The sequence below is a fragment of the Branchiostoma belcheri genome, unplaced genomic scaffold, assembly GCF_001625305.1.
Source record: "Branchiostoma belcheri isolate BF01 breed outbred unplaced genomic scaffold, Haploidv18h27 scaffold46, whole genome shotgun sequence".
Classification (NCBI taxonomy): Eukaryota; Metazoa; Chordata; class Leptocardii; order Amphioxiformes; family Branchiostomatidae; genus Branchiostoma; species Branchiostoma belcheri.
Genome location: NW_017804087.1, coordinates 2,184,629 through 2,253,214, shown reverse-complemented (window position 1 = coordinate 2,253,214; position 68,586 = coordinate 2,184,629). Strand labels below are relative to the sequence as shown.

The 68,586-nt window shown below is 42.5% G+C and overlaps 5 protein-coding genes, 2 long non-coding RNA genes, 1 other non-coding gene and 1 pseudogene across 8 annotated transcripts in view; 4 read left to right on the top strand and 5 right to left on the bottom strand.

Moving 5' to 3' along the window:
• LOC109478929 overlaps window positions 1–1,000 on the top strand; it is a 21,772-nt gene extending 20,772 nt beyond the window's left edge. Inside the window, exons 18-20 of the mRNA XM_019780734.1 lie at window positions 89–174; window positions 373–589; window positions 782–1,000. Coding sequence (XP_019636293.1) covers window positions 89–174; window positions 373–589; window positions 782–930 — 452 coding nt within the window. The 3' untranslated portion in view covers window positions 931–1,000. The remainder of the gene's footprint in view (window positions 1–88; window positions 175–372; window positions 590–781) is intronic.
• A 1,158-nt stretch (window positions 1,001–2,158) lies between these two features.
• Window positions 2,159–5,422, bottom strand: LOC109479028. The gene is made up of 9 exons (XM_019780868.1): window positions 5,226–5,422; window positions 4,752–4,840; window positions 4,441–4,539; window positions 4,180–4,319; window positions 3,675–3,771; window positions 3,132–3,334; window positions 2,777–2,845; window positions 2,496–2,579; window positions 2,159–2,362 (listed from the first exon to the last, which is right to left on the bottom strand). Exons 1-9 carry the CDS (start codon window positions 5,375–5,377, stop codon window positions 2,159–2,161), a joined length of 1,137 nt encoding a protein of 378 aa, XP_019636427.1. The 5' UTR covers window positions 5,378–5,422.
• A 3,770-nt stretch (window positions 5,423–9,192) lies between these two features.
• On the top strand, window positions 9,193–30,378 carry LOC109479031 (laccase-4-like). The gene is made up of 16 exons (XM_019780872.1): window positions 9,193–9,429; window positions 11,967–12,065; window positions 12,480–12,664; window positions 13,037–13,162; window positions 13,660–13,764; window positions 13,907–14,097; window positions 14,544–14,635; window positions 15,081–15,179; window positions 15,529–15,659; window positions 15,945–16,032; window positions 16,185–16,378; window positions 16,639–16,750; window positions 17,381–17,430; window positions 17,711–17,907; window positions 18,290–18,499; window positions 30,225–30,378. The coding sequence occupies exons 2-16, from the start codon at window positions 11,975–11,977 to the stop codon at window positions 30,274–30,276; spliced, it is 1,923 nt and encodes a 640-aa protein (XP_019636431.1). The 5' UTR covers window positions 9,193–9,429; window positions 11,967–11,974; the 3' UTR covers window positions 30,277–30,378.
• Window positions 30,379–30,998: 620 nt separating this feature from the next.
• On the bottom strand, window positions 30,999–35,612 carry LOC109479026. Its single transcript, XM_019780863.1, has 5 exons — window positions 35,521–35,612; window positions 35,043–35,138; window positions 34,831–34,902; window positions 33,254–33,371; window positions 30,999–32,972 (listed from the first exon to the last, which is right to left on the bottom strand). Exons 1-5 carry the CDS (start codon window positions 35,568–35,570, stop codon window positions 31,113–31,115), a joined length of 2,196 nt encoding a protein of 731 aa, XP_019636422.1. The 5' UTR covers window positions 35,571–35,612; the 3' UTR covers window positions 30,999–31,112.
• On the bottom strand, window positions 33,490–34,605 carry LOC109479033. The gene is made up of 3 exons (XR_002140769.1): window positions 34,539–34,605; window positions 33,785–33,856; window positions 33,490–33,562 (listed from the first exon to the last, which is right to left on the bottom strand). It is a non-coding gene; the product is annotated as an uncharacterized LOC109479033 (long non-coding RNA).
• Window positions 35,613–35,879: 267 nt separating the features above from the next.
• Window positions 35,880–55,537, bottom strand: LOC109478927 (annotated as a pseudogene).
• On the bottom strand, window positions 47,116–47,967 carry LOC109479034. Its single transcript, XR_002140770.1, has 3 exons — window positions 47,901–47,967; window positions 47,595–47,651; window positions 47,116–47,230 (listed from the first exon to the last, which is right to left on the bottom strand). It is a non-coding gene; the product is annotated as an uncharacterized LOC109479034 (long non-coding RNA).
• Window positions 55,538–65,294: 9,757 nt separating the features above from the next.
• Window positions 65,295–65,366, top strand: Trnag-ucc. The gene has a single exon. It is a non-coding gene; the product is annotated as a tRNA-Gly (tRNA).
• Window positions 65,367–66,812: 1,446 nt separating this feature from the next.
• The window catches only part of LOC109478926 (fibropellin-3-like), a 5,902-nt gene continuing 4,128 nt past the window's right edge, over window positions 66,813–68,586 (top strand). The window contains exons 1-3 of the mRNA XM_019780733.1: window positions 66,813–66,941; window positions 67,719–67,917; window positions 68,372–68,482. Coding sequence (XP_019636292.1) covers window positions 66,813–66,941; window positions 67,719–67,917; window positions 68,372–68,482 — 439 coding nt within the window. The remainder of the gene's footprint in view (window positions 66,942–67,718; window positions 67,918–68,371; window positions 68,483–68,586) is intronic.

The following is a 68,586-nucleotide window of genomic DNA, read 5'->3' as shown; positions in this document are numbered from 1 at the left end:
GCGAAGGGGGACCGAGGTGACCAGGGACCGGCCGGCGGGGATGGCACGAAGGGAGACCGAGGGGAACAGGGACCGGCCGGGCTGACAGGTTCTCCCGGTACATCGGCTACCAGGAACGTGAAGCAGTGTACCTGGGACAACCTGAGCAGTCAAGCTGCCTCTGGAGTGATTGTGGTACAAACGATTTTGTAAATGTTATTAAGCATTGGAAGAAAACGATCTATTGAATGCATGTATATATTACATTGTAGTAGTATTCCCAACATCACAATGCCTGAAGTTGAAAATTTCAAGAATGATTTGCCAGAGACTTGACAAAGAAACTGCACTGACGCACAAAACGGCTGAATGAACATATTTTCTATCCCACAGGAGTGTCCGTTCAACAAGTCGTCTTCGACATCTGCCCTGCGTTTGACATGGAACGGCGCCACCAGAATCATTAATTGGGCCAACACCCCCTGTTGTAAGCGCTGGTTCCTCACACTGAACGGAACCGAGTGCACCGATCCTGCTCCCATTGACGGCATCATGTACATGCACAACCGTGTTGAAGACGGTTACGTCAATGTCCATCGTGCGACCACAAGTAAGGGACCACGTTTCTTCCTTTTCCTTAAGTTATGATGACTACAAATGTGCAGAAACACACACACAGAGAGACAGACCAAAAACAATACCTCCATTTTTCATGAAGTTAAAAAATGTTAATTAAAACATTGAAATATAATGTCTTGGGAGTTGGGACTAAAAAATTAACGTGCTGTTCTGGTTCCCCCAGTTGACGGCCTGTGTTACGGCGAGCCGGCTGGTCCTGTGACGGTGGCCCTGAATGTCGGCCCATGCTCACATGATGGACTCGACGAAGGGTCACCCCACACAGGGTACAACTCCTACTCCCGGATCATCGTGGAGGAACTGGACATATAACCCGGAAATGATTACATCTGTCCCGGGAAAGAATATCTTGCTGAATCACTACTAGTATTTGTCAAAGTCGAAGACGACATGTTTGTTTGCTTTTAGATTTTAAGTTCGTCTTCAATATAGTCCTTTTGAGTTAAGCCACCCTTGGTAATGTAAAATGCTATGCAATGACGATATTTCTCCCAGAAACTGGGTATGAATGGATACATGATATTGCAGTGAGCTGTAACTGTTTTACAGAGTGTTGACGCTTACTTCTATGTGTCTTTTTGCTTATTTGCAAGTTTAGGCTATGTTGATTTGATTATATGGATGACATCCTCTGGGAACCCCAAAACTGATGCGAGCGTGCGAATAAAAAAAGTTTTGCAAGAAAAATGTTGCTTTCATTATCAAATCGGTAAAAATGTGTCAGAGTAATTAGATTTAAAACGCTTGAAGCCTTCAGTTCTGCGGCAGATTCGTGGGGTGGCCAATGGTACAGCTAGGAGACGAATGGATACAGGCGGATAATATAGACCCCCACACAGAATCTGCTTGGAGATTATCCCTCAGTGACCATGGCCATGGTCATGACTCCCCCCGTTCAGGTTCGTACCGCTGGTGACCACGGTAGGGTACGGGTCCTCCCGCCGGCATGTGCCGGGGTAGGCCCCGCCTGACGCCGTGTGGGCACCGTGGGTCGACTCGCCCTCCCCCACCACCTCCACCACCAGACCCATCCCCCGGTCCACGTGGTTCAGGTTGTGGCAGTGGATCATCTGTGTTCCCGTGAATCTAAAAAAAGAGAGAAAGAAACGTTCAGGTATTAGAGCCTTCTTTTCACACAAAAACAAGACAATCGCCGTTTATTTGGCACTGCTACCTTCCGCAGGCTATAATGACAGCTACTAAATGACTTATCACAGCTACTAAAACTGAAAAATCTCTAAAACTGCTTCTATCCGATGATTTACCAATAGGATGAATTTCTTCAAGAAGAGAACCACTTTTGGAGCCAACATAGATTCATACCTAGTCATCCCATATTCTATCACTCCAATTGAAAACCCTGAATCATTTTTCAGGGGATGCTGTCTATTATATGCATTTTCGAGTTCAGCAGAAGATTCTGTAACCAATTTTTCTGGCAACATAGATTGATCTGCGTGATCCCTCGCGCTGTTGATCACTTCGAAAAACAAATTTAATCACTCAGGTACGTTAAAACGTCTCAGAGAAAACCCTGACGTCACCTGTCAGCGACAAATCGGATAGTCATGCTGCCCAGAGGAGGTACGTTGATGGTATCCCGCCATTCCCCGAGCGGAATGTATCCTGGGATATCGTCACGTGACCTGTTGTGGTGACCGTGATACTTGAAGTTCGGCGGGTTTGAAGTCGGCCAGTCCAAGTTGTGGGCGAAGTGGAGAAACTGCTGGTCGCACAGATTTCCCTGGGAAACAAATTAAGACTAAATTTCACACACACAGGTTTGTGATCTCAAGGCTTAGCACGAAACAGTATATCAACACATGAAGAGGAATAATATTGTACTCAATTAAAATAAAGATGGAGACAAGACTTACTTGCAGGTCGTAGTATGCAGATTTTGTCTTGTTCACAGGGTGCAGTGCGCCCCAAGGATGGGTGTACTCGTTGTAGGAAATCACCTGCATTATTATTTTGATACAGTCAGTTTGCTTTTTAGAAAATCATCTACGAATATAAGCACAGCTATAAATGTATAAATGCAAGGACGACTGCTTTAATGAATAAAGAATAGCGGTAAAGGTAAAATTTAACTGACACGTATATTTTTAGGGACACTGTATTGTCACCTGTAAAATAATATCTAAATGTTGCCCACCTGGAAGTGATTGACGTGGATGTGGAGCGGATGTGGTTTGAGTTGTTCCGTGTTGATGACGTACCATTCCTGCATATATGATAAAATGTAAGGAAGAAGAAGATTTTATTACATTCCCCAAGGACGCCGTAACACGTAGGGCCCAGTCACATTCATTGAACGATCGCGATACGATCGCACACTATAGCTAAAGCATTGTTGGGACAATTTTGCAAAGTTCGACTGTCTTTTTACGGAAAAGTCTGTCCTAAATCCTTGTCAGCGGATGGTCTCTCTCAGCCTGCATGAAAACTCTACTACATCAAAAATACACGTATTTGATGCAGGAAAATGCAGGAACGTTCTATCATCTTACCTGAATGGTGCCGACCCTGTACTTGTAGCGGTTGTACGCGGCGTCCTTGAAGTGTTCCCTGTTGACCTCGTGTTCGGGTCCGAACTCCAGCACGAACCGCCCGTCTATCTCACTGTCCGCTACCGTGCGCAGGTCACGGTAGTACCAGGGGTGTGCCGGAAGTGACGTAGGGAAGTGCTCCAGTTCGAACACAGCAGCCTTTTCTGGGATCAGTGATTTGATGACAAGTAAGAGATTGAACAAGACACAAACTCAAGGAGAAGGGATGCTGCAAGGCGGTATTTTAAGTTCTTCAGTACTTCAGACTGTTAGAAAACCTTTGGAATTTATTTTTCTACCTCAAGAGTATAAATAGTGACAAAAGAAAATAATTGCCTATCCTCATCCACACATTATATAACAGCACTGCAACATTCAGTAAGCATACTAGTAAGGCACTATTGTCTATGATTTTCGGTGATGTATATTATCAGTATCGAGATTATCAGTATCGAGAGGAAAAGTAGTAAATTATTCCTCTTAGGAAGCTATCTGAAGATTCACCTTCCACGTGCAGTGTAAGCAGGTCTTGGTCGAATCGCATCTGCCAGTACTCGGATGCCAGGATAGGGTCATTCTCTGGTGCCATAACTGTCGTCATCTGGGCAAGCAAGTCAATGTACGAGAGCTCAGCAAACCTGGTACAACAATTTGGTGTTCACAAAATCCACTAGCCTCTACCAGGCTTTTGGAGGCGGCTGGGAAGAGTAAAAATTAGCCTAGCACGGCTCCGTATCTATTAGGCCATTTTCAAGCGCTTTCAAAAGCATGGTAAGGGCTAAAATTACTACAGCATGCAAAAACTCCAAATTGATCACAATCTTCATCAATCTATATTTTCACCCACTAGATAGTCTGGCAAATCAATTAATTGTTTGGTACATGTACAAAATTTTTCCATCAACATTGCCACCTATTGGCGAGAGGTAGCTCGTGTAGTATCGCCTTAAGAAAGGTAGAAAGACACTCCATGTCCATGGTAGTTCACATGTTACAACCTCAAACCTACCGTGAAGTCTCCAGAAAACCAACATCTCACTGCGACATCAACTCTCGCTCCACCGGACAGCACTACCATATGAGTCCGATAGGGGGCGTCCACGTATATGCCATCCCAAGCCAGCACCATCATCTCACATCCTACTAGCTCTGAAAACAAAATGCAAGAATTTCAGGTTTGTGACGAAGGATACGTGAGCAGAATACACAATCAGTGATGCAACAAAGATAATCTCGAAATAAAAAAGTGAAATGTAAACGTATATTGTACCTTTAAATTTGATTTCCAGCACCTCTATTGTTGCGGCGTTCAGGATGCGGAACCGTTTTACCTCTCCTACAGTCATTGTCACAGTAGGCCACAGCTGTCCTGAAGAGCAAACAGTAATTGCAAAATAGTTAAAATTCACATCTCTGATAGATAAAAAGGTTCTCAATAATTGATAAGAAGAAAACGTAATGTATTTTCAATGATCTGTTTTGTTGAATTTTTGGCCACTTCACATTTACGAATACGTTTGGTGAACTTGCTACAACAGAAAATAGTAGGTGATAAGGATTTTATAGATGTAAATGACATACCGTTAGTGAGGATGTGGTCCACGCCGTTAGCAGGGTCCATCAGCCAGTCCTCCATGGTTCCCGTACCAGAGGAAAGCTGTTCCAGATTTCTGAAAAGTTTGCAAGTAAAGTACACCTTTTGAATAAGAACTGCTATATATATGTTATATACCAATAGATGCTTTGTACCGTGTACAAACGTACCGTGTACAATTATTTTGCAATTACATGTAAGTTATTACTATTATCATTAGTTCTATATGCTCGTATATCTATATAACTGCGTCAAGAAGCGAGAAGAAGATGAACATGTAAATAGTAGACAACATTAGTATGTATAGTTTAATTATTGCTGTATCCTTTCCCTTGTCTATTCATGACCTGTACTTAGCTTGTTAGAGAACAATTTAACGTACAATAAAGGTCTTTCATTCATTTTTATTCATTCGTTATCTCGTAAACCTTTCAAACGTAGACAGTTTTCTCAAAATCTACCTTGACGGATCCCCTAAAGTTTTCTGCAGGTTGGAGTAGCTGAGGATGGGGTCTGGATCCCGGAAGGTGTACCGGAAGTTGGTACCGACCGCCAGCTGAACATCCTTGTGACAGTTCAAAGGGCAGGAGATGGCAGACAGTTCGGGGGACATGGCTGTGACGTCATCTTCAACTATCACAAACCCCACCAGACCTCCTCCAACCTATAAATGGTCACAGAATACACGGAAAAGTCACTTAAAACTACTCTAGAGATTTAGGCTTATTTTTGGCGAGTGTTAGGCGTTTATATGGCTCTCTTTTTTCTACTGGTATCTTTTTTACGCCAGCTTGGGTGCCAGCTGGTACTGCGTGGCAAGTAGATACTGCATAGCAAATTTGATACTATGCAACCACCAAAAGATCTGCTTGGAAATTAATTAAAAACGACAAAATGAGACTTGGAAAAAGTAATACTTACACAGAAGTGGCTGCTGCCGTGGATATGGTGGTGATAGTAGAACGTCCCGGCAGGGTGGTCGTCTGGGATGTCAAACTCATACTGGTAGGAATCGCCTGGACCAATCTGTAAATAACAGAGACTTGATAAACCATGTATTATATAAGCTCCATCTGTTCTTACACCTCTTGCAGAAGAATTAGTATACTAAAGATCCAGTGAGATGCCACGCTTGTATCACCCTTAATGTACATATGACTTTAGTACCATGGCCTGTGCTTAGCTTGTAATGGCATATATGTACAATACAGGTCTTTTATCAATAACGGAGACATTGTTACACACAAGCGTACAGAAGTTGTTGAACTAACATATATTACGTCTAACGATCTACAAGATCAAAGAAAAAACCTGCCACTGTGTGCAGCTGACGGGCGTCACGTAAGCCACATTATTTGCAGAACTTGTATTTGATATTGGTATTGACATTGCCTGTTTGCCTATTGTCTGGCTATGACTGGTTATCAATAGTTATTCTAGGCTCAAGTGTGTGTCAATCAGTTATTTGAATAGACTGAGTCATTTCCTAAAGATAGGTGTATTATAACGGCTATACAGATCTAGATACAGATACAGTGACAGCCACAGAGTGTTACATGGGCTGTTATCTTTACAATGTGGAGTCGTGTAGCGTAGCGGTAGTGTTCGACTCAGACCCAAGAGGTGAAAATGAGCATTGTTTTGTCCTTGGTGGTGGTATAAAAATAAGTCGAAACGTCACCATGTCTTGTGTTTACATGTTTGGAATTTAAAAGTCGAAGTGGATGTTTCCTGACCTCTATAAAGACGTTGTCCTGTGGTTCTCTAGGCGACACGTGCATGCCGTGTAGGTGCAGGTTGGTGATGTTGGGGCTGATCGGACCGTGACCCTCCGCACGGACTATCTGGTCAGGCCTCATGTTATTCACCTGCGGAAAACGTCACGAAACAAAGAAGAAATGTAATATAGATATTGTATTGAACGTCTTGTCATAAAATTGATGATCCGCTGCTGTAGTACCGTCTACCAAGATAAGAGCAAAACAGAAGACGCAGTTCTTTAATTGCACATACAAGTGGTCTTGCAATTGGAAAAGGGCAAGAAATAGTCATGCCTTCAAGTACCAAAGTTATCAACGACTACTAGTAATTCAGGTGTTCAAAAAGTCGTATTTTCCAAGACCTATCGTAGAATGGAACTCGTTGTTGCCAAATATAAAACAGTAGAGGCATCATTATTAGATAGCGTTAAACAATGTCTACAGTTAGATGTGCAAAGGTTAGGTGTAACAAGTCGCTTGGTGTAATATAGCCAGCTGCCGCCGCGCCGTGTGCCTGCGAATTAAAGCTGATGTGTTACACTGAAGAGCAGTTATACCGGCTATACAGATACAAGACTGTTGTAACAGCTACTGCTCCCTGTAAAGTAAAATAAACGTGCCAGAAATGATAACCACCAGCTTGATGTAGAGTTTGTCTCCCGGCCGGACGCGCAGTGTCGGACCCGGGATCTCGCCGTTGTAGGTCCGGCGGTGGATGGTGAGCCAGTCCACGGTGTGAGGCGTCAGGTCCACCGTCAGCGTCACGTTCAGCACTCCGGTGCCGTTGGAGGAGTACTCCGTGGGAATTCTCAGGTCTTCCGCTCCTGTGTAAGATGTGAAAGATTCATGAAGATATTTTTCTTCAGGATAGAAAAAAACGTAAGTTTAGAAAGACATTTCGAACAAGGTAAACTAGCCCCTAAGAGAGATAACTAATTCATTTGCACAACTTACCAGTGAAGGGACAAGGGTTGTAGTTGTCACAGATACCTGTCGCTTCTGGTAGCCACCAAATCACACATAGAAGCAATATCGTTACATGACGGACGGCCATTCTGGGGACGAAGAAAAGACAAGTTACCTCATGATATACACTTCTCATTCACCCACAGCCTCTTCACAATTTATAGCGACAACACAAACTTGGGTCATTTTGTGGCCAACTAAAGAGCCTGTTGGAGACTAGGAGAGGGTCATGCCGGGTCACAGGTGCTCAAATGACACCTGATACGTCTGACGTCAACATGGCCCTCAACTGGCATGGAACTATATACACATACCTCCGAACTCATGAGCAAATGATAGAAAGAGCGAGTGAGTGAGTGAGTGATCGAGTGAGTGAAAATACATCATCAATGAGTGACAATAGCCTCTCCACAATGTACTCGCTTCTGATTTTAAACAGACAACGACAATTTTCACAAAGATGCAATTCAATGTGAAGAGAGGCAGACATGCGTGATCAAGCTAGAAAGGAGTGTCGTTACTAAAAAAAAATTATAGATCCGGACAAGAGGAGTTAATAGTTAAAAGAGGGTTAAGTCGTCCCCTGAAGCTGAAAGTTTTTGTTATGGTCAGAGATTTCTGGTTTATTGGGACATCAAAACAGTTTAGACAGCCCACCGCATCATGCATAGCCTAGTTTGGTTTAGGTAGGACACAACATAAACTTAGACATTCTTTATGAGAACAAGGCAACTGTGTTTTGCACGGCACTTGCACGACTATCCCCAGAATGCCTTCATTGTGTGATTGTACAACAAAGAATTTGATCGGGCCCTAAGCGTTAGGTGTTTGTGTGGTCGCCTAGCGAGGCGCCCAAACGGTTTTTCCTAGTGCCGCCGACAAGACACCTGTAGTTTGAAGGACACTTGCACGACTATCACCAGAATGCCTTCATTGTGTGAATGTACAACAATGAATTTGATCGCGCCCTAAGCGTAAGGTGTTTACATGTATGTAGTCGCCTAGCTAGGCACCGAAACGGTATTTTTCAATACCGCCGACAAGACACCTGTAGTTTGAAGGACACTTGCACGACTATCCCTAGAATGCCTTCATTGTGTGAATGTACAACAATGAATTTGATCGCGCCCTAAGTGTAAGGTGTTTACATGTATGTGGTCGCCTAGCGAGGCACCGAAACCGTATTCTCTAATACCGCCGACAAGACAGCTGTAGTTTGAAGGACACTTGCACGACTATCCCCAGAATGCCTTCTTTGTGTGATTGTACAACAATGAATTTGATCAGGCCCTAGGCGTAAGGTGTTTACATGTATGTGGTCGCCTAGCTAGGCACCGAAACGGTTTTCCCTAGTACCGCCGACAAGACAGCTTTGCGACAAATACACGGCCATCCCAAGAATGCCCTCTCAGTGGTTTGCGATTGTAAGACGTTTGTAGCCGGCCTTGAGCTTGGTTTAAGTTGTTTACACCGTTGCCTAGCGATGAGCCCAAACGGTACACCCCAGTGCTGTCTACAATACAGTTGTATTTTGTAGAACACTTGCACGACTATCACAAGAATGCCAAGAGTGGTTTGAGATTGTAAGACGTTCGTAGCATTGAGCTTGGATTAAGTTGTTTACACCGTTGCCTAGCGATGCGCCCAAACGGTATTCCCCAGTGCCGGGTACCTGATCACATGGCGTGTGATGCTCTATGGCTGACGCGTATCATGTTTTCATCCCCCCATTCACTGTGATACGGAGTGTGGGTTTCAGTTACGTACGGACACGGCTCGTACTGGTACGGGGGACAACGGTAACAGGGCCCGTACTGGTACGACAAAACAGAGAATCACTAGCATAACGCTTTCATAAGCGAGTGAATGTGCTATAGCGCTCTCAGACAGGTATTGGTGCACCGGCGGTCTCCACGCGTTCAGTGCCACATTTAGACAGGTAAGTTATGACATCTGTAACACATGCACAGCTAGTACAGGTATGAATAGTAACAATAGCAGGTCTTGTTGTACCGGTACTATACTAGCATAACGCTTTCATAAAGGAGTGGACGTGCTTAAGCGCTTACAGATAGATCTTGGTGAACAGGTCTCCAGATTTAGACAGGGAAGTTGTGACATCAGCAACAAATGCATCTCTCGTGCAAGTCTTTTAAACATATACTGTACGAGCCTAAGTGAACAATGTGTAGGGTTAGTATTATGGGCTAAGCTTATTGTTTGGACAAACACTATGGGATAGTTTTGTTCAGGGGCCAGGCAGCTTGTATCATACTTACAGTATTGCACTTAAGAGCAGTGTATATATTAAAGAGATAAGTTTACAGACAGGTAACATTCTTGCACTAAAAACGGGTGCCTATCCAGTAGGGTTTGGTAAGAAAACCTCAACACGACTATTTGAACCTTCTCGGCATGTCACATATTGTTAGCTGAATATAGCCTCCAGCAGGCCTTCCTACGGGGGTACCGATCGTTGAATTCGCCAAGAAAATAAAAGTAACTGGCCAGGAGTGTCAGTCCGCAGCCGCGGGAAGGTTAATTTCCCTCCTACCTGCGCTCTCAAACTAACTCTATAGTGGTCTATTTTTTCCCTATTTAGTTCAATTTTACTGTTGAATCTGCGTTGTTAGTCTGGTGGAGACTAACCTGAACAGGGGAAATGCTATCCCTTGGTTTCCGTCTCGCAAACATGCATGTGCACACACACAATGTAAACGTTTTGAATACAATCTTTTGCATTGTGTTTACAAGTAGATAAACAACATGCGACAACGCGATTGTGTGTGATTGTGGATTAATTCATTAATTTGTCTCGTTGGTGCAGCGCAAGTCAAATGCTTGTTTATCATTGGACTGACACGTCTGAATTGATTGATCAAGGCGAACGTAGGATTTGCTTTTCTTTCGTATACAGATTAACTCTAGAAAAGAGGATTACTCTCCTCACGAATTAGGCGTAGATTATGAGTGTATTTGCCTTGTGTAAGGATTAGACGTGGACTTATCTAAACTAGACTAATCTTCGAGTCCTTTTGATGCCAGTGGAATTTGTGGCGACACAAAAAAATTTCTACCCGAAAACACCAACTAAAATAGAAACTATTATTATATATGTTAGCTTTTTGTATAAGAGGACTAAATAAATATCAAATTGTTTTCTTTTCTTGTATTTTTCCATCATTTGATGCCGCCGTTAGATCTTGAACATATGCTTGGATTCTAAAGCCAATTGTCACTTTTCAGCTTTTGATTGTCCTTGGGATAGGTGTCCCCTTATTCAGGTCTACGTGCGGAAAAAGATGTTTTTCACACTATAAATACCCGCGTTTCCTGTATCATAAGATAAGAACAGCGTAAACTCAATACGCTTAGTAGGCAAACCTGGTAAGAACAAAAAACAACGTCAGATGGTTTTTCTCATAACCTGACACACCAGTGACCTCCCAGGTCACGGACTAGCCTCTACCAGGCTTCAGAGGCGGCTGGAAAGAGTAAAAATTGGACAAATAGACAGTTAACAAAGCAGGAGAGTTTTTCCGCTAAAGGAGTATACAGATTTCAGATTTCAGGCGTTGCAATTTGTACTCCTTTAGTGGACCAACTCCCTTGGCATGTTACCTGTCTGCCAAACTCTACTCTTTACAGCCGCTTCTGAAGCCTGGTAGAGGCTAGTGGATTTGGTATAAGATTATAACGTCTTTGTGCCGTCTATGTCTATTTGGACAGTAATACATTAATCCATAATTGATTAATCATAGTTTTTACAGAAACTACCTTTAACTTTTACAAAGAATTTGAACGCACCTGTTCCGTAGCATGAAGTAACTCTCATACAAAAGATGAGCCGCATACAATTTACACTATCTTACGGTTAAATGCTACCCAATAGCTAAGGCTATAGCTCCAAACTAAACTGTAGTGGTCCGGCCTTAAAATCTAGTTTGATTCCCAAACGAGCGTCTTTTTATTTGTGAGTAAAACTGCGCACGCGCGTCGCGTGGTTCGGAGGGCTTTGGGGGCGTGGCCAGAAATGTGCAAAATCGGCAGGAGTCTTGGGGGTCAAAGGTCATCGATTAAGCTCACCAATGAATTCGTATAACCCCCACGAGCTATATGTACCAGTACGTCACACTGTATATGTTATCGAAGTATATACATAATTATATATCCATTAGTAAATATGGACATGTGATAACTGCAAGATAACTGGTGCAAAAACCCTTATAGACATAAAACTGATGTATGGCATATGGTGTACTACAGATAGCCGATGCATTTTAGTGTCCAAACAGTGTATAGGGCTACAATGCTTTTGACACCAATCTTTCAGAATTTTCGAAAACGAAATTAAAAATAAAAACGCTGAAAATATTACTTTGGAAAGTCCACGTTCACTTAGTACATTAAATGTTGTACCTGTTCTACTGATCTAATGATACCCTTTACTGATATCGAAGATCATTTACGTTTCAGACTTCACCATGTGGACCACAGCCTCAGTGCTCGGGCTGCTGTGTGTTTTCCCGGTCCTGACTACAGCATGTGACAACTCCGATCCGTGCCAGTTTACGGGTACGTTCTATATGGCCTCTTTTAATATATTATTTGAACCACGCATCCTGAGCTTCTAGTCAGTCAGCATATCGTGTGGGAGTCAGCAGAGGGAAGTAAAAGAAGGGGTAGAAGAAGCATAACCTACACTGACAACCTGTGGGATGCTGGGATCAGAAACATCCCCACAGCAGAACTCCGCTCACTGATGGAGGACAGGGACGAGTGGAGAAGAAGAACCCATTGTCTCCCGTGTTGACATCCTAGATGTCCCCGTTCAAGAATATCCTGATAATAGAATTCGAATGCAAAAGGAAAATGCGGACATAAAAACCCAGCTTTTGTGTGGACGATATAATGTTGAGAGTTGCATGTTAGTTCTCTGTCTTCCTGCCTGAATTCTACACTATATATTTGTTTATATTTGCGTTCCAGGTGGTCAAGCGTACACCCCAACGGCCGAAAGGACGTCATCCAACGGAGGCTTGGTTCAAACCTTGACCGTTGACATCAGTGACGTCACTATTGAATGGCTGACCGTACAGAGGAGAACTTACAACGGAGGGTTTCCTGGGCCGACCTTTCGACTCAAGGCCGGAGACGACTTAAACATTACCCTGGTGAGCCAATCTTTATGATTATTAAGGCCACACTGACTTAATCTTATGGATAACATCCTCTCAAGACCCAAAAATTAATGCACGCTGGCGAATAAATAAAAGTCCAGTCAAAGAAATAAAAACCGGTGCTAAACCACAGGAATATGAAAGCTGGTATTGCGAATTTGCGGTTGTACATGAGTCAGTATTGTTTTAGAATTGGCCATATAGTACACGGATTGCATGCAGTTGTAACTTAAGACATAGCTAAAGAACACTATCTACCAGGATAATGTTTTAATACGCATTGCCATTATGCTAATAAAACACATACCCTTTACTGTGCCTTTACTGGTACAGCTAATGGTATATCTGAATATTTGGTACTTTCAGGTGAACAACCTAGGTCCCCAGCCGGCGGGGGAACACAACGAGTTCCGGGACCCCAACACCACGAACCTGCACACCCACGGGCTGCACATCTCACCCCTGGAGCCGCAGGACTACGTGCTACTGGAGGTAGGCTGTGTTACACAAAGCTTGTGGCCATACACTTCTAACTCTAGAGGACCACTCCCATTCAAAAGACCATTCCAGCAAAATGAGCTCAGGAGTCTCTGTGACTTCCCTTGTCACTATACATGCCAGTCATTACAACCTCAAACATAGTAATACTAGTAGACACTTCTCAGTCTGACAATGGTTAGTACATGTCAGCACATACGCATAGATGTTCCCAATCCTCCTGACATAGAGGTGACGGTCACAAAGCTCCAAGAGGCCTGACCAGTGAGAGAGTTGCTAGAAGCGTGCTTTAGCATGGCTAGACTTTCACAGCTATGCGTATTCCATGGTTAACCGTAACGGTCACTATGTTGAACACACACACCACCACCAGCCACACTTCTGTAGTAGCCTATGTACTTGTCTATGACTAGGGCTATGAAAATGAAGAGCTGTTAAACTATGTGCCTTAGTTAGTTCCTGATTCTATATTCTGTCCTGCTATTCCCCAGGTTGGTCCCGGTGAGACGTACGAGTATAAGTTCGAGCTGAACGCAGACCAGCAGGCCGGGACGTTCTGGTACCACGCACATCACCACGGGTCGACGTTTTTCCAGGTGGGCAAGATTTCATGTAAAATATGTCCCTTGTCCCTTTCAACAGTCTGACACACAGGCTAGATTCTGCGTTCGCCATATCACTTCTTATGTGTATCGTTTAGAAGAAATGACCTGTACAACATTGTGATGCCTCCCTCAGGTTGCAAGTGGCCTGGCGGGGCTGTTGATTGTAGAGGACGAACCGAGCTCCATGTCTGCAGAACTAGCCGCCATCTCCTGTCCCAACAACTGTAACAAGGAGGTTCCCATGCTGCTGGGCAACTTTATAGAGTACAGCGGGGGCGGGGCGACTTTCGCGTCCGTGCAGGAAGACATTGGAGATCCCTTCACGTAAGTAACAGACTTTGTATATCATTAGAAATAAAGCTTTACAAGTTCTTTACGTGAAAACAATTCGAGTCACAAGCTTAACCATTAGAACAAGAAACGTCTTTGGAGTATAATTTCCAAGCGGATCGTACGCGGTTAATTTCTGACTTAACCTCCAAATGCTGACTCTATATAACAGGCTATGAGATGGAACCATTTCATGTCTTGAATCTGTGAAAGGATTTAGGTGGGATTTAGCTGGTGTGCTACGCCGAAGGGCGGTTATACCGGCTATACCGATACAGATACAGAGGTGAAAATCAAGATGCTATTGAGGACACGTTTTGCCCATGCCATTGATGCTTTGTGCAAACAATTGACAGAAACCCTTGGACCAACAGCTAAACTACTAGTATTAAGGGCTAACAACCGAGAGGCTCTATTATAACTTTTCTGTGTCCCTGCAGCCTGGACGACACAGTGGTAACTACTGCGGGAGTGACGCTCAATGCTTACCTGACGGACCAACAGACCGGGGTGTCAGCGTACATGGTTAACGGTAAGGCAATATCTTATTGTATAACCCTTATTGTATCATCTATAACCCTTATAATTTGACGTATAGGAAAGTGATCTCAGTCCGTTTTAGTTCACTGAAGAGCTGAACCCCCGTTGGTCGTGACAGAGAAGACAGACGCTGTATACAGTATTTACAGGTTCATTGTACCGGGGAAATTTAGCGTATTATAGCTCCCAAGTCATCTTTTCCGCTATTTGCGTAGAGGGCGTAGGGCTTGGGAGCTATAATAGGTATGGTAACCAGGCTAGGGAAATTTCCCTAGCTCTTTTCGACAAGCACAATGAACAGTGGACCACGGCTTAACATCCCGTCCTAAGGACTGTGGCCCTTTCCAGTAGCGTGCATGTGGAGTGAGCGACAACAACCACTGAACTACGCGCGCTACCCATGCACTTGATCATCTTCCTTCTACTCCCATGTACAGGACAGGTCCGCCCAACCATCACAATGCAGCCAGGCGAGATCAGGCGGTTCCGTATGGTGAACGCAGGTCCCTCAGACATGCTGCTTCTCACCATTACAGGTAAGTGTGCATCAAAGTGTGTCTCTAAAGTTTAACTATCATATAAACACATTGTATGTATCGGCACAAGGAAAACATATGGGCCACTGTGACAGTGTTTCGTAAATTGTCAATAGACAAGTTCAAGGTTCAACATTCACTGCACGTGTAATATCCATTACAATTACTCATTAACTTGTTCTTCAACAGACATCCTGTGGTATTGGATTGTATTATGTAGCAAGTTGCAGGACAGAGTTGGAGGGGCTGGGCAACATGTACATCAATGCATTTTACTAAGAAAAAACAGAGCAGTGGTTTGTTAGCCTAGGCCATGTGGAGGTAAACATGGTTTTCCCTACCTGTCCAGGCTGTGAGATCACCATCCTGGCGTATGACGGTGTGTATGTGGACACGCCCTACTCCCAGGACTTCATCTTCATCCCGACTGGAGGACGGTGTGACGCCGCTGTCAGATGTGCAACGGCAGGAACCTACGAGGTAATAGATGTGAAAAAAGTAGTCCCGTAACCTTTCACAGGCAGTAGGTACAGTACGTTGTTAATCCATTGTGTCTAGGACACGATGCAAGGTAAAGCCCATCCCTCTCCTTCCACTACTTTGAACCTCTCCCGAAATTTCATGCTTTTTCAAGCTACTTTGACAATATTCTTTTTTTTTTTATTCATTGGTTTTAAAACTTTTAACAAGTGGAGGATATACGTTATATAGTACGTACATGTGCGACAGCTAAGAACAGAACATAAAATGTTATTCTTTCACCAGATGAGATCAGGGGAAGATACCGCTCACGAGCCATCTATCGGGGACACCGGTATCTACGGAGGAGTCATCGCCACCATTGAAGTGACAGGTATCTAACCATTCCCTAGCTTTGTGAAACTATACAAGTGTAAGTATGTGTATACAAGGACAATGATACCAGATGAGGGAATTTGCTGATTATTCTCTAGAGTTTTGACATAGTCACTGATATATTTCTGACTGTCCCTTTGCACTATGAAGGTGCTTCAGTGTCCATGAACTTCCCGACGGCAACGCCAGCGAAACCGTCCTACCTGGACGACCTGCAGAACGTAGCGAACTCCTCCATCGGGGGCAGGTACGTGGTGGAGCTCGGGCCGACTCCCTTCCTGAACCGCGAGCAGTTTACAAACACCACGTACTTCCGATACAACTTCGACGTGGACACCATCCAGGTAGGGCAATATCAAGCATTTCAGTCTTCTGGCCTGTATATGTAATGAAAAACAATACAAATTTACTGTACATGATATTGAAGCCGTAATATAGGCCGTAATACCGATCTCTAATGCTAGCTAAAATGCAAAACAACTGCTACATTGTCATTTAGACTACCACCAGGTAGGCTTTGTATAAGGCATTTCAAAAAATTTCCTTGTAGCATCCATCGTTTCCATTGGCATACATTTGTTGAAACTCAATCTGTTGTTTTCAGCAATGGGTGTTTGTCAACAGTGACGAGGACTCAGGACATCCTCTCCACATGCACGTCACACACTTCCAGGTTATCGCTTACAACGCCTACAACGGGGCTGTCACTGTGGGGGGTGGGGGCGGCGGCGGTGGTGGTCCAGGAGGAGGTGGTAAGTCAACAAACAAACAAGCAAGCAAGCAAACAAACCGTACACACGAGCTATGTCAATGTCACTACAAGGAAATAATTCATGTTGCCAAACGCGACATGAATTTCCTGGATATGAGCATTAACGCATGGGAGACATTTGCAGCAAACAAAATACTTTGCAGACAAGAACGTATTAAGATAGGATTGCAATGGGGGAAGATAACAGACTTGCTTTATGACTAAGACAATTAAGACATTAAGTACATTTTGTGTAGATAGTGTATTAACTCATAGTCCTGTCAGGCGTACGATTGCCTACTACTACTAGTATTACTACTACTACTACTACTACTACTACTACTACTACTACTACAACTACTACTTCTACCACTTCATTGCAATAAACCATGAACACATAAAATGTACTTATAAGGTCTAAGTCGGTACAGTCCCCCGTCAAAGGAACAGGCTGGCATGCTATCCCAGCATTATCATTTACAACAAAAGTGTTATGATGATAATATCTGCCTGTCCCTTACAGGACCACCTCCTGGAGGACGCCGTCGTTTGCTGCAAGGCGGTGGAGGTGGCGGTGGTGGCGGCGGTGGTGGAGGCGGAGGTGGGGGTGGAGGTCCTGGACCATTTGCGTATTATGACTTAAGCGTACGTATTCATCTCATGCATCACACCATCACATATGTTAGAAAGTCCTCCAATGATGTTAACAGTTCATAACTACATTTGTATCCCATACTAACCACCCACTCTTGTATTAGTTAGGTTAGCCTTTATGGTGTTCAGCACCAAGGACAGGCATGTTCAGTTCTGTGTGGATAGTTTCAGCACAAGGGACAGGTGTGATGTTGGCCATCTATATATTCAACCATGAAATCGCAGTGTACATATAGTTGATTATGTATATCTATAACGTTATATTCTACAGGGCAATCTATGCGACCAGCAGCACAGAGATTTCGACCCGAACGCCATCGTAGCTGACCCCATCACCGTGGATACGACCTACCTCGGCCATGACACCAACGATCGAAATCTCGCGGGTTACGCGAGAATTGGAGAGTTCCGAGATGTGCTTCTGATCCCCCCATTGGCCAGCGTCACCGTCCGCTTCAAAGCCACCGAGTAAGTTTTAACACTGTTAGTAATTTTTCTGACAATCTTCTTGGATCCATTAGTGGCTATACATTAGCAATACAAAACAGGTAGTGATTGGTTTGATGAAGGTTTGGTTATAAGAAAAATCATTTGCTGTTCAGGTATATTACGAACTATGGTCTTTTAGGCAGAAAACGCGTGGGACAGTTGCGGTCGCAATGTCGCCCCTGCCTGCAAAGAAACTAATGGACAGAGCCAAAACTTAAACGAAAACTGAACAAATCTCAAATAAAGTACGACTTTGGCGTTGGACTAAAACGCTTTAAATTTGTGATTTTTACAAGTTTTAAAAAGTGCGTACTTGCACGGAAATTTGCGGTATAACCCTGATGAACTGTTGTCCCTGCAGCTACATCGGTCCGTACGTCCTGCACTGCCACATCCTGAACCACGAAGATGAGGGAATGATGATGGTGACATACTCTACCCCATCCGGCCAGGCCACGGCCAGCCCCTGGGAGTCTTCGGGCGGACACAACCCTGGAACCTGCAAGGCTACGGACGTGTACCCCGATATCCTGCAGAACACTAGCGACGGGAACAAACATGCAGTCAATACGTAAGTCTAGACAATACTTGTTACTATCTTTGTGTTTTCTGTATATTTTTGTACCATGTACGTGCAAAATATGCGCATAGATGTATTATGTCCTTTTTTAATGATGTAAACTTTATCTTATCGATATATTTTGTCTGATCCTTACCTCTTCCATTATGACCTCAACGAAAAGCGGCCTGGGGCTAATTTGAGCTTCTCATGAATAAAAGATTAATTCAAACAAACAAACAAACAAACAAAAATCTATTCTCCACTGATAATGTGATGGTAGCATCTTCACTATATGCGTTTGACTGATGTTTAGGGTTTCAAAATATTCAATGTTGAACCGAATTGTTGCCAAAATCGATCAGTAAAAATGTAAAAGTGTTGCTACTGTACATACGTGACATCTGTACATATTTGTAACGTCTATGATTTTTCTTACAGATGGCTGATGGCTACCTTGATGCTGATGGTGGCCTGTGCCAACCTTTTGTAGTACAGTAGCCACGCAAATATTTCCTAGAGACAAGCTTCGCACAATAATACTATATAGTTCAGAAAACGCAGCTGACAGCTGAAGTCTCTAACTATATGCAGTCTTATCTAAGACTGAAAGATAACAGAAGACAGGAGGAGGTTCCGAAATGTAAAGCTTATTTGTATAGTACAGGAGCCAATATCTAAAAGTGAGAGTGTAAGCGATAGCAAGTATGTTGTTTTTGTTTGATGTTGCTGCATCGGTTGATGGTTAATTACAAGGACAAGTTACTTTTATCATGTTTTTCTGTAAAAAAATTAACGTGTTCTGTGCTGCTGATAGTTATTATTACTATATCACTGCCAACTTAATCTTTTGTATACAATGTAACATGCTGATTTTTGATGTTTAAAACATGATGCAGTTGTTGTTTTGCACACTTTGATTATGCTAACTCTCTAATGCTCTGAGTACGGTTCACTTTCTAGCCATGTTTGGTGTAAGGTGGCAGGAACTGCACTAGATTCTAACTTATTCTAACTTATTACACATTAAGTTCTAACTTATTCTAACTTATTGGGTTCGACTTCTTTTACCGAGACAGTGGAAGACGAATCATCTTTCAACTTTTTCTGTAATGTGTGGGTAGATGTGATGTTAAGAGGAGAGTAGTTTTCTTTTTATCTGTAAACTTGAAGAACTTAGGATGGAATTTGAAAACAGGTCCTTTCTTTCGAGGTCGTAGAAGGGGCAGTTTGAAAGAAAATGTCTTTCTATTCTGAAGACTATTTGTAATAGAATTATATTGAAATAAAAGAGCATCTACTTGTAGTGGGTGTCTATACAACGAATGTCGAGTTATTCAACGAATAACCTTCAAGTTGTTATTGTGTGATTGTGCGACAACGAATTTGATCGGGCCCTAATGCTGAGGTCACAATTCCCACACAGGGAATTTGGGCAGCTTTTGGGAACGAAAACTACGATACAGAAGACAACAAAACATCGAAATGCTCTTAATAACAATCATGGGTCCTATTTCTGTATATATTTATATGAATAGTTAATTTTTCGTTCGTACAAACAGCCCGGCCGGGCCCCGGTTTGGAAATGTGACCTAAGCATTAGCGTAAGGTGTACAATTATGTGGTCGACTAGCCAGGCCTAGGCGCCCAAACGGTATTCCCCAGTACAGCCGACAAAAAAGCTGTACTTTGTACGACACATGCACGGCTATCATGCTATAATGTCCTCTCAGCGCTTTCCGATCGTACAACGTGGGGTCGTGTGGCGCAGTCGGTAGCGCGTTCGGCTCACACCCCAGAGGTCGCGGGTTCGAACCCTGCGCATGTCACCGATCTTGTGCCCTTGGGAAATGCACTTTACACGACTTTCCTCACTTCACTCAGGTGGAAATGAGTACCTAGCTTCGGTTAAGGACGTAAAATGGAGGTCCCGTGTTTGGGAGAGCCACACCCCATGCACGTTAAAGAACCCACCGCACTAATCGAAAAGAGTAGGGGATCTTCCCGGTGTGAGTGGTTCAAAACCTTACAGTCCGGTCTTACGCAGCTTGTACATGTACGCACATGTACGAAACTGGTGTGTTACGCCTAAAGGCGGTTTACCGGTTATGAGAAACAAACAAAAGAAAAAAAAAACAACGTTCGTGGCCTCGAGCTTCGTTTGAGATTGGACTGTCTCTATGGCGACCAGGCGGTATTCCCCCGTACCCGGTACCCGATCACCCGACGCGTCATTGCGTTGTCATCTCTCCATTCACACCGACATGGAGTGTGGGCTTAAGTGACGTAAGGGTACGAAGGGCAACGGTAACACGGCTCGTACTGGTACGGCACAACTGTCACTAGCAAAACACCTGCATAAGCGCGTGGCTCAAGTGTTTTAGCGCTCACAGACAGATTTCCGTGAACAGGCGGCCTCCACCTTTCAACAGGTAATTTATGACCGTCACGGTAGTAACACTGGTAAGAATGACAACAATAGCGTGTTCGGTATTGGTAAGGGGGAAACAATGACTCACTAGCATGAGTAGATGTACTAAGCTTAGGCGCTCACAGACAGATATTAGTGAACAGGCCTCCAGATTTAGACACTCACGTAAGTTGTAACAATAATAACACTTGAACCTGTCGTAACGAATGACAACGTCCCGTGCTGGTACGGAACAAGAATGAGTCACATAGCAATAGCCTTTATAAGCGAGTGGGGGTACTTTGGCGCTCACAGACAGATATCGTGAACAGGTGCCCACGTTTAGGTAACAGGTAAGTTGTGCCTAACGCCTTTTAAACAATAATATACGAGGTAAGCGCACATTGTGTAAGGTTAGCACTATAGATTAAGCTTGGTTTTGGATAATTGCTATAGACTAACATTGTTCAAGGGCCAGGCGGTTTATACGCTTAATTGCACTGTTTAAGGCCCGTGGAAGTGAGTTTACAGTAAACAATAAGTAATTATTTCACGCCCGTGCGCACTAGTTCGGAGGTCTTCAGAGGATATCGATGTCATTCATGAAATTATGTCGGTGTGGCCTAATCTCCAAGCAGATCCCTCTCGGTGGCAAAAAGACAGTATCAAATTGGCCAGGCAGTATCCATTAGCCAGAGAAGCTCCGCGGCTACCGACGGGTTGGTCGGGGTCAGGACAAAAAAACCCGGCCATATATAAAAAGGTAACGATCATTCCCCCACAACCTCTGCTTGGAGAGTAGGTGTGGCCTTCGGTCTCATCTCGCAAACATGAACGTGCACACACGCAATGGTGACGTCTTTTGTGTTGTGTTTACACAAAGTAGATAAACGGCATTAATATAAGTTGAAAAAACTTGAGTGTGCCGTCACCACGTCTTGTGATTGCATGTTTAAAAAAAAGTAGATAAACAGAGCATGGCAACGTGATATTGTATTGGGTATGTAATGTGTGATTGTGGATTAATTGATTAACTAGTTTCGGGGGTGCAGCACAAGTCAAATATTTGTTATTCGAACGAATAGTTTGTACTTATAAACCTGCATTTCTTCTCTGGTCTCTTCAAGTCACTGACGAAAGGTAGTGGATACTACCATAAACATCTGACCGTTTCCAAAATCATATCCAGTTGCTTGCGTAACTGCTTTTTTTTTGCGTATCTTATTACCTAGATGTCTAACCTTCATCGACGTATGGCCTACTATAGTTACTATACCTGGTACTACAAATTCTACGGCTCGAAGATCTTTGAAGATGCTAAAAAATACATTAATCTAGTACTCCGGAAAGTCTATTTTCACCATTGACATAAAATGTTTTGCCAGTTGAAAGACAAGGTCCTCATATCTAATCACACACCGAAGGCATCCTTATATCCTATATTGTGTATAAAATTTGTGCAACCTCAATGTATCCTTCAACATTCCTGCTTCAGACTTCACCATGTGGACCACAGCCTCAGTACTCGGGCTGCTGTGTGTTTTCCCACTCCTGACTACTGCATGTGACAACTCCGATCCCTGCCAGTTTACAGGTAAGTTCTATATGCCTCTTTACATATCATCTGATACACATAAGGTAAATATATCAAAGAATGTTTAGACCTTAAAGCATCTAGATAGAACAAGTAGTATAAGATGATACATTCATAGCCTTGTACGTAGGTCAATACTTTTGTACCAGGTCCTACGTGTCTTTCTGTATCAGTGTATGTCTAGTTATGGATCATACGAAAGTCGCTGTACTTTTGTTGTGTCAATAAAGTTCTCTCATACCTTATAGAGCCATACACGGTGTATACACTGAGCGCAGAATTTGAATTCGAAGGGAAAAGTCGGACATTAAAACCCAGCTTTTGTGTGGACGATGAAATGTTGAAAGTAGAATAGTATTTTTCTGTCCCCCTACCTGATTGCTGCACTACAACTAAGTATATTTGCGTACCAGGCGGTGACGCGTTCGTCCCAACGGCCGAGGTGACGTCATCCAACGGAGGCTTGGCTCACACCTTGACCGTTGACATAAGTGACGTCACTATTGAATGGCTGACCGTACAGAGGAGAACGTACAACGGAGGTTTACCCGGACCGACCTTTCGACTCAAGGCCGGAGACAACTTTGACGTTACACTGGTGAGCCAGCATTAAGTCTTTAAGAAAAGGCTTATACCTTAAACATGACATAACTATACTTCTAGGTCCATAAAAGCAACTAATGCCTTTGTAATCCAAAAATTCCGTACTTTCAGGTGAACAACCTGGGTCCCCAGCCGGCGGGTGTACATAATGACTTCCGGCAACCCAACACCACCAACCTGCACCTGCACGGCCTGCACATCTCACCCCTGGAGCCGCAGGACTACGTGCTACTGGAGGTACATAGGCTGGAAGTAGCCTGGATTACACAATCTTTCAGTGTCAGTGTACATGTAGCCTATTCCAGAGGGAGAACCTCATTAATCAAACCGGGTAGGCGCGCTGCCTCCACACGTGTTTTGCGTTAGTGTTGCATTGGGTCTCGTCCGCGAATGCTTGAGGTCATACGCTTCTAACTAGTACTCGAGAAAACCATTCCCAAAACTTTCAAAAAGAGGATGTCTGCCACTATATAACCCAGTCAAACACTATGGTGGTAACAGACAGTTCTCTGACAATGACTAGTCCGTATTAGCACATGTTCCCAATTCTCGACATAGAGGTGACGGTCACAAAGATCACCTGACCAGGGGCCTGACCAGAAGCGCGATTTAGAATGCTATAATGCCATGATTACTAGTACTATGCTTTTGCCATCATGGTTAAAGAGCCTTTACACACCAGGGTGAACACACACTACCGCCAGTGGACTGGCCCCCTGCTTTAGCAGCCCTGTGTGGCCCAAGGGCTATAAAAAGAGAGAACTGTTCCTGTATATTCTTAGTATTCTGTTCTGACATCCCCAGGTTGGTCCAGGTGACAGGTACGAGTTTAAGTTTGAACTGAACGCAGACCAGCAGGCCGGGACGTTCTGGTACCACTCACATTACCACGGGTCGACGTTTGTCCAGGTAAGACCCCGTCACATCTTCAGAACCTATACGAATCGAATTCAGGACACGCCATGGCCACGAACACAGCTATCCTACTCTCAAACAACTTATAACGAACGAACTTTATGTTGACGATTGGACAGCACTTTCAGTATGCACAATTGATTAAATCTGGTCTTAAGTATAGTTAAGAAACCTAGCTCTTGTCTCTCTTGTCTAGTTTCCCCTCTTTTTTGATTTTGTTATACCCCAATTAAAAACGGGTCTTAAGTATATATACCTTTTGCAACACCCAGACTGAGAAGAGCTCCAAGATATTACATTGGTGATTGTATGCCACCCATATTACTTTTCCTATATGGCATGCAGTATTTGTAATGAATAGGCTTTAGTACATTGCATTAATGATTCCCTCAGGTTGCCAGTGGTATGGCAGGTCTGCTGATTGTAGAAGACGAACCGAGCTCCATGTCTGCTGAACTAGCCGCCATCTCCTGTCCAGACAACTGTGACAAGGAGGTTCCCATGCTGCTGGGCAACTTTCTATACTACAGCGGAGGCGATGCCGAGGTGACTTTTGCAACCATGCAGAACAACATGGGCGACCCCTTCACGTAAGTAGCAGACTTTTATCATTAATCAGTTTAAAAAAAGCTTTACACGTTCAAAAAAACTGAAGTCACAAGCTGCAGACTAGATACAGCTACAGTTAACCACTAGAGCAGAAAAACATTTGGATTCTTTGCTATGGCATTGTAATGGATGTAACTGATGTTTCACCAATCGGCTAAGTTATGACGTTCAAATTTTACCTGACTTAACCGCCAAATGCCAACCCTATATAACAGGTATGAGAACTATTTCATTCCTGAATCTGTGAAAGTATTTTGGTGAAAATCAACTTGAAGATGATATTTGGTGATGTTGTGGACACTTTCCACACATGCCATTGATGCTTTGTGCAATTGCGCAAACAATGGACAGAAACCTTTTGAGCAACAGCTAAACTACTAGAATTAAGAACTAACGACTAAGAGACTTGGTTATAAGCTGCAGCATGTCTGTATCGTTACAGCCTGGACAACACAGTGGTAACTACTGCGGGAGTGACGCTCAATGATTACCTGTTGGACCAACACACCGGGGTGTCAGCGTACATGGTTAACGGTAAGGCAATGTCTTATCATGTATCATCTATTACCCTTCCACTTCGACATATAGAAAAGTGATCTCGACCCAGCTCACTGAAGAGCTAAACTCCCACTGGTCTTGACAGGCGTTGTGTAAAAGTATTCATTGCACTCGAGAAATTCCCCAGCTCTTTTCGACAAGCACAATGAACAGTGGACCATAGCTTAACGTCCCGTACTAAGGACTGTGACCCTTTCCAGTAGCGTACATGTCGGGTGAGCGACAACAGCAGGGATTCAAACTCCCATCCTCTAAGTGTAGAGGCAGTGAGGCAGACTCACTAACCACTGAACTATGCGCACTGCCTACATGTATGAACAATGACCACATTTCCTCCATTCCCATGTACAGGACAGGTCCGCCCAACCATCACCATGCAGCCAGGCGAGATCAGGCGGTTCCGTATGGTGAACGCCGGTCCCGCGGACATGCTGCTTATTACCATTACAGGTAAGTGTGCATCAACTATGAAGCTACCATGAAATGCCACCGCATGTAGTCATACAATGAAGCACGCAGGAACCACAATGCCACTGTGACAGTGTTTGAAAAATTGTAAATAGACAAGTTCAAGATGCGGCAGATTAATTTCATGTGTAGTATCCTATTTTTGTTTGTTGGGGACATTGGGGCCATCTTTGGGGGGATCGGAGACCATAGCAGCTTTGAAACATTTAGATCATGTCAATCACTCTTTACCCTGCTCTTCAGCAAAGACCCTGTGGTGTTGGGTTACATTGTGTAGCAAGTAGCAGGACAGAGTTGGAAGGGCCGGTCTCTATGAGACTATGTATATAAACGTGTTTGTAAGGACAACCAGAGCAGTAGTTTGTTAGCCTAGGCCATGTGAAGGTAAACATTATAATAATTTCCCTACCTGTCCAGGCTGTGAGATCACCATCCTGGCGTATGACGGTGTGTATGTGGACACGCCCTACTCACAGGACTTCATCTTCATCCCGACTGGAGGACGGTGTGACGCCGCCGTCAGATGTGCGACTGCGGGAACCTACGAGGTAATAGATATGAAAAAAGTAGTCCCGTAACGTTTCACAGGCAGTAGGTGCAGTGGGTTGTTAATCAACTGTGTCTAGCGCACGGTATTGGACGGTAGAGCCAATCCCTCTCTTTCCACTGCCTCTCACTTCTCCCGAAATGATTTGCAAAAATGGAGGGCGTATGCTAAACCACATGCATAGGAGACAGTCCAATGGGCTATAGAATGTAACCCCGTTACAGAACGCTAAAGAACTTAAGTACAAATCGTTATCGGTCATTCTGTCACCAGATACGCTCAGGGGAAGATACCGCCCACGGGCCATCTATCGCGGACACAGTTATCTACGGAGGAGTCCTTGCCACCATTCAAGTAGCGGGTATGTAACCGGCATTAAGCTTTGCTTTAAGTAATAAAACAGTGAATTTTTATATAATTAGCGAATCATTCTATTCTATTCTACAGGAAACTGATGGGAATACGCTTTCCATAAATCTAGACATCATCAAGCATATTCTATTTCCTAACAGGGCAAACAGTACTAAAATGAAACGTTTGACATAAAAGAAATGGGATAAACAAAAGTAAAACTTGTGTCCCAACACGAATGTTCCCACCTAGAGCTTTCGATCAGTCACTCTGGTCTTCTTAGACTGAAAAAGTCTATTGAAGAAAAACAGAGTGACTGGTGGAAACAAAGTGTTAACTTTAAACATGTAACTACCAACACAGATTAACTTTCGTGATAAAGAAGGGCGTTTGTGTAGGCTTATCTCCAATATGATAAAGGCATATCGCATATTTATGTTTACCGAAGGAAAACATATTGTTTTTGCTCAGTTTCTTCCTCTTCTTCTTCTCCAAACAGTGACATATGACCTGACCAATGACATGATTTGTTGACGTCTGTCACCATGGTGACTGGTGTGGGGTTACATAATGTTGCAATTTCATGATCTGCTCTGCTCCATGTACTAGTAGTACATGTATCTGAATGTGTTTGAGTAAGAATTAACAGAGCAGACCGTGTCCAATGGTAAACACTATGCATTTGCTTTGCAAATGTTACTTCTCTAGTTTCTAACGCCTTGTTTACCACCCGAAGGCGCTTCAGTGTCCATGAACTTCCCGACGACAACGCCGACGAAACCCTCCCACCTGGAGGATCTGCGGACCGTGGAAGACTCGGCCATCGGCGGCAGGTACGTGGTGGAGGTCGGGCCGGACCCGTTCCTCAACCGCGAGCAGTTCACAAACATCACCTACTACCGATACAACTTCGAGGTGGACACCGTCCAGGTAGGGCAATACATGAGTGTATCAAGCATTTCAGTCTTCTTCCCTCTACATGTAATGCAAAGAATACTATTTATATCAATCGATCAAAGCTGTTATGTCTTAACTGAGCCATGCTGTTGTTTACGCCAGTTAAGTCATAGTGTACCTACTGAGAGTAGTAGTAGTATATGGATATTACCATCTAAAATACTAATACTGGCACATGGTGATTTTGGCTACCACCAGAAAAGGGTTAGGGATATACGATGCATCTTGTAGCCGACACCTCTTAGATTGTACTCTATCCCATTGAGACAAAAAATAGAAAACAGAGCCAGTGCAACAATCTATGAGTTGCACCTACTTCATCGTTTTCAACGGCATACGCTCGTAAGTATATTTGTTGTTAACCTGAAACTCAATCTGTTGTTCTCAGCAATGGGTATTTGTCAACACTAATGAGGAAGATGGACACCCTCTCCACATGCACGTCAACCATTTCCAGGTCATCTCTTACAACCCGTACAACGGGCCTGTCACTATATTGGGTGGTGGTGGCGGTGGCTCGGTAGTTGGAGGTTAGACACTAGCTGTTGTTCTTACAATGTTACCACAAGGAAATAATTTCTGTGGTAAAACTTGACGTAAAATTCTTTGATCTGAGCATGGGAAACACAGTAAAAAAAGAACACATTAGAGGCAAGAACTCATAATATGGCTACAACGCAGGGAAAAGGAGCAAAACCGAGAGTTGCTTCGGAACTGATACATTTAAAACGTAAAAACAAACGATAAGTTCACTACTGTATGTAGATAGTGTATTAACTCATAGCACTGTCAGGCATACGATTGCCTACAGTAACTGCTATTACTACTACTACTACTACTACTACTACTACTACTACTACTACTACTACTATTACTAACTATTTTCAGCAATCAACCAATGAACCATGGACATATCAAATGTAACGAAGATCTTCAAATCGTGGCCGTCCCCCGCCCAAGTAAACGGTTGGCGTGCCATCAGAGCATTGCCTTTGATAACAAAAGTGTCATGACAACACCTGTCTATCCTTTACAGCTGACGGAACCACTGGTGTAGAAGGATTTGCATATTATGACTTAAATGTACGTATATTCATCTCATCTCAAATGTCCCTTAGTCTAATTGTCCGTTCTGGCATCACAGATACTACGTTTTGCAGAAGACAGTAAACATTGTTGTGTTTTCCATTCTGACTACCATACTTCTTGTTTCTACCATTCTGACACATAGCACATATATTGTACAAGAGGCTTACACTTGTATTGCACTTACTATTTTCCGACATTTACGCATGATAGGTAGTATATTTTTGTTCACTAAGCATCAAATCTACAGCATCAAAATGGACGATGATGTTGGTCTTCTGTATATTACCCAGGGCAATCTGTGCGACCAACAGCACAGATTGTTCGACCCGAGCTCCCTCCCCGCTCTCCCCGTCACCGTGGATACGACTTTCGTCGGCCATGACACCAACGATCGAAATCTCGCGGGTTACGCGAGACTTGGAGAGTACCGAGATGTGCTTCTGATCCCCCCATTGGGCAGCGTCACCGTCCGCTTCAAAGCGGCCGAGTAAGTTTTAAAACACTATCAGCACTTTTTTTCTGATAATCTTCTTCTTTGATGATAGAGACATGAATCAGTGGCTTGCTTTTCATGTATCTGGCTAGTTTATAAGTCAATGAGCAATATCATAAAATAAGAAGTGACCAAGAAAAAGTAATGATCGTTTTGCTGATTGTTTGGAAATATGAAAAAATCATTTGGCTTTGCCGCTCAGTTTATACATGAAATCTAATAAAATAAGGTCTTTTGGGCAGAAAACGACCGGGGCAATTGACATAGTATCAAGGCCTACTTCGCACTGAAAGACTGCCGTTACAGACCCTTGCGATTCATTCCACCAAGTTCTTTTCGCAATGCCGCGCCTGCCTGCAGAGGAAACAGTAATGGACAGGTCCCAAACTTGATAGAAAAAAAACCGTAAAAGGTGTCCATAAATTCCTGATTACAGTAGATAGATCAAAGTACGCACCGCCGCTTAGGAGACCAACCTGCCAATCTGAAAAGTAATCTGGAAAAACTTTTTAAAAAGTAGGCCGCGACTTTGAAGAAGACCTGAGACACTGAACTGTACTCCCTGCAGCTACATCGGTCCGTACGTCCTGCACTGCCACATCCTGAACCACGAGGACCAGGGGATGATGATGGTGACGTACGCCACACCGCCCGGCCAGGCCACGCCCAGCCCCTGGGAATCTTCGGGGGGATACAACCCTGGAACCTGCCGGGCTACAGACGTGTACCCCGATATCCTGCAGAACACTAGCGACGGGAACAAACATGCAGGCGTCAATACGTAAGTCTATACAACACTTGTTAATATACATATTTGTATTTTTCTGTACCTTTGTACGGTGTATATGTAAAGATGTGTTAGGACTTAAAATGTTGTTCTCTTATCTTTTGGATACATTTGGATGACCGTTACCTCTTCCCTTATGACCTCAATGTAAAGCGACCTGAAGCTGATTTAAGCTTCCCTACAAACTGCTAATGTGATGATAGCATCTTCACTATATGCGCTTGACTGATGTTTAGGACTTCAAAATATTCAATGTTGAACCGAATTGTTACCAAAAATATAATTGTAAAATGTATTGCTACTGTGCATACGTGACATCTGTACATGTTTTGTAACGCCTGTATTTTTGCTTACAGATGGCTGACGGCTCTCTGGATGCTGATGGTGGCATGTCTCAACCATTTCTAATAGACACGCAAATATTTCCTGGAGACAATTTTTGCTTGTCTTTCCAACACAATCATACTTTGCCTGTGGAGCTATAGTCTTTTTGTACTGAGATATAAACCTACGCATTGTACTTGAATGCTACTGTAATTGTTGTTTTGCACACTTTGGTTTTGCTAATTCTCTGAGTATGGTCTACGTTCTAGTAATGTTTGGTTTATGGTGGTAGGAACTGCACTAGATTGAACTGACGGAAAGAAAACTGAAAATAAAGACAACACAAAGTGGAAAGGCATTCATGCTTATTAATGTTTAAAAATCTTGAATATTTGACAGCATTTGAGTCAGAAGCCTATCATAAACAGCCGTTTAGATTATGTTTATCAATTTCGTACCATTGTACGTTACTAGAACCAGCTTGTAGTTCGATTATCAAATATCTTTATCATTAACTTTAAACATTGACCGTTTTAGTCGTCTTCCTTAATGTTTTAATAATTTTACAGTACAATGAAATAAATGAAAATCAGGTGAATACAGATCTCATAAAATTCACTAAATGATTTAAATGAATATCATGACAAATTACTCACTCTTGCAGTGAAGTCGCGGTCAGCTTAAAAGTTTAAAACCCGGTAAATGAATGGTCCGCGTAAATTAAATTTCTATCTTTTCCTAAACCAACTTATCCTAAGTTGTATATCGCTACCCTTATATCGTTATAAGTTATATGTGGGGCTGTTTTATGAGTGTTATTGTCATCTTTGCCCTGTTCCAGTGCTCTTTGTTCTGTCATGATCATCTTTGCAACCAACCAGATCCTCTCCCCTCTTAGCAGCTTCAGTGCTACTGCCTATTTAGTCAGCCTCAGCCTTGCCATCTGCATTGTTGCCATCAGTCTCTACTTTGTGGTCTGCTTCACCCACTTTAGCACCATCCTTCGAACCCCCTCCGCCATCCTGAGCGGTAGCATCTCCTGCATCCACGCCTCCATCCCGTACAGGACCAGCCTTGCCCTCATCATGGGATCCTTCCCTGGCTTTCGCATCATCTTTGGCATTCCCTTTGCCACCTTGAGTGGGCGTGTCGCCAGCATCCACGTCATGTGCTGAGGTCTCTTTGGCCTGATCCGGGGATCCTTCAGCAGTGCCGGCATCTTCGTGACTCCCCTCCGTGCCTTCGCTCTTAGACCCACTCACCCCGCTGTCGTCACTGGTGGTGTCACCCTTCTCGTCACTGCGGTGCACTTCGACTTTGAGAGAAACCTTAGTGCCGCCGCCTTCCCCTGCCGCAACTCCCTCATCAACCGTCTCGCCAGCACTTGCATCAGGACCTCCAACTTGCGCATTGCCACTGCTAGCTTTAGCGACATCTGGAGAGCCTCCATCTCCTTCCTTGGCCACAATCTTGGCTTCTTCAGGGACTACTTTGCCGCCAGCTTGGCCCTTTGCGCTGGGTTCGGCGTCACCTGCACTACCAATATCATCCTTGGCTGCACCTGCAACTTTGCCCTTCCCCCTAGCCTGAGCCTGACCGCCTTTAGCTTTAACAGCACTCTCGACCTCACTGGCCCCTGCCATGGCCCTACCCTGCCCCGCTTTGGCCCCACTCTGACCGGGTTTGCCCCCACCCTGGCCCGGCTTGGCTCCACCCGGGCCAGGTTTGGCCCCACCCTGTCCAGCCTTTGCCCCACCCTGCCCTGCCTTGGCCCCGCCCTGGACCGCTTTGGCCCCACCCTGTCCTGGCTTGGCCCCACCCTGTCCCGGCTTGGCTCCTGGCTTCCCGTCTTTCCCCTTGTCAGCTCCCAGGTCCCTCTTCTTGTCAGGAAAGATCATGTAGATCAGCGGATTGACGGCAGCATTGATAGGGATCATGATCAGGGCAGCCCAGGGCGTCAGGTCAACCGACACTGGGCTGCCGTGCCACCCCGCCATCCCGAACAGCACCACGGGCAGCCAGCAGGACAGGTTAGTGAACGACACGGCAAACAACCGATGGCTGAAGGCCATCTCCTCTATAGCCTCCCCCTCGTCATCATACTCTACCTCCCTCTGGGTGTCCACTGCGAACATGAAGACATAGCAGGCGATGAGCGCCATGCTCGCACAGAAGTTGAAAATGATGAAGAGGAAGGCGGTATACCCGAACCCAACGGGCAAGTCACCAGCGATGTACACCGGGAGGCACACCGTGCTCTTTGCATAGAACTTGTTCCCAAAGTAGGGGATACCAAACAGGGGAACGATAGCCAGAAAGGCAAGAACAAACCAGGAGACCCCCAACATGGCTGCCGCCCTCTTCAGCGATATCCACTGAGGAAACGGCGGCTTCTCCTTATTCTCTTTATTCCCAAATTCCTTCCTGAACTTCAGGTCAAAGAAGGCATAAATGCTTTCCTCAACAGCAGCTATAGGGAGGGCGATAAAGGGGATTTCAGCAGCAAGGGTGAAAATGAACCCAGCGAACTGACAGAGTCCCCCTTGCTTCCAGATCTCCGCGTTCTCGATGTACCGTCCGCGGTAGTGTTCGTCTGCAGAGGCAATGATGATGCAGTAGACACCCATAATGGCGTCTGCAATGTGCAGGTTGAGAAAAATGAGGTCTAGGATTTTGATTTTGGTCAGGGCGCCTTTCTGTTTGACAAGACGACGTATGATGAACAGGATGTTCCCCAGGAAGGCGAACCAACCCAAAACCCACAGCACGATCCTCAGCTCCTGGAAAAGGACATTATGGTCTATGAGATGTGTTGAGATATTTCAGGATGATATATTTTGGGTTGAAAAATTATTGAATACAGCTGCAGTTGAAAGTTGGGCGATTTATTCATTTTACCCAGGTATGCCCAGCTCAGTGATTGACACAATTGAGCCCTACTCATTGACAAATATCCAACCAACATGCATGCTTTAGTTAATATTTCACTATCCTGTCTTATTACATCTTATTACTTAAGTGGGAGGGGAGGTTTGCTTCCTTAAGACTTTATTTTACTCACTGCATTTTCAATGAGGTCTTCGCATGAAGCGATAGCATCCTTTGGTGGGGTGAATGTCCGTAGCTTCAGGTTCGCCTCGTTCTGGGCAATACAGATGAGTTGATAACTGTCTGTGTGCCTGGAATTCATGAAGGTAATAAAAGGTATCACAATATTTATGACTGCAAAGAGTAGTGATTGTAAATGGGTATAACGTAAGTATTGTATGATTGAATGTTTATGTGGTAGAAAACTCACAGAACAGTGACGGTTGTCAGTCCACTGAAGAGGTCCAGAGCATATTCCGACAACTGGTTCTCTTGTATTTGCCTGGAGAAGGATATTAAACAATATATAAACTTTAAGATGGATGTCGTTCAGTTTAAGTCAATATAAAGCATCTGCAAAGCCAGTAATCTCCAAGCAAGTAACAAGGCAGTATCCATTTCCCAAGTAGTGACCACTGGTAGCCATAATAGTCATTGGATTTGCTTGGAGACTACTTTAAACCAGTATTGCATTGGATAATCTGATATCACCATGGAAACTTACAGCTCATTCAGGTCTATCAGTGGAGCGAAAATTCCAGATTCGATTGTCTTGATCCTGTTTCCACGTAGGTTTCTGAAACACACGTAGTCAGATGTTATGTAGTATACCTTATTGATGGCCAGTCACTATTGCCTATAGGGGAAGTTAAGTGACAGCGTAGAATTCTTTCAATGGTTCAGAAGTTGCTGAATATCAGAGTAGTCACAGAGATTTCCCCCCTTAGGCCACACCAATTTAATTTGTTGGTTCTCGGATTTTGTCAGAAAAAACATGAAGCGACAGGGCGAAAAAATAAAAAAATAAAAACAGGTTTAGGCATCCTATTATAGCCCCAAATGCTATGATAGGAGCCATGAAGTCAACACAAAAGGTTGTGTTAATATCTAAACAATGAATTTCGAACTTTTAATCAAACCACTGCATTGATAGATGGAAACACTGCAACAGCTAGGAAGAAAAGGACTTTCCACAACTCTTGGGGGCAAAATATGAGCATTTTTGAGTTGATTCAGAACCAGAATCTTTTTTTTTTTTTTGCAAATCAGAAAAAAATGAAGAGGCGAATCCGAGAACCAACAAATTAAATTGGTGTGGCCTTAGGTAGCTATATCATACCTTGAATCAAAATGTCTAATTAATTATCTGTAAATCCACACTAAAATGAAGAGTGACTGATTGCAAGTGAAGCTTGTTTCCACAACTAAACTGATCTGCAGAACACAGTTCATCACAATCATCTGAAAGATTTACTCACAGGCTCCTCAGTCTTGCCAGATCTGAGAATGGCTCGTTCACAACTGATGTGAGCATGTTGTAGCTCAGATCCCTGTAACAAGAGATTTATTACATGTAGATCTACAATATAGTGTTCATCATCCATTGTAAACATCTTATCATGAGCAACTGACTTAATTTGGTTGGAATTTTTCAAATCATTTAGGACTCAAGTTGTGGAAGGCATTTCAGTACCAAGGAGAGATATAAGAGGTGGGTTTTATATTATGTACCAGCAAGTACTGTACAAGACCAAAAACAGCATTACTTACAACACAAGCAAGTTTTTCAGCTTCAGGAACATCTCATTTGTCAGAGTCCACAGTCCCGCATTCTTCAGAACACTGTCAAAAGTAAACAGAATGAATAGTCAAAGCAGTACAAAATAGTTCCAGTCTTTGACATCTTGGTTAACGGAGGAAGAAACACATATATTAATGAGATCAGCTTTCCTATATTTGGACATCACTTGTCATTTACTTACAGTTCTGCCACATAACTGAACCTTTGAAAAGTGACGTCTGTCCAGTTGTTACCCCGCATGTCTTCTAGTTCCGTAAAATCCGAGTTGCTCAGATCACTGTAAAATGCAAAGTTTAACAATCATGAAAGTATCAACCTTTAGACTTTGAGTTTGTGAATGAGTATTCATTTGTGTCTTCTCAAAATTTGGTCAAACAATTGCAACATACTGTACTGAAATCAAGTAGGACCAGTTTCCTCACAGATGCCCACCTGCCTTTATATTAAATATTCTAAGAAAGCTTTGACATGTGCTATTGAGTTTTGTTCTGCTAACATTTTTACTGAAATACTGAAGTAAGTTTCAAACTGGGTAAGGTATGGCACAATATAAGCACAGAGCTCTGCATGGTTTTGTATTCAAATCTTGACAAACTCAAAGCATCTCTTGAATACTACTTCAAACAAAAGCAATTGAATAATGTACATTGAAAGCATACATTTTCCTGAGGTACCAAGGCAGGTCCACCAACATGAGGTTGAACTCCATGTCTCGACACAAGAACACCAGACCGTAACACTTACAGCCTTCTGGGCACTGGGCAGCTGGGAGAAAAAAATGTGGGTTTGTATTGCCAGCCTCATGACTACACGTACATGACTACATGACTTGACTACATGAATGTACCTCTAATGACCACACAATAGAAAACTATGTGCAATTTTATCTTCAGTTGCTTCAAAAAGATAGACGAAATCTTTAAAACCTAGATTAGATATTAAGATAGAATGTAGTGCCTGAGTTATTATTTTCTCCTATTACTATTATTCAGTACCGTCATGTAATATCATACAGTAACTAGTATGCATTCAGGCCTATGTGCATACATGTGCAATAAAGGTTGATTGAATGATTGAATGCCATGGCTATACAAGCTGATGAAAACCATTTGATGCATCAACATGACAACTTGCCACCCAATGGACCTATTCCATTATTACGTCACAGTTTGTTTACCGCAATGAATGCCGGTCAATCGACGTTTATATTGTACAGGGGTGCATAGTGCGGTGTGTGTTTGTGTAGCGTTAGCCTAATATAAGGCTTTTAATACAGTACTACTTTCGTCTAATGTCACAACTAAATCACCCATGCAGCATGTAATGCTGTGTCAACACAACTAGACGCAGCAAAAATCAGACATACCTTACTTTGAAAACTTTGAAATGATCTTTATTCTTTAACTGACCGTTCTAGAATGTTCTTTAGAACAGGTAAACAAACTGTGACGTAATAATGGTATAGGTCCATTAGCTGACAGGTATGGAAGGAACTAACTTAAGCGTTACGATAACATGATCAACATTTTTGATAGAAAATTCCTGTTCCTTCTTTAAAAGACTTACCACAGAAGCTCTCATCATCCCCTTGTGCACAGTGAGGTATGCCATCACACAGCTGGTCCTTAGGAACACAGTTAGTCTCCCCTCGACAGCGGTGGGCTCCAGGACAGGTGTAGTTAGCTACATTTGGAAAATCCATGCAAAGTGAGCAGACCAATAATAGTACAGTCAAAACAGCCCCAAAAGACCTCATCAGGAAACACAAAAAGCAGTGGTAGAAATACTTTTTTCAGTGCTCTGCAATTATATTAAAGGGAACATTATCAAAAGGACCAAAAAGTGGTTACATTGGCCAGGTGGCACTTCTGTAGAGTTGGTTACATGTACAAGGTTCCCCTGAAACATGATTATTTGTCATATAATGACAATTTCTGCTTCAGGCATCAAACCTTGGACAATAAAAGAACCCAACACACTTATCCAGAAGAGTAGGGGTGACCTGGTGAGCTTTAACTAGACTTGAAATAAGAAGCAAAGAAGCAAATGCAAACTGACCACAGTTGAGTTCATCCTCCCCATGTATACAGTCGTTCTTCCCATCACACACCATCCTCTGCTGGATACAGTACCCAGAGTCACACTGGACTGTGTTCACAGGGCATGCCATGTTGTCTCGTGCTGAACAAAGACAGGAAAATAGTACTAAAAGTTCAGAGCCATACTCTAGTACCGGTATTACCAGTATTACATGGAGATGCATTGACAGTGAAAGGAAAAATTTAATGCCAGCACTCACTGACTATTGCCCTATTGGAATTTCCGTATGCTGTTAGATAATCAAAATATGCCATGAGAATTGTTTTTATGGGTTCACCACACCACGAAGTGGTGTGGTGAAACCATATTGCTTTTTCTGATGTTTCTTCTTCTCCTTCTCCTCCTCCTCCTCCTGCCATATCTTTAAATGGATTCAGCTTCTTCATTTTAGGGCCTAAGGTCCTGAAATTTGGTATGGAGGTACAGTGGGCAAATACCCCTAGGCGTTTTTTAAATTATTGTGATACAGGCTTTTAGAATGGTTTTATTTGAGTTTTTTGGCTGTGTAATAGCTAATGTATTACTGTGTAAGTGTGCAGTGTTTACCACATTTGGACATGAGTCATCACAATGGCATGCAAGGCATCAACCAATAGGCATGCAGCTTTCCTCTATTCTCCTTGCTGATTGGCTGTTGGGATTTAACTGGCTTAACTTCATTTACACCTGCACAGAGCCATGCCATACTGACAGTATGTCTGTATTCAAGTGTTTTGGTAGGTATTTTAAGCTTTCCTGCTCCAGCATTGGAATGCGGGCTATGAACGCTTCTTTTTATCTTGAAAATCAACAGTTTGCATTATGCAATCCTAACCAATAATGTAGGGAATAGCTATCCAACTGTTGTAGTCTTAGTTGTATGTTACTTCATACTATAGTTATATCAATGTAAAGCATTGTTTTCCCTTGTGTTTCTCATTCTTTCCCTGCCATGTGGTAAAATGTGGTGAACCCATCGCTATATTTGCTCCAAAGCAAATATTGGCCTTTCTAGTTTGATGTATAAATTGTACTAACGTGACCACTATTACATTGTATGTTATCAGATTTCTACATTATGTCATGTACAATAGTCTAATGATGCAACAATTGTCCAAGACTGAAATGGTACAGATGCTTATCAATGCAGAAATATATACAATTATAGTCTAAACCATTTTGTGCCACATATCCTTCTGACAGGGATTTGATAGGCGTTGAGCCCATGTTGTATGAAGGAACTGTAAGACCACACTTACTGCAGCCCTCCAGATGTGTGGCATCCCTGCAGCCGACATGAGCCCCGATGACGTCCAGGTTGAACAGACAGGTGGTGTTGGTGCTGTTACTCACACACGCACCATTCCTGCATCTCATCAGGTCCTCACAGTACTCTAAGTCTGTAGCATTCTCCCATTGGTACACTACAGAAAACATATGCATGTTACTGAATAGTTTCCTCATGTTGGTAAGTCACTGAAGAAATTTTTCTCAACCACATATTACACTCCCGTACAATTTGGACCGCATGGTGCATGTAGATACTTTTCCCTGTAACTGTTGTTGATCATGTATCCTGTACATTTGGGACCACATTGAAGATGCTCAGAGACCAAGTAAAGTAGATGCATCCTCACTAGATGAATACTATTAGTCTTGCCGCTGGATACGCAAAGGTTTGGGGTGACAGGTTGTTTATGTTACAGTTAATACTGTAATATAACTAGCTGCTTGCATGATCTATTTTTGCCTTTGATGCTGGACACTAAACAGGTGTTTTACACATGAAGGGCAGTTCTGCTGGCTATACAGACAAACATGCTCAAACAATCAAGAGGAGACAAAAATACCTCACTCATCTATAATAACACAATATATATACAACAGGGATAACTCACAGCAGTGGTCCTCATCTTCTCCAATGTAACCATTACAGTCAATCTGACCATCACACTCGTACTCTCCCGGGAGGCACTTGCCATCAAAACACTGGAAACCCTGGCAGAACTCTGAGTATGAAACACACCAAAAGAAGGGATATAAAACAGGTGGTTTTTGTATCTAAAACGAAACTTTGTCATGAAAGTACAAGAGTTTGGTGACATAAGAGAAGTTCATAACACATACATTATTGCCTAGATTTGTATGAAATTGCTTAGTAACATGTCACATAGATTGACTAGAATGTGAGTAACCATGCTCACATACCAAATATCATAACAATCCATCCGTAATTTTAAGAGCAAAATGTTCTGGCCAAAGAATACAGACAAACAAAACACACAGCAAAGACAATAGAACTCTTTTCACAGTTCAACAAGCCAAATATGCCACAAGTATGATTGTACATGAAGGAGGGGTTAGAGAAAGTAGCTGTCACATAATTGTACTGAAATCCCTCACCACATTGAAGTTCATCACTGTTGTCTTCACAGTCCTTATGTCCATCACACCTCAGTCTGGCATCATAACACTTCTTGTTCTCACACTCCAGTTCACCCAGGTCTGTTCTACAGTTCATCTCAGGCCATTCTAAATGGTGGAGAATTATAGCATCACAATATATAACATCATCGATATAGCTGACCATAGATGTATGGTATACTACATCACAAACATTTAGAAGGTTGACCAAAAGCTACATGTTGTGCATTATTAGTACATACCAATATAAAGAAACAGGTGACAGGCTGAATAAAAGTTCTAAACAGGAACTATGCGGCTCCAGATGTCTTACTGAGGGATCATGTCTGTGTGTGCGAGATGTCGGTTAGCTGAGGAATGAATCCCCTCGAATTCACATAGTATAAAGAAACATTGTTACAGTATTGCTGTAAAACTTGCATATCTTGTAACAGGGAAAATCTTACCACAGTTGATTTCGTCTTCATACGTGTTGCAGTCGTCATCGCGGTCACAGAAGAAGGAGAGAGAGATGCACTGCCCCCCTCCCCCCTCCCTGCAGCTGAAGGAGAACTCAGGACAGGTGTCAGCTGGACCTGGGGAGAGGAACAATCACTTGATTATTAGAGTTTATCACAACATAAAAGGAAAAACAGGTGCATATACACGTTCAAGTTTATATAAGTTGTCCTCCCACACAAAAGAAGGGGTTTCTTCTGTTTTGATTGACTTATTATAATAAGTCAATATAAATATTGGTGCAGGTACACACCTCCAACTTCACCGGACATGCGGGTGGTTTCCAAGCCAGACTCAATCATTTTATTGCACAGCAATTCTGCACAGTACAATGCATGACAACAACTATTAAACATGAAAGAAAGGAGGCTAATCATGACTTTGGCATTTTTTTCTCAATGCAGTTTTAACAAATCAAATATTTTTGCATTGTGGGGGTAAAGAAAATGTTGCATCTATTAGTAAATACGACCATTACCCATTTCATTGGCTTTAAATACTACCAGCATGTTCAGGTTAGTGTACAGTTAAATACTGCAAGTTGACATCAAAAACACCAGAACATGTTGGTAGACTAGTATGTCTTTCAAGCCACACTAAATATGACATTTACTTACCACAGAGCTCCTCTGACTCATCAGTCCCATCCCTACAGTCATTGACACTGTCACAGAGATACACCACGTGTACACAGGACCCGTCTCCACAGCGCAGGTGGGTGTCAGGACACTCCTGGCTACGGTCTAAACATGTGGGGTAAGGCAATTTTATTGGTTGTGTACATTAGACTATAGGGTCATGAACAAACTAGGCTTCCTGTACAGCCACACCTTGTTGGTTTGATTGCTTGTTTAGTTTTTTTTGCACAAAAGCATAAACAGTGATTAAGAAGTAATGAATTTCAAATTCTTTAAGAAAACTAAGAGCTTCACCCTAATACTTACCTATAGTATCATCCTTGATTGCGTAGTCTGACCTCCTTTCAATCAGAAAGTCTTCTTCAGTCACTGAATGAGATAAAAAATAAAGAATTTACAAAAAGGACTATTAGAATCCATATTGTACATAACTGAGGTACAAATTCCACAAACTTAAGATATAACCCACAGGCAACAAGAAACATGCCTTTTAGTTGACTGCTCATTTCAAGCCTTAGTCACACTAAACATTACACTTTTCTGGCAAAATGTATAGCAGCCAAACATTATAATGATATGATATGCATGTACATCAAAATAAAAGTTGATGATAGAAGCATATCATATTTTACAATAATTTATCTCTTTCTTCTCTGTCATCCTTTGTGTTTTATTTATGTATCTGTATAGTATTACTCACGATTCCTTATAGCATATCCCAGCAGGTCAAATCTGAGTCCGAAGAGTTGTGTGCCGTTGCGCAGCTCCAGACGGATGTGTAGTGTGGTGAAGGTGGGGTCAAACATGGTGCTGGCCGTGGTTTTGGTGTTGCTGTGGGAGTTCCCTATCAACAGCTGGAATGGATAAAAGATCAGATTGACATACAGAGCCCCCAAAATACAGTCTTATATTGATGTTCACATTGCATGCCTGTTTTTGTGGATGATGCCTATAAATCTACATGTAGTGTTAAAAAAAATCAAATTTGCAAGTTTTTGGAATGGTCTGCACAGTAAATATACATTGTAGTGCAGAGGCTTCTTATCATTCCTAATAAAGAAGACCTTTAGTTGATAAAATCCCTAAACATTCCTAAGAAGACTTTAGCTACTAAAATTCTTAAGAGAGTCAAATCTTCATGTTTTTGTAAAAAGTGAACCAGGGTCTGTGCAAATACAAGCTGTACATATGCAAAGAACTAAGTCAATACTTAATGATCACGTAAAAGAACTAGTAGGGAAAAACGGTTGAACATGACAAAGTTCTGTCAGTTTACTTTTAATGATGCTGAAGAAGAGTGATTATTTATTCTATTTCCAGAAGAAATTTCCATTATTTATCCAGTGGCAGGGCTTGAATTGTCTGGGAATATCCTTACCAATGGCTGTGTGCCGTGCCCTGTGTAGGGTACCCAGTCCAACTCACTCATGCCGTGGTACAGGTAGAACTCTGTCACCCTCGCGTCCACATCATCTGCACACAGACCCTGGGTCAGGATGCCTGATATCAGCGTCAGACGTGGGAGGTCCACCTAACATTCATGTAGAAATATACATTATGTAGACAGCATTGATCCCTAAGAGCTTGTTGTAGAAAGGAGCATGCTGCCATCAAGTACCTACTAAGTCTTCAGATACAGCTGAAAAGAGTTAGATTGGCCAAACAGACAGATTACAGCCCACTAAATAAATTTCAGATTTGAAGGGTGACAAACTGTACTCCTTTAGTGGACAAACTCCCATGACATGATTGTGTCTGGCCAATTTCTACATTCCAGCTGCCTCTGAAGCCTGGAAGAGGCTACTTAAAGCTGGTGATGGCTTTGTTCTAACTTGAGGAAACTGTACACAATTCTTTTTTCAATAATTTTCATACTAACCTGGAGCCACGGGAAGTAGACTCCCTTTGGGTCAAATATTCCAGACCATCCCCACCCGTGGTAGTCAGAACAGGCATCCAGACGGGCGAAGTGGGACATGTTGGGAGCAGACTCATACCAGGAGGAAACCACCTGATGGTCTTCTATAGCATAGTCCTGCATGCCCAGCTGACATACATGGTCTGGACAATATGGGATACAAAAGGTTTATGGTGGTACAACAATTTTACAATGTACCAGGTAAAATGCATGGCATATACTGCTACATGTATCTAGACTTGTATCCTTTTCGATCACCTTCTTCAGAGTCAGGGTTAGGGTTATGGGTCTAGAAGGTGTGCTCGGTCATGCAAGACAGGAGCATGTGTCATCTTAGAGGATGAACTGAACTACTGCTAGTATATAATAAACATGACAAGAGAATTATCTATCACATTACGATAGAGTCTAATACAGTTATTTGTTCCCAATGATGGAAAGACTGGCCTTTGAGTTTTTGGTAAGACTTCAACTTGTCACAGTATTTCAACATTAGACATCAGAACTGTGAAAAATACCTTTCAGACTTAATCTACAAGCAGAATTCTTTAGGGGGCAAGACACATCAAGCCAGTCCCTAACCAATTGGCCTCATAGCTATGGGCTGGCCAACTATATGGCTTGACCCCCAAAAAAGATATGAATTATGACAAACCCACCCTCCTTGTCTGCATCTATCTCACACACATAGCTGAAGACATCCTCCCCGGCACACAGTGTGTCGTGCCACTGTGAGATGTGCCAGGTGTACTCATACCACAGCACTATACAGTCCTCTATCTCTGCTCCTGAAGGCTGGGTAAGGTTGTACCGACGGTCAATGTGTGACCTGGGAGTCAAAGAAATGCTTTATGCAGACTTTAATTTCAGAATTCTTCTTTTCCATGTTGTCTACTGAATGGGCCACCAGTCTGTTAGAGTAGAGAGCACAAGAACAGCAAAGACTAAGAGGACATGATGAAGTCTAAGTTAGATAGATAATCTTGTCAAATACTTAGAAGATTGAAAATTACCAGCACAAGACAAATTTTACCTGCACCAGACAGAACATAGAAAGACAGATCACATTAAAAGTGTTCAGAAACCATGGATGGTATGTCAGTGCAGCATACAAAAATCCACATACACCTATATCTTTATGTAACCTAAGCACATAAGTATGGAAGAAGCACTCACCATGCAGTGTATGACAGAGGGTGACCGTCAGACCATGTCATGTTATATTCAAACTCATTTCTGTCTTGTAGACCTGGAATGGACAAAGCAACAAATATTATGTAAAGAAACAAAACAGCATTGTTAGTATAATACATCATACAATGCACATGTACAACATATGTTAACAGAGTATTTTTGATTGTACAGTATGTAAATTTTCTATGTTTTATATACTAAGAAATAACAAAGACTGTAAATGTTATTTACCTGCAAAAATACCTCCTATAACATGAAAAAACAATAGAGACAGAAGTTACCTATGTACATTTTCTCCCCTCCTAGTTTCTCCCCTCTGGATTGGACTAAGTGAATGAGTGCTGTATGCAGAAACTCAGTCTCCTGAAATTTGAAAAATAAATGTTATGAGATATAAGAAAGCACCATAAAAGTGGGGGGGGGGGGATAGCAATCAGTAAATATGCCCTATCACTTAACTACAGTGTAATCTCTTCTTGTAACCACCTCTGCATAAGGACCTCCTGGCCATTGCTGCTTTTTTGACCGTCCCTTAGATTATTTTTGATTGAAAGACAAAGAATACTGTTCCAGGGTGGGTACTGTCCTTGGTGCTAATTGGAGAGTGGACATGGATCGTTAACGTTGTGTTCAAAACCATGCTTTATTCTGGATAGTCAATGCATATACATAACCGTTCCTGGGTCAAATCTACATGTAAGTTCTAGGATACACAGAAACTATCCAGAACCATGCCGGATCCTAACCCTGACACATTCATGCACGGAACTACATAGGCATGGTTCTGGACACAATACGGGTCATTAGTATATACAGACTGCCCTACCAGCCCATCTGCCATGCTGGCCAGAGTCCCATTCTTTGCCTCACACTCCAGCTTAGCTCTGGTCCAGGACAGGTGGGTGTGGTGGGTGAAAATGCCATAGCAACGGTCTTCATACAGGTCATACTCACACGGGCACTGGTACACTATATGTAGAAAAAAACATGAAGGCTTAACTCAATCAACATCACAACAATTCAAGGAATTTTGTAAGGTCTTTAATCATTTTTACCTAACTAAAGTGATGAAACTTTCTGTAAAGTATCTTTCCCAAGGCCATAACAGCATATTATAGGATTTGAACCCAGGACCTACATGTATGGGGTCTGAGCTAAACACCTAACCATTGTGCCACAGGATCCCAATATTGAATGAATAAATGTTTGACCTTCGTTAGGTTTGTAGACTGGGGGTAGGTGTTGGTTCTTGTAGAACGTGATGTTATACACAGCCAGGTAACCTCGGTACTGGAACTTGGTTGTATTGGACAAGGCTCTGACCTGAAAACAGAAGGACAAAAATCACCTGTTTTGTCTCCCAATCCATTGCACTCAGTGGCTAGTAAGATAAACAAATAAACAAATTCCTGGGCTAGGAGCTTTCCCTTGCCATTCAAATCCATTACCGTGCCTGGGCAAATCTACATTCTTACATATGCAGAGACAATCCAGAACCATGCCTGATCCTAAAAAACCCATTCAGCCATAGAACTAGTTGGCACAGTTCTGAATACAATAGCTCCAAACTCACAAACCCACAACTCAACCGCTCAAACAATACTTTCATAACATGGAAGTAATAGAATGACAAGGACAATGAACTTTTTTGCATATTCACACACAACATAGGCCAAACGAACTAGGTTAGATAACTGAAGTATAAGGGTAGGCTATGTCGGTGAAGGTTAGACATCCAGGTAATAAGATATGCCAAAAATCAGTTACTCAAGCAACTGGATACAATGACATATGATTTTGGAAATGGTCAGAGGGTATTTTCGGGATATAAGAGTAGGAATTACTAGAAAGAAAAGAACATCTGAGAAACTAGCTTGTCAGAATGCTGACATGACCTGCATAGAGTTGAACTTGGAGTTGAAAGGTTTGCGGATGTCCTTGGGAGAGCAGAGTCGAGCGCTCTCCAGCCACGGTCCTCCCGGGTACTTCTCATCCCGTAGGATCACGGCACGGTCAGCACATGAACCATCCGGCTCTACGGGGATGTCTATGTCCAGGACCTACTCATAAAAATCAGAGCATGTCGGCAGAAGATAAATTTGTACTGGAACTGTGCAAAACCTGTTATGTAGTGTTTATACTAGTCTACTTCAGCAGAACATTTCAAGGTCATATTTTATATTCAAGTAGAGCTTTGAAGAGGTTGTGTTGTAAAAGATATTGCCTACAACAGGCAAATTCTGATATAACATTGAACAACAAACATACAATGAACACAATGAAAATCCAGGTTTTGCGCAGGTGCAGTACATTCTCCAGACTTGCTGCACAGTCAGCATATTTACATATGGGGGGGGGGGCTTTATGTAGGCCGCCGTGGTTATAGGCCTTGAACTAGATTTGTCCAATCAGTACAGTCCTGGTCCATCTCCTGGCCTTTTTACTACATGAGTAAATTTCAAACATCAAAGAGGCTTAATGCTGAGAAAAATAGTCATTTGCAGGAATACCACTTTGCTGTTGTTTCAATGAAGATTAAGATTTCAGACATCTTGTTGCAATAAAGTTGAATTGCCTTGTATTACAAGAAACATGATTCAGTGAAAACAAGTAATAGTTGTGATGAACTGTGATACATAAGGAAGAATGATGACTCTACCTGTAAGACGATGTAACTCTTCCTTGGACCGTTGATCTGTACTGTACAGATTGAATCTGCTGGAAAGCTGTATAAAGATAGGCAGAGATTAGATACTCTATGAAATACTGACTCTGAGACTTTTCAATCACAATGGTGACATGAAAAAAGACAGATCTACTTTTGTGTGGTTACTTTTGGAAGACCTCACCCAACTCTTTTTATGTTAAAATTCTTCCTGCTGGAAGTAAGTTCTCATTCTTCTATACCTTACCTGAGAGGGTAACCAGGAGACCTGATGACACCACAGATGACAGAGTTTTCTGTGCCACACTGTACGATGTGATCACATGTGTCTGTGGCATGGCCACAGGACCTGCAAGCTTGGGGAGAAATTGGGAGAGTCAGATTAAAAATAGTTCATTGCAAACTTGTGTCTGTGAGCTTATTACAAGTGAACAAGTGATACTAGTGAACATACATAACATGAGTATACATGAGAGACAATCAATGAGCATTACACTATACTGCTGTCTATAGTAAGGTTCTAGAGTTTGAGCTGGTCAACTCCCTGTTTTCTTTGTATATTTGGGAGTCAGACCCTTGTGACTTTCTTGTGCAGAAGAATTTTTGAGATTAAAATGTGGGAAAGTACTTTTATGAGGCTTTGTTTCAGTGCATTGAACTATAACCTTCAACGCCCAAACCCAATGGTATTTACCCTTCATAGAACTTGATTGCATGACAATTGCACATGGTACATAATGTATGGCAAAGTACAGATCATGATTTGTGTTTGGTAAAGAGAACATGTGTGGCAATTCCCTGTACAGTACCATCCATGTCAATCATGCTCATTCCCCAGAACCTCTTGAAGTCCTCCTTGTAGGCATGTGGGTAGACAGGCTGGGCTGGGTCCTGGACCTGACCAGGGGTTTCATTCACCAGTTTGTACACAGAGTCTATGTACGGATTGATGGCTATGGTTGGACAAAAAAGTAGCATTATTAGATATGGTGTAGTTATGTATTCTCTTGATGTTTGTAGTGCCTTTGCATCATTTGTATTCCAACCAAAGCATGTTTTGCTCATGTCAAGACTTGGTGCATGAGCTATACATATCAGGAGAAACCAAAACATGAAATTCAGCACCAAGGACAGAGCTGAATGGTAGTGTTATTACTCATTTGTGTTTGAACCATAACAAAGTTTTGTACTGTCATTCAGCACCAAGGATAGCACTGTACATGTGCAAATAGGGCTTAGAGCAACATTACATACTGCATAAATATGAGTGCATTCATTCATTCCCACAATAATATAAATACAGATTTTTCTACTGACCTCGTTTACAGATAAATGGTTTCTTGGGAGAGTTGCAGTCACGGAGTATCCAATACCCTAGTATATCGAAACATTCATATGTAAGCATAAACAATGTGTGAAAAAAAGATGAAAAACAGTCATTGGAGCCAAAGGAATCTTGACTTAGTGAGTGAGTGAAACATTTGCCTACACTCAGGTAGCTGTAGTCATAACATGGTTATCTACCTTGCAAATCTAAACCTTTATCACACGAAAGTAGCCGTTTCGCTACCAATACTATATTGGTTCCAGGGTGAAAGTTAATGTTGAATGTGTTAGTCTCACCAGGAGGAGTCATCTCCACACATCGTGCATGGTCGTACACTGTGTCGTTAGGGTGCCAGGGGAAGAAGGGACGTAGGGGCATCCCATCCCGCCAGCGAATCGTGGCCATCACTTCTGGACGCTGCAAAACAGAAAAAGAACCAACAACATTAACACTCTATCTGCTGGGATCTTGTGGCATAATAGTTGGATATTTGGTTCAGCACCCATAGGGCCTGGGTTCAAACCCACCGACATGCCCCAATATTGTGCCCTTGGGAAAGTCACTCAACACAATTTTTCTCACTTCATTCAGGTAGAAATGACTACCTAGCTTTTTATTAGACAAATCCCTCAGATAGATTGATTTTGACTTATTGAATATACAGTATTCCTACATATGAGCTGTTCAGTTCATTAGTGGTGACTTGCTGGCGAGTAAATACCTGTTCTTGTCTGAACTGACTTGGATTCACATGTTCTGGCAGTCTCAGTCCAAGCCATCCAGTCCTGGCTCGGGCATACAAGAAGTCATGTTCCTCTGTAGCAAAGGAAACAACACAACAACTGTTTACATTCCAACCAAAGCATGTTTTACTTATGTTTTGTATTGTTGACACGGCTTAAGGTCCATATAATGTATCATGAATTGATTATGCTGGTACAGTTTGTTCAGAAGATTTCAGCACAAAGGACAGTACCATGCTCCAAGGGATAAGTCATCAAAATCATAGTACATAGATACATGTAAACAGAAGATTCTTTGTCATGTTTTGATAGATATTGTTCAGACAAAATACTAGGAGAACTCTTGAAGATGTAACATAAACTTCATTGGACAACAACTATGCATTGTACAATGTAATTGCTTATTGCTAATAACAATAATAATAAACTTTATTGCACAGCAACTGTACATGGTACAAAGGCAAATACTGGTACATAACTACAGTTCCATAAGGCTAATCTACCTCAAACAAGATTGTGTAGTATGGGACAAAAATGGGCAATTGGAGAAATTTCTAATTTCTAGACATTTGTGAATATATTTTTTCACTACCTTGAGTGTGCACAGACACCAGATGTCCCTGGAGTGCCTGACAGTACGTCTCAGCCAGGTCCCAGGGGAGGGGGGCCAGGATCCGCTTGTAACACTGCCCCCTGTACAACCCCCACCCCTCCCCACAGATCACCTCGTCTGGGATGGCTCTGTGGGTCTGACCTGGAATCAAAAATAGTCAGCATACATGTAAATACGTTAATGAAGCTTAGACATACAGTTAATGAGATACACAAGGAATTGTTACTCAAGCAACAAGATGAATTTTCAAAAGTTATCCAGTTGCTTGGGTAATAATTACTTAATAATAATCTCTGTCACATGAATAATGGTTAGCCATCCAGATACATGATGCAAGATAAAACAATGGATAAGGTGTCTGAAAGAGTTATACTTTTAACACAGCATCCAATGTCTTTTATAATTGACCGTAAAATGAGTCTGTGAGGGCAAGTGTGTAAACATCACATGTAATAGGGTCTCTGACATTAATGTACTAGTTTAAGAGAGCTCACATAAGACTGATAAAACACAGCTAGACATAACATACTATTAGCTAATTTAATGTTTTGGCCATCGTCAACAACTTGTTCAATAGCCCAGAACAGTAAATCTCTGTGTTAGATTGAAAACTGACAGGTAAGACAGACTTACAGACATCAGGGTGTTTGTTTGTTTGTTTGTTTGTTTATCTCACCTGTGACCCGACATCCCATGAACTCCACCCTGATAGCCAGCACAAAGTACCAGGACATGGGGATGAACTTCACCACACGTGTGCGCACAGGAGAGGGGAAGTCAAACCGGGCTCCCTTCAACCCATTTCCCTCCACGAAGAAAAGCTGTACAAGAAAAAAAGTGAAACATATTACATTGACTATTATGTATAGTACAGAAGCAAAAAGGAGAAAAAAAGAAGCAAAAGGAGCAAAAAGAAGCAAAAAGGAGCAAAAAGAAGCAAAATGGAACAGAGAGGGAAAAAATACATGTAGTACAAAATTTAACAAAACAGATGCTCTTAGATGTCTTCAAGCTATGTGTTTGCTTCATGCACACGTGTATGTTATACTTAGATATTTTATTATAGGGAGTTGTGCTCAGTAACATTATGATTTGGTTATTATTATGGTTGTGATTTTCATGCATTTCATGTACACCATGTCACCTGAAGCTACATAATTGTTGATCCAAATAAAGTCAAGACAAGTCAAGCTTCATCATAGGAACTTTGAAGCAAAGGAAATTCCAACAAAGTTTAAAGTTTCGAGCAAACCTCACCTTGTCCTCCCCATCCTCCTGTACCAGGGAGATGTTGGAGGCATCCAGTCCCCAGCCCATTTTGAAAATGGATGTCCAGGCCACGCCCACACCCCGGGTCAGGAAGCCGGACAGTTGGACAATCTCACCGATGTCAATCTGAATCCACTGTCTAATAAAACAAGAAATCAGATATTTCAGAGACTTCCCGGAGGTATGGCATCCCCTGCTCCTCTGTTTCCTTTGCCGGCTTTCATCTAGATTTAAGACATTTGATTTCCTCTCAAAGTTCATCCATCCATGTGCTGTCAACCTGTTCTGGACAGACAGACAAACACGCACACATGCACTCAGCCACCAAAAACTATGCATCTGTGCCCAGAACCAACAATAATGTTACTTTTGGTAAATGCTTGACAAACCTTTTTTGTGTGTTACTACTTAGTTTTCAAGATTTCTCTGGCACAAGGGGATCCAAGAACATAAAAAAGAGTAGAGGTCCTTCTTGGTGTGAGTGTTTCAAAATCCTACAGTACAAAACAGTGTTACAGTTGTAGCAGATTTATCAACAGGTCAATGTTGCCTACCAAAGAAGAAGTAGACTTTAGAAGGCCTTGGAAACCCTTACCTGTGGTTGAGTTCCCTGGTAGCCCAGGCGATGACGAAGGGTTTGATGTCGTACAGTCCGATGGGGTCCATCTTGACCCAGCCTGACGAGGCGTTGACCTGAGCCTCCACCATCTCACCCATGGCAATGGTCAAGGGGACGTTACAGGCACCGGTCACTACAGGGGTTACAGGATGGACGCAAGAGTTTGTAACAGTGAGGTACAAATGCCACCAACTGGCCTGTTTAACAGGTCTAGTCTAGTGGTTAGTGTGTTGAGTTCTCAAGCTAGAAGCCAGGGTTCGGTTCCTGGGAGCCAGAGGTTTTCATGTTTCTACTTGTCCCTAGTGTTCCAAGTTCACCAGAGGCACAGGGATATGGCCTATGGTTGTACTATAACTGAAGGATCTGTCCCTTGAGGCATTGTTAAAATGTACCAGAACAGTCCTTGCCTACTGACTAAATTTTTTTTTAGGAATTGCAAATTTGTTATAATCGTTTTCGTGGACTGCTCAATATTGATAGAAGTTTACCATTGCACTGCCACTCGTCAGACGTGTCGTTGCAGTGGAAGTGTCCATCGCAGAAAAACTCTGGTGGGATACACTCCCCTGATGTCAGACAGGGCAGTCGCCACTCACAGAACACATCTGGAAATTTCATGTAAAATTTGGTCAGAACTTAGCCACAAATTCTTAAAATGGAATATCCTACATCACCACAACAAATCTTACCAAGTATTGGAGCAGTATCCTACTGGGTATTTTGTCCAGATCAACTAGAGATAACAACAACCCTTCTAGCTAGCCCTGTTGTCCGCTGTAAAAATACTGGCAAAACGTCAGCGTTGCAGCGTTGTTCATTCCTACTCATAATTGCATAGAAAATGTATCCATAGTGTTAAAAAGGGTTCCTATCCCATGTACACTGCATATTAGACTAGGAAGCGGTCGGTTGAGGCCGTTTGAAGTCGGTTGGGGTACTTTCTCACCTCTGTCCTTGGTGCTGAACGCCATCTACACCCACACACATTGCACTTTGAATCCAGACTGCTAGAGGCCGCTCGTGCACGGCGTAGAAACGACTAACACCAAGTGCAAGAACACGGTCTATAAATAGCGCCCTCCAGCGGCGCGCCTCAAAGCGCGTTGTAACCTTGCCGTAGGCGTTATCCCGCCAATTTGTGTGTGTATCATCAAAGTCATGACCACATAACAACCTTACAAACCATAGTAACTCCTAATATTCTAATCCACGGTTAAAATCGGTCCAAAATGCGTCCGTTTGGAATGTCCCATATGTTACGATGCCCGCTAACAATCGCCCCCCTCCCCACTCTCCCCACATTTCCTGACGACAACATTGTTGATTCAACAGTCAGATTATCAGAAGACAAGACTGTCGATTTAGCAAGAACAACTTAATAATTTTGTAGTGTTAATCGAAACGTTTCTTTATTAGAAAGGGAAAAAGTCTAATATTTCCTTGTACGTATTCCCACAGTGCTTTAATCTTGAAAGGACGTTGACCTTGCAGTAGACCGTTCAATGGTCCAACTCTGCTCCCTGGCGATTTATCTCCAAAGTGCAGTTGTATTCGTACTGTTCTGTGCCCCCCTCCCCACCTGTTCTGACGTTTAAAACAGATGCTTCAGCCCAAATATTAGAGGATTGTCGTTTTAAAACCACCACAAATGTAAGTATTAGCGCTAGACTGAAAATCAAAAGCTTCCTCGGACGCACAGAAAAAAAAAACGTCTCAGAAACACTCCCACAATGCTTTGCTGTAAAAGATCATTGACCTTGTGCCCCCCTCCCCCTAATACGAGCTGTTACGGCGCGAAATTTAAACTTTAACGTCAAAGTGTGACCAACGCTCCTCGCCACTGACAAATATACACTTATGGCAACTATCAAATGGCTCGTGAAAGACAAGAATATTGTGAAAATTGTTAAAAACTACAACGCAAACGTCCACCTGTTCTAGAGTGCATATTTTATTGCCCTGCAATACCGATGAAAATTGATAGTCGCTTGTACGGCGCTTTTGATCCATGCGGTGCCAACTGGAGGGTGCACTTTTTAACATGGGTAATAGGGGTCGCTTCCAGCAACACCGTACTGACGCCAGATTTTCGACGCTGGTAAGTTCATTGTTTGTTTGCTGTATTTTAGACCCTTTCCACAACTATCCTATCCTAAACAACTGCCTGGTTGGGCTCGTAGGGATTTTGTATCCATTATTTTGGTACGAAAACGCTCAGGCAACTGGTTTGTTTCTTTATTTTATTTTATAACAATAACGTTATATAAATGCACGGCGTATTAGATCGACAAGCGGTATGTTATGATTTAACGTTATATCTGGGTAATCAGGATACCATAATGATGATGATGATGATTACGAGCCTCCCAGATCGGTTTGGAGAGGTCAAAGGTTCAAGTGTATTATGCCCTGATATTCCAAATAGTACACAAACCGGAACGTACTAGTACAAAAATAGACATTTACCTTGGCAATGAAAGCATGGTTATGGCCAGGTGAGCTCTCGAAAGGTGAGTATTGGGTTTGGAGCTACGTTTTCATCGTTTTTTCACATTCAATCCTGTACAAGAGATGCCGAAACTGGAGTTCTTCAGTTCCTGTCGGCCGAAGGCTCTATTCTACTCAGCTGCGCGCTACTAACTTTTACATACATGCAAACTGGATATCTCCTTGGTACTGAATTCACTATCACCAACTATAACATGCCAGTAGCAGGAGCTCTCTATCGTCAGCTAAGCACGATAGACTGCCTAGCCAGGCTATCGTGGGTGATTTGGAGGGCTCTCTTCGGGGCTGGTTGGGCTTTTGCGTGGAGGCATTTTTGTCAGTTTTATTCGTTAAACAGCTCTCAAGACTGTGGCTGTTACAGACCTTTTTTTGCGTCGGGCCGTCAGAGGCGCTAGTTTGCGGACGGCCAGCTGTGTTGTACGGCAGTTTGCTGTTTAGGACGGACTGGGGCGCGTCGGATGGACAGAGACGGCGTCCTGGTCGTCCAAGACACCGTTTCCCGTCCGATATATAAGTTATACATTTTCGTTTTTCACAGAGGTTAAGCCACACATGCATGCATGTACATACCGCACACGGCCTTTTCCTCGTCCTCGCGGTTAGGACAGTCGAAGTACCCGTTACACGCGTCTGTGCTGTTGATCTCCAGCGTCACGTTCGTCTTCAGACCAGCGTCAAAGTAAGGCGGGCAGGTCAGGAATTCTGGAAACACAACATTTAATAACAGGTAACAGAATGTTTTATTTTTGTAAGACAGAGCCATTTTAAATTCATCTTAACTAGCAATACTGGTTATGGCGATTGACTGCTTATTCTTTTACAAAAACTGCTAATTCTGAGTCAAAAATCTTGAAATGTGAGTCAAAAATCTTTAAATGTGAGTCAAAAATCTTGAAATGTGGGTGCAAAATCTTGAAATGTTAGTATGAAAAGATTGTATGTGATCATTAACATGGTGACAAATTCACTAAAATGCTTTACAAACTGAACCATTGAAAAGCAAAATAGCCAAAGCTACTTTAAGCCTTCTGATGTATCCCATACATAAGTCAGTACCTACCGCAGTGCCGTTCGTCTGACAGGTCGGTGCAGTCTGCCTGCATGTTACACACCTTCTCCGCATCAATGCACAGTAGGGCATCCTCACACTGGAACTGTGCCTCTGAGCTACAGTTCTGAGCTACAAGACGATAGTGCGATTGAAGTTAGGCTATGCAGGGATAACCTTAGGTTGTCAAGAACCGTTTTAGAATACCTGGGGTTTTGATATAAGTGTAGCAGCCGTATTTTTTTCTCCGCAGAGCAGCAAATACAGATGCTACACGGGTTGAGAGAAGTGTAGATGGGAGATATATTTAAGATTTGATTGTAACTGTACAATTCTGGCGGAATTAACATTTCTCATAATCAAAGTGCGGAGTGTAATGCGTATTCATATTTAGAAGGGACCAGGCTAGGGTAGCTGTTTGAATAGAATTGAGGCATGCTTCTGGGAGACATGCATGCTATCACAATCCTACCGGTGACATGCATCGATGGTGAGAGAAAATAAACATGTTTTTAACATGAATATTTCAACAGATGCAGTATCAACATGTCACCAGGCACTGGACGGTACACGTCGTAAAATCTTAATCAACAGTACTGAAACATTCCATGGTCTGCACGGAAGAGCAAAATTAAAACAGTCTTGACAAACAACATGCCAGGTGTCTTTTATGACAGAAGGGCGTCTGAATAGGAAAAATGATAGAAGACCATCTTGCTTGATCTTTAACTTCTTCTTTCCATTGTAACAGTTTTTTTTTGGTCACCAATGGTAGCTAAAGCATTAACACTAATAACAGCTACTTTCAATCCTGTCCAAGAAGACCACCCCGTGACCAAGGGAAAGGTGTCTTCTTGGACAGGTGGCCCTCTTGGACGTCCAGACGTAATGCTTGCGCCTATGAAAGGAAGGTTTCGGGAGCTGGTCAGGTGGCTGGCTTGAATAGGTTGCTTCCTGTGCAGGTTTGACAGTATTTAGTCAGTATTTGGAATAGGGTGTATACGTATAGTGTATTCTACAGAACTGTACATACCGGCCCCGGCTTGTACGGTTATCTCCTGGCCTGTAGCAAGAACCACAATCAGCAGGAGCGTCAAGAGGACTGGGGTTTGGGTGGAGATGTGCCCTGCCATGGTACAGCCTCGCAGTTAATACATGTAGTTCGGTTCTAGGCAGTCCGCAGAAACTGCCGCACGAGTCATGTCCCCACTCTGGGCGGGACGGTCTGACAGTGCGACAGGTGGCGGCTTGTTTTACGAGGATTCTCTTGGTATTTGTTTAATTTCGTGAGGAATGTTAGACTGACGTGTACATAGACAGGCATGTGGTAAAGGCGGGCCAATCAGCATCGACCGTTAACACTGCCAATGCCGTGGATTCTAGATACGCTTGGGAGCTGGAAATTATATTTTATTCAGACATGTACACGCGCGCGCACGCACACACACGCAGGCACAAACACACACAGACGATGAAGTACTAGGGCACAAAAACGTTAGCAACGAAACGTTGTAAACTTTATTTGAAAAGTCCGCATATCATAATGTGTATGAAGCTTATACATGTACCACCCTCCAAATACTGCCTTGGCCTTATCACTATATAGTATATTATACTTGGGATAGAACGTAGTAAAAATCTCGGGACACACTAGTACACTGTGGCAGTTCCTTTCTTAAAGTGACGAAATAAATAGCAGAGCAAAGACACTTTTTAAAAAAGTCGTCACATTTGGTAGAAATCTTTCTGTACAAGTCACGGCGTAGTGACAGTTAGTGATGATGTTACAAGTCTTTTTACTGCTATAGCTATATTATACATGATTGTCAGGAGTGATTTCTACCATTCTACCAACAGTTTGTTTGACATTACACTATGTGACTAATTTCTCCGTTTGTTTCTCCGCTCGGGCCGCCGTTTTCTTTCTCGTGTGCCTCTGAGAAGCCGTTCGCCATCGTCTGGCGTCTTAGTTGTCTCTTCTTCTTTTCCTCCTCTGGCACGATGGACATTCTTTTCTTGTTCCTTCTGTATTTCCAGACAGCCACCAACACCGAGAGGAGTATACAGGCGATGAATCCGAAGATCACCCCCAGGAGTATTGCTAATGATGACACTTCTACTGTAATCTCTGCTTCCCCCGTTCCTGCTGCGTTTATCGCTTTACACTTGTAAGTTCCTGCGTCGCTTTGACGCAAGTCTGTTATCGTAAGAACGTCGTCCGCGTCGACTTCGAACCTTCCTGACGCGTTGTCCGAAGAAATGACTTCTAAGTTCGGTTTAACCCAAACCACGCAAGGCTCGGGCGATCCGGCTACATTGCACCCTAAGGACACACTCCCACCCGACCACGCGGACGAGCCATTTGAAACTATCTTTACGTTTGGTTGGCTGGAATTTGAGTGCGGTTCCGGCGTGTTGCCGCAAGAGGCCGCTTTTCCTCGATCGAAAACGACCATAAGGCACAGTATGCGTAACGATGTCCATATTATAAGGTTGCACTTATGGAACGCCATTTTTTGTCTTTCAGTCTTCGTTAAGTGCAGTTATCTGACGTATCGGTTGTCATGGTGATGGAAGTTGCACATGCGCCGTGGAGGGATGACTGCTGACGGACGGCTCATCATTGGTGGATCAGAATTCCTGAATACAAAGAAAAGAAATTAATTAAGATATTTTAGATTTATCGCCACTGCTATATTTTAGTGATTACTTACAAGAACTGTTCCAGTTTTGCATGCATCAGGACTAATCTTATGCAAAATATGGGGAGGGAATTATAGTGGGGAGATGATAAGCATTTGCTCGCAAATATTGCCTTTCTAGTATGCATTGTGGGGTAAAGTCACTGTTTTTCTTTATTCTTCTATCACTTGAAAGTATGTATAGGAAAATACAATGTGGACATCAAAAGATAAGTGTAGATAAAAAAAACCCTTCAAACTGACAGCTTCCCCTCCCCACATCTGCTTGGTTCTCTAAACGTGACCTCGCATGACCCCAGGCGTGACGGTCGGCCTACCACAAAGGTGTTTATTGATACTGATGGCGCCAGGTAGGGCCAGGTGAACATACCTCAGGTATAGATTACCTGCGCAAGGGCCTCTGGTTTTCAACTACCCCCTTATAAGACTACAACACACCTGTTAGAAGTGGATTTGTTCCTACAAAAACATTTCACTTTTGACTGACACGGTAAACCAACAATCTATGCATTGAAGGGTAAAGTCAAGTTACGATCCTTAAGAAATAGAAGGAAAATAATATGAAAAGAATGGATAAAAGCCTCTTTGCCAAACGAATTCGAAGTAGCGAAAGCTCTGCCTTTACAAGACTGTCTTTGTAGAAGACCTGTCTTAAGCCTCTATCACACATTAAAAATCTTCCCCCGAATACCAACAAACCAAGGTTGGCTGAAGTTAGGGAACAGTCTAGATCTGACCAGATTTAGGCCATGCCTACCTTTCTGTACGAATCCAATCAAATTTGAGTAAGATTTGACTTCCAACCAAGCCCCGACCACTGCTGACGTCCTAGGCCTACTCCCGAACACCATCCAACCACCAGCCAACCACAGCCGAACCTCCCGTCCACACCCTAATGTTTCAAACTTTTTAAACATTCTGCTGACCTTGCTCCCGATCTACTCCAAACCATAGTTGTTGGGAGATCGGCAGTATTCCAGAGGCCATATTCCGCTATGTTTCACAGGAGCCTAAGATATCACAGGCTATTAGTCTAGCTCAGTCACAAGCACTCATATCTAACCTTCTGGGGATGTCAGAAAACAGGTTGAAGGTGTCGATGGCGGAAGAATGGACGTTTTCAATGTGAAACACAAATATTTTGAAATGGTTTCTTAATCCTTACTTAGGCTTCAGTTCCCGGCACAAAGACCTGTGTGGTTTGTGGATTACTGTGGTTTACTTTCCGCCCAGATCCTTGGTTAATGGTCTGTGTGCGATTGTTGTGTGACTCGGCGGGGGAGGCCGATACTTTAAGAGTCACTTTCCTGTGTACATTGTTACTTTAAAGGTGATATCCCCAAAGATATCTAGATTATTGAGAAGACTTTAACACGCTTTGCAGATCGGCTATTTCACTGATCGGATATTAGAAAAGCATTCATAGGTTACGATGGTTAACCAGTGGACGTATCAAAAACAGACTAACAAAACATACACAGACAAAACATAGACAGAAGACCAACTAATCTATAAGGCCTTTTGCTGGAGCTAAATGGGCCGTTTCGGATACTGTCTACGTCTGATTCGAGACAAAAAGCCAGCGGTGCTCTATACTTGGAAAGAAAGCGCAATTGAAAAGACGGGAAATGATACACGAAAATGAATACGAACATGAACTAGACTGACTAAACATAAGTCTGTGTGTTGTCACTTGTTCAGTGACCCGGTAAGGTTGGTTAATTTTTGTTCTTCGCGAAACTGCAAACCAATTTGTGTGCGGTAACTATTTTAGCGTTTGTGATTCGAACAAAAAGGAATTGTTTATTCTACCTTGAATGTGGTCCTCGCGAAGTACAAAGAGTCGTGATTGAGTTTGAAGCATCGTTCTGTGGCTGACAAAGTGTGCCAAATTGGTTGTGTATTTAACGGTAACTACTACCGGTCTGTCAACGATTATTCTTCCCTGACTTTATGTCTACCTGTAAGATTGGGGTGGTTAGAGTAACATAGTCTCTTGTCCACAGTAGGATTCTTGTTACAGTTGAGAACAAAAAGGACACGGTCGTCTTTTGTACATCTGTAATTGACCAGCCTGCGCTACAAAAGAACGGAGGGTAAAAATAAAGACCCGTCATCGTCAAGGTATTCTACTGGGGAGGAATTGACCTAATGACCGCCATCTTAGTCCAAAATGGCGTCGTCTCTCTCTGTCACTGACACAAGACTAATCCCCTGTAGTTTATTATAAAAATGTTAGGAAATAATTTACCAAGTTAGCTCACAATCCAACATTGTAGAAGTAATATTCGGATACAGAATCAGCTTGCTTTAGAGTGTAAGTTAGCTCTGAATTAAACTAATTAACTGTTAACCTGTTACGTGATATGACTGTTAATTTTGATAAACTAGTTTTCAAGGTAGCAAACAATTTAGGAACATTTGTCCACTGATCATGAAAAAAAAAACATTTAAAAAACTTCCACTATTCAATGCGATGAGGTTGGCGTCATTACTCAATGCAGCCAATATTACAGCCAGTAAAAAAGATGAATTTGCGACAAAAACTTATGTAATTCCCATGGAAGTAACTTCGACATTAAACATCTTGCACCATCAAATATATCGAAGATAACTAGTGAAACAGGTAGTCTCTAGTTTAGCGAACACTCGAACACTTTACAGAACCATGGCAGCATACAAAACTTATTAGAAAGTCCGCCTTGTAGAGTGTTTAATAGTTTTCTCCGATCGAAAAACTGTAACGATCGCCCTCCCTCTATCTGACAGTCAGGCCAGGAGGTCAACAGAGATATCTCCGATTCGATCGAACGACTCCGTCGTCATGACAACGGCTCAGGGACACCCCACGTGGGTTCAAAGTCCTGCTTACCCACTTGTATGAAATCCTCGTTTGCTCCCCCCGTGTATCGTTCAAAACACAATCCCGGGGACCACAAGTTGTTCTAAACATTCAGCTATTACTGATAAACCTACTCACAAAAGTCTGACCTTTACGTTGACGCCATAAAATGGTTGGGAACTGTTGTCTGAACGGTGTTTCCTTTTGCAATATCCGCCCCTCCCACTCATAAAACGCACGTAGAGAGGGGTGTATTCAGTTAGGTATGCTGCGTTAGAGTTTTTACCAGTGTACTAAGTATAGCCTGGGGGCTTGAAAGAAAAAATGTAGAAGGGTAAACATTAACTGTCCCTTTTTATGGGCCATATGGTGAAAATTTTACACTGATATAGCATTCACTCGTTCTACGGGTTCCGCTCTTACTGAGCAAAAATAGGGCGGTTAAAATACGTAAAATAAGTAAAATGTTCGTTTTGATACGCGTGAGGCAAAATCAGTAGTTAGGGAAGACAGGTGTAGCCAGACATTAGTGTACATTTGGATTACATTTGTGTATTTAAAAGATAGCCAGCTTCGTCTAACTACAAAATAAAATAGTATACAATTTGAATGCGTCATCGCTAAAACAGCACTACTATCGCTGACACCTGTTAGAACGCACGTAACTAAACGTTTCATCTGCCGACATCACACCAAAAGGCCAAGGTCGCGTCCTAAATAAGCCCCCCTCCCCACCTGTACTTACTGACAACCATGTCATGGCATCCTGGCTTCTTCAAAAAACAAGTTAGCAGTTTTGAGAAACCCCTAAAAGAACCAGTCTTCTCTGGCAGCTATGCTTTAAATGTTACTTGAAGCTAATATTTACAAGAACAACTGTCGTACCAAACGTGAATAAACATTGCGTATGTCTAATTTTGACCTATTTTAGAAGGGGTACTGGGCAGAATTTTTTCTCAAATGTTACGTTGCTTCGGCATCTTATTAAGCTTAAGGCTAAGAAACTTACTGGGAGCATTGTCATCAGCTCTGTAGTACCGCTATAGCCAGCAGAGATATGCCTACAGGTCTCAATCTATCTTGATACCATTTTCGTCGGAATTAGCAGTGTCAAGTACTAGTAAGAAAAAGGACGGGTGATACGATCTAAGTTTGGTAACAGTCGCACTCGTTTGATAGCGAAGCATAGAACACACCGCTACGGTTAGCTACCTTTCTATCTGACCGTGTAGCGAATCGGTGAGTCAGCTAGTCTGGGGAGAAGCTAGCCGTGCAGAACATTCCGTTCAGCGTTCTTGTGTTTACAGGACCCCACCGTGCCTCATGTTGCAATTTCGTACCGTTAATTGTTCGTCTCACGTCTGTCCAGCTATAACATGTGTTATGAGAGTTAATTTCAAGGCAGCGCTGGTGGTATCACAAATCAGTGCTCGATCAAGATATCGTTAAACAAGACGCTATGTTTCGGGTTTCAGAAACGTTGCAACCTGTACAAAATGTAAGAAAAAACAGGGACGAAAAGACGTAGCTTCAATCAGTTATTCTTGCTACCAGGGATCAGTCAGGGTAAGGTAGAAAGCTTTCTAGTCAACTGAAGCCTTAACTGCAAAACTAAGTCATAACTGCAAAACTACGGGTTTTAAAAGCCAGCTGACCGAAATGACGATATGTCCATGCACATACATGTACGCTGCTGTAAGATCGTACTTACCCTACCGAACTTGCTCAAGTAGGACGTCCAACGATCTTCTGAAAACATTCCACATTCACAGCTACTAAATACGGCAGTCTGTGCAACCTTACCCTAGGTTAGACTGAGGTAGAAGTTTTATATATGACCGCTGTGAAGTCACCTGTACCCCCCAGGCTAAAACAAACCTTACCTGGACTACGCATTCTCACGTCCTCGGACGGTTATTCCAAAGTTCACTCCCGCTGACGACAGTCATTGTTGGACGGCATGTTTCATTCTCAGTCCCGGTCGCCAAGGAAAAACTGCCGGTCTGGAAACGGTGGTGGTCAGATCAGAAGTCTGCAGACGGGTTGCAAAAATGTCTGCGGAGTTTATTTTGCGTGGAGAGGCTGTATTGAGTGGCGCGCTGTTGGGGGGATTGTCTTTAGTGCGGGCGTGTCGGGTGTCACGAAATGTACATAGGTGTGCTACTGGGTTTCACGTCATGCTTCAACCAACGTGCAGATGACTTCCTGACGGACATTTAAATAAAAACCGCTTTAAAAAACGCGAACCAAACACTACAGACTCTTCCATTCAGTTTTGCTATTGTATTTATGTTCGTTTAGTTGCTTCCTGCGTTTTGACAGAAATTGCGTCGCCGTAAAGAAGAAAGGAAAAAAGGCAAACCCCGATTTTTAATGGATTCGCCCAAAGGAAGCGGTCGATATTTCGGGACGTGATTTTTCTAATTAAACAGGAAAAGGGCTGACCATGCGTCATGGGTACGCAAAAAGGACAGGAACTGTCCAACATCAGGATCACGATTCAGCTACATCGTGACTTCGGGAGAAAGAGAATGTTTTCTGCACCTTGTCTTTTGATATGTCTAGATGTTTGAGATGTTTCAGTGTTGTGACGTGTTGGTGTTGACAGACCCTTCAGCGCTAAATGGTATCGCAACTAAACAAAGATAAGAAACGTTTGAAGCTTGTAGGGGGTGAGGGTGGAACTGTCAAACAAGAGAAGCATGTAGATTTGAATATATCTTTACATGTAATGGTTCCCACAACGCAAAAATAGGTAGACATATAAAGGACTGCTTTGTTATTAGAAAAAATACCGAAACTTGTGATTAGCCTACTCCATTGTAACACTTTATCGAAGACTTGTGCTGGCCCTTATTGTTTGCATAATTAAAATATGTTAGGTTTTATTCGACATTAGGTCTTATTCAACACATTTATTTTATTGTTTGTTGCTTTCTTTATGTAGTTTGCCATATATTGTACCATGTGCAATTGTCGTGCAATAAAGTTCTTCTGTCAGATATTTATTTTGTAAAAGAGAGAAGAAATCCTGAAGACTTAGATTAAAATAGAATGTACTTTCTAGTAGTTATTAACTAAGATGTTTACGTTATCCTTTTTATCCTTTCTATTGTATTACAAGTACTACAATACTCAGTAACCACATACATGTCACAGCATACTCGTGTATATGCAATACTAGTAAGCCCATGGTATGAACATGCAGTAAAGATTCATTCAATAATCTATGTTTTTGTTAAGTCTTCGTAACTTTAGTATGCTATCGCTTCGTGCTATAATACCATCTAGTGGGGTCGTGTAGAGTGCTCGACTCGGAAACAAGAGGTCCCGAGTCCTGACATGCCACCGATCTTGTGCCCTTGAGAAAGGCACTTTACACGACTTTCCTCACTTCGCTCAGGTGAAAATGAGTATTGTTTTGTCCCTGTGTTGGTGGCGGCATTGATATAAGTTTCGTCACCACGTCTTGTGATTACATGTTGGAATATATTTTTAAAGATAACATCTTTAATGTTGGAAACAAGAGAAAGAAAAGTACAAAGTAGAGCGGATTCATTTCTCAAGCTAACCGAGTCTGTGACTTTGCCATGTGAGAAGAGGATATGTTGTGACTACGTGAGCTGACATATGAACAAACAGTTTAGGTTTGCAGGTTATAATCTTTGCTTTGTCCGACAGACACGATTTATGTCGCGGTTGAGTGCCCTGGGACCGAGAACTACCGCGGAATGTCACGTACAGGTACAGTCATGCGCACTGGACCGTGTTCAAAACCAACAGCCTGGACACAACTGTTCAACTTTCTTTACATTTGCTCATCAGAGTTATATACACTCCATCCAATAGATAAATTCCGTAACATTTTAGTAGGAGATAACCTTTACTGTGTACAAATAGGTAAATATATCACATATAACAAGTAGTATAAATGGCACGCCAAACTCAATATGTTGATTTATTCACATGCCTTGGGCCAAGGAGCTTCAAATACTTGAAGCTCCTTGCTTGTACGTAGGTTATTCATCTGTATCCACTTGTATGTTTAGTTGTAGAAGTCTAGACTTAACGAAAGTCGCCGTACTTTTGTTATGTCAATAAAGATTGCCTCTCTACACATTGGAAGCACGACTTCTCTAAGTTCACGCCTGAAAAAGGAGGCTATGTACTTTTCGTGACCAACTTTACCTGTTATCTTGTTGAGATAAGTGAGAAACTCTAGAAACTATACCATTGAAACAATGGTGCTTTTTGAGGCAAATAATCCTCTGGATTTTAATTTAGTTGTTTTTCTCTCAAGTATTTTAGATTGGTCTGTCTGCTAACTCAAAGTATGAATCTATTATGGAGAAACGTTTGTTGGCGTGTTCTAGTAGATTAGTCTAGATGTTATAAAACACGACATCTACATAAACCTTTGTCAAACTTTTTATCTCTACACATTGGGAGCACGACTTCTCTACGTTCACGCCTGAAAAAGGATCCTATGTACTTTTCGTGACCAACTTTACCTATTATCTTGTTGAAGTTGGACTGTATTTCGGAACGTCACATGAATTATGTCATGGTTGAAACTGCGATCTAACAGAATTACATGCTGATTCTGATAATCATAAGAGAGAGATCCCGATCAGGACGTTTGGAACATGTGCTGGTGGCCTCCCTATTTCAAATCTTAAATTTCAAGTACGTCTACTGATCTAAATGGCATGATTCGAATTTTAAAGTCTTTATGCGAGTATCTTTAAATTTGGAAACTGTGATCGAAATTTCTACCAGAAGAATCGCCGACTGTGCCAGATTTATATTTCACCCCTGGACTTATGTTTTTTGCCATGCGCACTGATTTAAGGGAAGTTCCTCCATGTGGCAGGAAACGAGGAATGCTTTGATCATGTCATTTCATGTCCGTCTAAATCGAGACCACGCTAGCAATTGGTACACGAAGCAATTGTAATGAAAAGAAATTGCTCAAAATTTAACCTGTTTAAGTGTCGCTAAATTGGAGAAATTGAACGCCAAAAGTCCCTGTAGCATTAAAAGCTACGACTGCAGTCTAATAGTAACCGCTAGAGGTCGCGACGAAGTTGTCCATTTGCCCCCTGTGCCATTAAGTGTCATTTGCAGCCTAGTATGATATTATGGACGCTTTTATCTCTTATGCGTACCGTCGATTTAATAGCCTTCTTGGTCCACAAAATACACTGCTTTCCTTCTTCCTAGCCGTTCTTCTTTTATGCAGAATACGTTAAACCCGATGGCTGTGTAGTTGACTTGTCCGATACCTCAGAAGCAATATAAATTTGTTTGCAAATCATTTTCTGAGAAATTTAGTTGTACATGCAAGCGTTGGTGGTGTAATGGTCAGCATTGTTGCCTTCCAAGCAGTAGATCCGGGTTCGATTCCCGGCCAACGCAGCATTTTAGTCTTTTTCTACGAATCTCTCTGTTTTTAATGCGTCAATGTCGGTTTAAACTTTCAAGCCATTGTTGTATATGTTGCAGAAAGTCCTTCACTTACAAAAACAAGCTTGGTTGAATATATGTACATACGTTTCAAACCCGTGACAAACCCGTGAAATCTAATCATACCCTCCAACATCAGATGAAAGTGACGCGGTAACTTAATACAAAGCCTTGATCTGAATCCGCACGCAATTGTTGCGATACTTGTCCATACTTTATAAACTAACATATACTTGACAACTACAGTAACTTGAAGCTGGAACACGCCTCGTCTTTTTGCCGGTGATATTCTTGTAGAAACTCTACCATCCAAAACAACGGCGCTTTTTTTTGAGGAATATAATCCTCTGGATTTTAATTTAGTTGTTTTTCTCTCAAGTATTTTAGATTGGTCTGTCTGCTAACTCAAAGTATGAACCCAGTGTGGAGAAAGGTTTGGAGAAACGTTTGTTGGCGTGTTCTAGTAGATTAGTCTAGTTGTTGTAAAACATAACATCTACATAAACTTTTATGTGACGTTTGATCTGTGATATCAGACTATATAGCTGCTGACGAGAATTTTTGAAGGCTCGTGGATTGTATTCGTGTGAAAAACACCTTCGAGGGAGACTTCCATAATTTTGCAGTCCGTGAAAAGAAACTATTGCTGTAGAGTTACTCAGAGACGGGTCTTTGGACGGTGTGAGCTAGGAGAGAACCTAGAAGCAGAGAGGTACGCTTAGCAATTCTGCATTGTGGAACGTATTTTGTCTTAGAACCTGTCCCGAAAATGAAGAAGATTGGATTTTATGCAGCGTTCCATGTATTGCAGTCATAACGCTATGATATGAGTAATATATATATATATAGTATAGTTCTATATTGACAGGTTCTGTTAGTTCATTAGTGACGCTATAGAAGAGTCGTGGATGTCACTCGGAACGTCCGGAAGTTATCTCCGTAATTTATCCAGTAGTAGAGTTCGAACTTTCAATGAGTGGTTACAAGGCTTGATAGTACATGTGGAAAGTCATGCCTCAAAATGTGGTACCCTTGTTGTTTCGGGGCCCGGACCTTTTTGCTGTACCCTCATAAGTTGGGGCTAGTTTTTCCTAACCTGACCTGGAGTCGTCTATCGTGGTTGGGGCGGGTTTTCTTCGGGGCTGCAGGAGCTCTTCCCCGCCCGCATGAGCTAGGTTCCCCGGTAGGTTTGTTACGGCGGGGGTTATTAGCCCCACCACGATATTGTGGTGGGGTGAACCAACTCCCGGCGTGGCAAACTCCTATAGCTACCGGGCGGTCTGTTGAGCTGGACGGGGTAAAACTATCATAGCCCCGAAGACAGCCTGCCCTAACCACGATAGACATGATACCAGGCGTTTTCAGTGCGAGTATTTTGCCTCAGAACGTGCCTTGGAGATGAAGAAGAAGAAAAGTAAACCGTGTGCAGTGGCCCTGTACACGTTGGGCGGTGCTCTGCTTGTGACGGGGTTGGCGCTACTGGTCACAGCTGCCGTCATGGCCACTTGGCTCATACCGGGGAGGAAGGTGGGCGAGTCTTCCTGCACTTTTACACAGAACAGTTTCCTAATTTTACTGTATACAAAATGACTAAAAACCTAACCTATTAAATGCGTGAATGAAGTTCTGTGTTATGAAGTTCGAAGGTATTCCCGTGCCGAATTTCAGGTCATTCGGAATTGATACCAGGGTTCCAGATCCCAAAATGTACATCTTTTGCCCGAAAATCGCCCCCCCCCAAAAAACACAAATAAAACAAAAGCCTGTATAAAAAAACCTGTATCAAAAAATGGAAAAACGGCATCTGGGGGCATTCGGCCACTCTACCTTCGACATTCAGATCTTTTGGTTCAAAAATGAAGAAGTTGAATCAATTTAATGAAATTTCAGTACTGGGCCTGTCCTTGGTGCTGAAACTGTTGTACATTGTTATTAATGGTTACTTGCCTCTAGCGGTCGGGCAATTTTTAGGCAGAATTCACAACAAATTTATTATCATTCACGTTGATAGAAGCCTGCAAAACTAGCCTAGAATCTATTGATAGTTTGGATGTACTGCTGACGTTAACTGTCCAACAGTTATCTCCAAGCAGATGTATAGTTTTGCCTTTTTTGTGCATTATTCCTGTTGCATTTTGTATGTCTTTTGTAGGAAAAATGGCTCTAGGTTTAAGAAATCTTGTCCTATATGTACAATGCATGGGTGCTCACATGTAACGTTACATATACTTTAATTTGATACCTGAATCCATTGGTAGAAATTCTGGTATAGAATGTGATTGACTTGTATTGACTTTGTTATAGGAGACATTGGCTTCAGACAATCCAGGTGGTTCTAAGTTGGAGGCCGTACAGAAGACATCAGCTACACCATCGCTCACCTCGGCACCCTACACTGAAGACAGTCCCGTTTTCATCAATTCGACCACGTCGGCAAAGATAAAATCTACAGAACCGTTGACCACTGCCTTACCAACAACCCGCGGGCCACAGGCAACCACAGGTAGGCTGTGTTGTGAGGAGCGTGGGTCCTGGATGTTAATGTAGCTGCGATGCTACTGAAAATTAGAGTTTGAACTGTTAACAATTCTGGCATGCAAATACAACATGTATATTATGAATGGAGACAAGCCTCATGCACAGGCTAAAATTTGGCATGGAGGTGGAGTGGTCAAAGACTTTTTTTTCATTCTTGGATGCATGCTTTTAAATTTTTTTGCCATTTTCAGACAAAATATGTACAGTTTGGGATCTGGAGCTCTGGTATTACGTAACCGTAAATCTAAATGACCTGAAATTTGGCATCATTATCAGGGGATACCTTGGGCATATACCCACAGAAAGTCATTTATGCTTTTTTTAACATGTATCACTTTAAAATTGTGTAAAATAGGGCTTTTAGCTATTTATTATCTCTGTGATAATAGAAGAGACTCACTCAACTATCATTCACACAGCTGTCAACCATTGCGCAAAGAACCCCTGTCTACATGGCATCTGTGAGAACAAAGATGGCGGCTACACCTGTACCTGCTCACCTGGATGGACTGGACACAACTGTCAGAAAGGTGAGTTACTTTTGTGCAGTTACATGTACTAAGGCCATACTGATTTGATTATATGCATGACATCTTCTGGGCACCTGAAAACTAACAGCGAGAGATTGTGTAAG

Coding starts and splice junctions, on each gene's coding strand:
- LOC109479028 (XM_019780868.1), bottom strand. CDS start 5,377: ATGTCCCCCGAACTGTCTGCCATCTCCTGCCCTTTGAACTGTCACAAG. Junction 3,772..4,179: donor GGTTTTCTGGAGACTTCACG/GTAGGTTTGAGG, acceptor TTGCTTGCCCAG/ATGACGACAGTTATGGCACC. Junction 2,846..3,131: donor ACAGGGTCGGCACCATTCAG/GTAAGATGATAG, acceptor TCATATATGCAG/GAATGGTACGTCATCAACAC.
- LOC109479031 (XM_019780872.1), top strand. CDS start 11,975: ATGTGGACCACAGCCTCAGTGCTCGGGCTGCTGTGTGTTTTCCCGGTC. Junction 16,379..16,638: donor TCGACGTGGACACCATCCAG/GTAGGGCAATAT, acceptor TGTTGTTTTCAG/CAATGGGTGTTTGTCAACAG. Junction 17,908..18,289: donor GTCCGCTTCAAAGCCACCGA/GTAAGTTTTAAC, acceptor TTGTCCCTGCAG/CTACATCGGTCCGTACGTCC.
- LOC109479026 (XM_019780863.1), bottom strand. CDS start 35,570: ATGGAGTTCAACCTCATGTTGGTGGACCTGCCTTGGTACCTCAGGAAA. Junction 35,139..35,520: donor CCTTGGTACCTCAGGAAAAT/GTATGCTTTCAA, acceptor TGCATTTTACAG/TGATCTGAGCAACTCGGATT. Junction 32,973..33,253: donor AAGACCTCATTGAAAATGCA/GTGAGTAAAATA, acceptor GTCCTTTTCCAG/GAGCTGAGGATCGTGCTGTG.